Genomic DNA, 72,089 nt, shown 5'->3' with positions numbered 1-72,089 from the left:
TCGTTAGCTATGGCATGTAAAGTAGTTCGTTAGCATTGCAGGTTTTGGCACCCGCCTCTTGGGAATGTTGGAAATGTTGTGATTGGTTTAGAAAACTTTTTGAAATTACAGGTTTTTGGCTAGTTGAACCAATTACAAACATATCCTACCAATTTTTCTGTAGAATTACGTGTTTACTTTTCCGCAATATTTATTTAATTCTCTAATTGTTCTTTGAGTATAGACTTCTTTATCATGGTTTTGAGTTGCTAAACCTGAGATTTTTGTAAATTTTATCCAATTTCTATTAACCTTGATCTATTTATGACTTTTTTGTCAAAGTTTAATATTATATTTCCGGAATTTAACTCCCCTTTTAGTTTAAAGGTGAAACCTTTATTTCTACTTTGGCTTTTTGCAAAAGAAAATTTGAGTAGATTACCTTTCTCTTATTTTGATTTTAACGTTGATCGGATGTTAGAACTCGTTATTAGAAACGTTTAATAACTTGTTCTACTCTTGTCGACGAGTGATTTTCGGTTTTAAAATTTGTCTCTGACTTGGAAAGTTAGGGAAGGTGACCTTCCCACATCGGTAGAAGAGGGGAACGAAGCATGGTTTATAATCATGTGGCTACCTCTTCCTAGTGTGACGCGTTTTAAAGCCGTGAGGGGGTTGTGTCTCCCAGAGCGGACAATATCACGCTAGCAGTTACCTTGGGCTGTTACAAATGGTATCAGAGCCGGGGCCTGTGCCGGTGGGCAGCGAGGACGCTGCCTTCTCCTCTGGGGAGGAGGGAAGGTGACCTTCCCACATCGGTAGAAGAGGGGAACGAAGCATGGTTTATAATCATGTGGCTACCTCTTCCTAGTGTGACGCGTTTTAAAGCCGTGAGGGGGTTGTGTCTCCCAGAGCGGACAATATCACGCTAGCAGGTTACCTTGGGCTGTTACATCAACAACCACAGCAGCAATGACATCATCAGTCACAGCATTGGCTTCAGCTTCAGCAGTCTTCTTATCAGTGCACTGGTAGGCTTTGTGACCCGGTTTCCCACAAACATAGCAAACCAAAGGACCCTTAGGCTTCTGAATCTTTGCAACCGGCTTGGTGTACTTCCCTGGATCAGTCTTCTTTCCTTTACCCTTACCCTGACCAACCTTGGCCTTACCCTTACCCTTGAACTTTTCAGCAGCATTTGATGGACCACCAGACTCAACCAAATTAGCTTTGACAAAGAAAGAACAGATGCATTCACGGTGACCGGTAAACAAAGCGGGGTTGTCTTTGAGGCGATTTGCCTCTTCGGTCCTCATATGACTGATAAGTTCCATAAGGGACATGTCTTTCTTTTTGTGTTTTAGCCGATTTCTATACTCGGACCGGGAGGGAGGGAATTTTTCCAACAACACATTAGCAACAAAAAGGTCGTCTAATTTCATGCCCTCACTAACAATATCAAGACACAAGTTTTCGTAGACATGAACCTGTTCCATAATAGATTTCCCATCCACCAACTTAAATTGCAGCCACTTACCCACAACATATTTCTTTTTCCCAGACAGTCATCATCCCCCATATTTTTTTTCAAGAGGACTCCCAAATGACTTTAGCCGATTTATTATCAGCAAATAAATCGAACAATGGGTTAACCATGTTATTAAGTATGTGACACCTAGCGCTTTTGTTGTCCTTAACAAATTTAGCAATATCCTCTTCATTGGACTTAACATCTTTAGAGGGAGGAGGGGTAGTCTCAGATCCAGACGGAACAATAGGTTTTGGCGGGTCTTTAAACAAAACATAATCAATTTCCAACTGCTCAAAAACATCAACGGTTTAGGACCAACGTTTATAATTCGACCATCTAATTGCTCAATTTTCGAAATGTCAGGTACAATTTTCGAAATCACAGACATGGCTACTGCACTTAATTCAATAGTTTTTTAAATTGTTGGAACTAATTACTGAAATCCGAAGCAGTAATTAATAAATGCGGAAAAACAGTAGCAAAAAAGCAAGATCAGAATTAGAGATACCAAACGAGGAAAGGTAGTGACGCGGTGCGGAACCGCTGCCTTAAAAAACTATTTCTCCGGTGCGACCGTGGTGGCGATCAGCGACGACCGGTAGTCCCCAAGGATTACACTACTGCTGCCTCACAAACTCGCCCACTCGAGTTTGCAAGACCTGGAACGATTTTACTTAACCCAGAAATGTTTTGAGAGACAGACGATAGAGAAGGAAGAGAGTATTGATTTTGTTGATGATTATTGTGGCAGTGAGAGCTGCTATTTATAATCGCAGAAGGGCCAGAAACCGACTCCAGCAAAACAGGAGTCAAGGCTGGTAGTGGGGAGAAATAATCTCACCCACTAACAGTCATTGACTGACTGATTCAACAGATGAATCTGGACAGAAACTGCACACAACCAAAAACAAACTCGGGTCCAAAAAGATAGGCCAAGCCCGCCGCAGGCGATTCCCAAATCCCGAATCACGAATCCGGATCCGGGCCGGGCTCGGGCACGCGCGCGCGCGCGTGTGCGAGCTGAATTAAGCACCTCGCAAAGTCTCTACAAAAGACTCCCCATGACCACTAGTGATAAGGTAAGGGAAGGGGTGTTATATAAACCCATAAAACACCCACTTCCTCACCAATGTGGGACAAATGGAAACTAAGAGAAAAAGCTCTCAAAGCCTCTATTTCCAACATACCTGACTCGTTAATTTACGAAACGCTACCTGCTCCGTCATCAGGTCAAAGATAAGTTTGTTTTTTATGACCAGTGTTTGATTGCGACGGTCTTTGTTGAGGTTGTTGGAGGCTCAAACGATAACGAAAATTCGAGTTCTTGGATGTTTCGGAATCGTGGAACTGCAAATATTATTAATATGGTAATTTTTGGGGTCGAAGTTGATCCTAAGTGGTGCTAAAAGGGTCGATAACAGGCCTGGTCAGAAACTCTGCTTTTGACAAAACACAGGGGTAGTTTCTGTTCGTTTTGGCGAGGGTTTTGGGTACGATTTTTGATCGGGATTGCAGTGGAGATGCGAAGTATGGTGTGTGTCGATTTTGTTGGTCACGGTGGTGAATTGTTGTGATGGCCTAGAAGGTAATGGCTGACCACTGCACCTTCAGTGTTTCTGAACCTCTTGTTGGATTCTTTGGATTATTTAAGTTATCCCGAGTTCGGAAATCGGGGTTGCCATTTCGCGTTGGGCTTTGGTTTGGACGGATTTGGAGGGTAATAATCTCATTGTTTGTTTATTAAGCTGAATTGGAGGGATTTTTATCCTCTCTACAGTCTATAAACCAGATTAAAATCCTTTCAACATATGAAAGATTTGGAACGAAAGTCACCGCTTGCCGTCCCTCTCCTCTTTCCCCTTCCTTCCCAAATTTGTATCTAAACCAAGTGTTAAGCTTATAGATGCCCATTCATTTTCACACAAAGTAGGATAGGGAGGTTTCAAATTGTTTGGTCTTGCAAACTTTAGTTTCTTTTTAAATTTCTTACACGTCATTTTCATAAAATCCATCGTCAATTTCTCTCGTTGTATTTACCTTTCCATTGCTTGGATGTAGGGGTTATTTTTGCAAGGCTGTGTTTATTTTTTAGGAACCCCATTTTCAATGTTTATATGAGTTCTACTCTCTATCCTTGGTCACGAACCAACATCTCTGAAAATTGAAGCACTCAAAGTCGGTGTATGTCCTTGATCTTGTTGCATACTCTTACTCCCTTATCGAGCTTATGCTTTGAATTATCTCTTTTTCTCTCAGGTCATAGAACTGATAATTAGCACGAACACATGTATGATAGTTGTGCGACATAGCATATAATATCTTGTTAAAATCTGAAACAAAGGATGAACACAAGACCAAACACCTCTAAAACAATTCTGCTAAATAAATCTGCTAGTCAAACCCGCTAAATCATTACGCTAGTCAAATCTTCTTTCTAAATCTGCTTCTGCTAATATTAATCTGTTGTTTACCAAACAGGACCTTAATCGTGTTTGGAATCCAAGTTATCCGACATTATATGAAATTGTGCATTTCTTTTTTGTCAGCTCAACAAACTCTTCATACAATATCCTACACAATAACTAAATGGGTTTGGTGTGGTGGTCGTTGCCCACCTCATCCCTTAACCATGAGATTAGGAGTTCGATCACTGTCCATGGGAATAACGCAGACTCTTTGACCAGCCGTTTACCATGAACACCCCGATTTACACCAAAAAAAAAATCCTACACAATTTATCCATTATTGGTATTAATCTTTTGAGTTTAGAAAAAAGCGGGAAGCTAAGAAGTTGTAGCATATTAAATAATGTGTATTATTGACTGAACATAGATGGGGTGCTTTCCCGTTTAATTTATACTAGTATTGGTGCCCGGCTTCGTCCGGGCTACCTCTACTTACCATTAAATTTTTTTTTTCATTAAATAAAATTACTTAAAGTTGCATAACCCATAAATTTATCATTAATATATTTTTTTATGACATATCCTAAAATTACGGTGAAATAAATTTTGAGACAAATTCACTACTCCCGCTATTAATATTTTACTCTTATTAATGAAACAATAGTAATAACATTTCACTACTCGCTCGTAATCATTGTTACTTTCACTACTTCCGCCGCAATTATTGTTACTGTCACTACTGCCGCATTAATATTGATAATTTCACTACTCCCGCCGTAATTATTGTTACTTTCACTATTGCCGCATTAATATTGATTATTTCACTACTCCCGCTGTTGTTTCTACCACTTTCACTAATCTCGATGATAATATTGTTACTTTTACTATTCAAATGAGTGATTTTTATCATATAACTATATCCAATGTTACTACAATTCTTTTATTTAATGACGAAATTACTTTTACTACTTAGGCATGCAATTTTAAGAGGATTATATATTTATATAAATATAAATATATTACATATATGCATTAAATCAAATCGAAAGAATTATGCAATATTATATATTATGGAATCTAACTTAAATATTTATAACCTACTTATATTATATTTTTGTATGTTAAATAATTAACATCTCTATACATTTAATAAACTATAAAATTTAATAAAATTGCATAGATTTTAAATTTAATATATAATTTTATGATGAAAATAATTAATACCATAAGTGTGCATGTTTATACCAATTAATTATTTTATTTTAAGGAAATTGACCATCTTCTAGTCTTTTATAAATATTTAGGAAAATTATCACATCTGCTTTCTTTTAGTCTCCTTGAAATTGACTATAGTATTGATTATTTTATTTTATTAAGGAAATTGACCATGTTTTAGTGTCTTACAAATGTTTAGGAAAATTACCAAGCTTCTATATAATTTAATTTTAACCCAAATTATATAATATTTGCATTGAGATCCCTTAATCGGGTCCATCACACGGTGCTAGTGATTTAAAACTATATAGTATAATTAATTTTTATAACTTTCTTTAATTACATTGAAGTCCCTTGGTTTCTGGAATTAATATATAGTATTGATTGATTGTTAGCTAATATCATACCCTCGAAACTACTTGATTGCTAGCATCAACATCATTAACCAAATTGTCAAAATTTTGCATTCCGTCCAGTAATCATAAACTAATTTACTACTCAGCCATTCAAGTCTTGGTATTATATAAACTTTGCTCAGTGGTTAAGAAAATAAGCTAACATCCCTTAGCTTGCATGCCATAACGACCTCTTTACCAATAGGAAAATGAAAGGGCGTCACCCTCTCACATGGGAAAAGTGAGAACCCTTTCAATTAAGAATGCATATAAGATGGTGAAACCTGATTAGGGCGCCACTGGTGTCCCAAATATACTTATACTCCGTATCTATAGCAAAATATTTACGCAAGGCTAAGGAGTTGAAATCCGACCTTATATATACATTCGATTGATGATGGAGTTGCAATTGTTTAGTCTCTATAATATTACAAACAGAGACGGTTCCTTAATAATATTTATATACCTCTCATATAATAGGGGTAGCAATTTATTTATTTTTTCGTTTCTCGTTACTTTTGAGAGTAATTTTGCTATTTCTCGCACTAAATTAAATGTAAGACAGTCTTTACCTACGGAGACTTGCTTGTGTAATAGTAATAGAAATTTATCTATAATTAGAAATTTGATCTCCTCGCTAACATCCAATGGATTTTTTTTTCAAATTCTTAGTACAAACAACAGTACTGTAAACGTACCCGTTCTCTTTTACTCACTGCAAGTACTCCCAAGTGTTCTTAGAAATTTTTACTCACTAATATAAACTAATAGGAGTACAAACTAATATTCCTAACTAATTCTACCTTTATATTCCGTACAAAAAAAAATTTGGAGAGCGGTTAACCCTACCATAGCTTCACTTTAAAAGAAGTTGGAGTAATCGAGCGAACTCAACGAAATCTGACCCGTGTGCTTCTACACATTAGCATGAAGTAACTCCATCGAAATTACTCGTATACTCCATATATAACATGCATGATATAGTTATTAGGTGTGAGGATTTACCATGGATTCGAACTTTAATTTGTGCAAACATCCTCAATACGATCTCCTGTCAACATAACAAAAAACTATCATTAGTAAAAAAAATCATGGCAAACATCTTGTACGTAGTATATAATATAAGACGTAACAGTGATCAATATATAAAGAAGACAAACATGTTATTTATGGGAAGGCAAATTTAAGGGGTAGTATTTATACGGAGCTTTTATATATACAATACAAATAAGATATTGTGTCTTACACAAATTCGGAGTAATCTTTATGTAATTGTCATAAATAATTTAGTTATTTATTTAAATATTACGTAGAACTAATTTTAGTATCAACCAAACTCTTCAGTCGTAGCACGTCTTCACTTGTAGCACACTACTCGTATTTGTTTGTGTGAACTTATATGGCAGGTAAAGATTATTAATTACTCCCTCTATTTTTTTATATATGACTTTCTCACATTTCGAGACACTTCCTTCTCTCTTCAATATCTCTTAAAATATAAGACTAAATATTATGATATGTATATTCATATGAAAGAGTTTTTCGTAAGGAATTTAATGGTACCATTTTTATATTTTTTGAACAAATATATTTTTGTAAATATTAAAGTCAAAGGCTTACCTCGTAAATGTAAAACGTCATATATAAAAAAGTGGAGGGAGTATAGTTTTAAGTAAAATTTATGTATTATATTCTCAAATAACAGAATTTTATTAGCTTTACAATTTCAATAGAGTTGTTTATGATCATGATGTGATAAAATTTGTTTTTCTCTAATATATAATTAATTTACATCTTGAATATTATCTCTTAATTAATTTACATCTTGAATATTATCTCTAAATTAAAAAAATATTTCATATGGATTATAATTCGTTCAGTAGTAGTCGGGCTACGTATGGTTTTAGTTGACCACGTTTTTTAACATTATAAATTAATTTTTGATGAATTAGCTCCATGTATCATGCTTGTCTTTAATTGGGCTTGAGTCTTGGCCAACTTACAGAAACTAAGAGAAAATTTCAAGTTCGGTTTATATGATTTGAAGACTTTTAAACTTATTAGCATGCATGGATCTAAATCATACTTACCCCTCGTTCAAAATCAAATATTGAGTTAAATCATAGTACCATGTAAAATTCTTGTTTGGCCGAACTTCCATATAATACTACCTTCTCATTTTCCTAACAATAACCTCGCAAGTCCTTACGGGAGTCACACGATTAAATGTGACTCCAACTAATCATCACCATTTAACTTGGCAAAATAAACGAGAGAAACTGAGATTTAGTGGTTATGCCCTTAATTATCTCTAACCCCATCCTTTGTGATTAAAATATAACTAAACTAATTGAATTACGTATTAATTTAACCTCTTCAATTCTCAAAAGCTCAATAATCAACCTAGCTAGGCTCATAGACTTACATTAACATATCATACATTCATGTAATGATGATTTCTTGTGGAATATTACCTTCTTTTGGTAATGAATTTGTAGGAATATATCCTATGAGATAACGGTAGGAATTGTTTACAAATAATGGCAATTTGAAAATGAGGATGAGAAGACTCGAACAAACGTTTCATAAATATATTGTCCAAGTGCCTATAAATAAAGGAAAATGAAAGGGCGCCATGGGTAACACTCAATTTAGACGCCACTCTCTCACATGGGGTGAGTGGGGACACCTTCAGTTAAGAATGATTGTGAGAGGGTGACACCAATTTGGGCGTCACCCGGTGAGAAACTATCACTATCCGTAAGTAAATACGTATAACTATTTACTCCATATTAAAAATATAGAATAAGTAGTTTATAAATTTGGGCGACTCTAATGTACACTTTGATTTAACACGAAAATAGTAAGATTTTCCAAGATTACAATTTATGTAAATAACAAATATTCGACAATATGCGTTCTAGCTTTGACGCATGTCTTAATAACCGACATGCTTTGTATAAATATTTGTAATGACAATTCTTATATGGCTGCTCTGCACTCTATTTTTTCCTTTGTGTTTTCTAATCACATACTGTATTAATCTTTAAATACAAAAAGAACTCATTCCATCACATATCTATAAAATCTTATTAAAAACCTACCTAAAATGACTCATTAATGCCACGTAGACAATGCCAATTAAGATCAAGAAAAGCCACGTCACAATTGAAGAAAATGTTAGCAGCGTCATTATACTAGCCTTCTCCTCTTTTTAGGCTTCTAACTTTTATGGTCCAATAAAGTAAAAATTAAATGGCACATCAAAAAAAAAAAAATAATAATAACAAGCGTTTCAATAAGCTCTTCAGTGCCACCGCTACTCTACCTCTCCATCTCCTCATCTTAATTACCATTAAAACAAAGCATTACCATAAAAACAAAGCATTAACAACTCATGAATTTCATTGAATTGCATTTGTAAGTTTTGAGCCTCTTCCCCCTATCGATTGAATTTTCCCTCCCCATATATATATGTACCCTCCATTTTCTTCCAAAAACTCATTTTTATTATCGATCATTTTTAATTTGTTTCCTGTAACCACTCTACTTTTGTTACGAATGTATAATCTAATAAATTTGCTCTTTGTTTGCTATCTAGGAAAAAGATTCGTTTTCCCGGATTGTAAAAGCGATGGTGATTTTGTGATTTTGGCAGCACAAGTCGAAAGGCGAGGGGGACAAAGCTGATGTGATTTCTGCTCGAGCATGACAGGCGAATTGATGTGGAAAGTAATGATAGTCGAACGATTCCGGTGTGGAGTTGAGCAAATGAAGGCAGCGATGGTCAGCTTGAGTTGAAATTTGGGCTCGACGTCGGCCATGTTGGCTGTATGAGATTATGAAAAAGAATATGACCTATGAAGTATTATTATTGAGATGATCAATTGCATACAAAGTGTAAATATTTATAAATTATACTGTTAACAAAATATACGTTGTTTAAAGTATTATATTGTATTTACACATAATTATTGACTAATTTGTACAATTAAGGAAAATAAATCAATCATTCTGATGATTGGCAATTAGAATATTTTGTTGCTTTATTTGATCCTTTGTCATGCGTATGATTAGGAGTGACATTAGGAATGGTTTGACTATTATTTTTAATTTCTTATTAGGTCAATCGTGGTGCTTGAATTGGGTTCGAGTTTTAACCGGTCTTTTCTGGGCTTCTGAGTTCGAGTCATGGTGGTTTAAGTTGAGGAGGTGTATGGTGCTTTGGGAGTTGGGACGATACTCAGGTTTGATTCCGACTTTGTGTGTGGTGACTGTTTCATGGAAGAGAAGGTTTTTGCAGCAAGGCGGAGACAAGTGAGGCTTCATTGGTCGGCCCATGTGGAACTAGGTGCGATGGTGGGTCGATTAAGTGCAGCATAGGTCGGTTTCGACTTCGAAATAAGGTGCTTGGTGGTCGTCGATTGGGATGCACGGAATGGCTGCTGATGTAGGTGATTCGAGAAGGTGGTGGTCGAATTTGGGTGATAAATTAGTGTTGGAGGCGGCTGGACATGCATGGATGTGAATGGTGTTAGAGGTGACAGGTTGCAGCCATGGTTCAGAGTTGGAGTGAAAATAGTGGAAGGAGATGGGACATTGCAAATTATCTCTAAATTAGTGTAGTACTTCCGTCCGAGATAGAAAGATCATTACTCCCTCTATCGCTGTCATTTGTTGTCTTTTTCATATTAGGGTGTCTCAATAAATTGTTATCCTTTCTATTTTAAGAATGAACTTGATGACCAATTTGATCATTTACACTCAATTTGTTCTACTTGTCATTTAGTAATTGATCACTTCCTCTTTCCTTGGTATTTGTGCCAAAATGAAATGACAACAATTGATTGACCGGAGGGAGGGAGTATTTGTTTCCATCCCTTGTACGGAATAATTAAAAAAGACTCCTTAAAAATCCATAAAAACTCACAACTCACCATATATATATATATATATATATATATATATATATATATATATATATATATATATATATATATATATATATTGGGATCCTGTGAGAATCACCAATATAATGAGAAACATGAGAACTCCGCTTTATGGATTTTTTTACTAAAAAATAACGACATATTTGGATTCGGCATATAATTTTATGGCTAGATAACATATTTTTAGGCCCAAAAAGTATAAATTATTGAAGGAAATCGAGATGAGAAATATTTTATTAATTTTCATGTATTTATCTAACAATTTTCTTGCACCTAGAACTCATTTTCATGCACCTAGAGCCTGATATTTTCATGCACCTAGTAATCATTTTCATGCACGTAACAATTTTCATGCACTTAATATTCGTTTTCGTGCATCTATAGCCATTTTAGTATACCGAATTGTATTTTTCTACATTAAGTTTATATTTTGTTAATAAAATTAATAAATTTTGTTTAACTATACTAAAATTGTGTTTGAATAAACTAAACAAAGGTTAAATGATCCATCAAAACTTTCGGAACAAGATTCGATGATGATTTAGTAAGGGTTCTCACGGTTCTCATTATGTTAGTGGTTCTCACCGGATCCTAACTCTCTCTCTCTCTCTCTCTCTCTCTCTCTCTCTCTCTCTCTCTCTCTCTCTCTCTCTCTCTCTATATATATATATATATATATATATATATATATATATATATATATATATATATATATATATATATATATATATCAAATGAGTTGGAAACAGTAATCTTTGCTATTGATTCTTATCTCTTTATCCGCCGTTGTTTATAAATCAATTATTGATTTCTATGTGTTTCTCAAATTTGTTATTCGATATTATTGTATTTCCGGCTTGTATTAGAGTAGAAAAAGAGAATGTTATTCGATATTAATGTACTATTATTGTAACGGATGCAGTAACATGATTATATTATTCGATTTATTATTGTGATATTATTGTAATATTATTGTGCTATTATTGTGCAATAGCATGAAAATATATGCCTTGCAAAAGAGTAACATAATAAATACGAAAGATTATCTCGTATGTAATAAAGTAGAATCGAGTACTTTTATTCGATATTCTTGTACTATTATTGTAAAAGTAGAGAAACATGTTCATATTATTGTCTTGTTATTCGATATTATGCTACTATTGTTGTGATATTATTGTCTTTGTAGCGTGAAAATATACGGGTGATAAGAGAGTAGCATAAGATAAACACATTTAGTGTTATTGTGATGTTATTGATTGTCGTCTGTTTCCCACCGTTTGTTATCATATCTGTTATTGTCACATTACGCAATTTTGATCTCTCCCCATGCTACTCTTTATTATTGTGATGTTATTGTGATTTTGTTGTCCACTGATTGTACTCATTATATTAATTTATCGTCATGAGATCTTTCTCTGTGTCTATTGTTGAAGACAATGCAGTCTTAACTATTGGGGATTCTTCTAATAACAATATATACACCACTCAACCTGTTCGAGATTTAAGAAAACGATGAGTTTGTTCCAACTCTTCATTACAGCAGAGACACCGGGACCGAGCGGGTAAGGACTGTTGAGAGTGATTTTACGCCTAAACGTGGCATGTTCTTTCTTACCTTGGACGATGCAAGACAGTTCTACTACAAAGATATATGCACGGCTTGCGGATTTGATGTGAGAAGGTACACAAATGCACAATATAAGGGGGCGTCGGCGTCAAATCACTGTCCAGTAACAGATAGGTATAGGGATATGAAAAGAAAATCGACTTGAAGCAACAAATCACGAAGTGGTAATTTGAGTACGATGAGAGAACAAAGAGCGATGAATTAGACAGCCAAAGAAGCATGCTCTGACAAGGTGTGGCTGCAAGGCGCACATGAGGTTGAGAACCCGTGAAAAAAGCAGGGCACGACGGACCGGTGGGTATATTGTGGATGTCTTTGTAGACGTTCACAATCACTCTCTTTACTCTGTCAAAAACAGGGAGTTCCAGAAGCTCTCAAGGGACGTCCATGACTACATTAAGAGGACCATTATTGATCATACTAAGCTCAACATAGGTCCAACATTGAGCTTCAAAATTCTCAAGGAATACTCAAATGGTTATCAGAATATCGGTGCCACTTTGCTAGACTTCAAAAACTTCAAACGAAATATCAAGTGTTACATTGGGGATAAGGATGCTAGTATGTTCATTGGGCATTTCAAAATGCTGGCTGAAACAAAGGGGTTCTATTTTGCTTATGATCAGGATGAGAACAAATGATTGACGAAGGTTATTTGGGCTGATAAGGAAGAGATAAACAACTACAAGTTATATGGAGACACGATCTCGTTTGACCCTACTTATGGGACAAACAAATATTTCATGATGTTTATTCCCTTCACCGGAGTAGACCACAACAAGAAGACGGTAACTTTTGCAGCTGGGTTACTTGACTTCGAGAGTCAGCATTCATTTGGGTGGATTTTTAAAAAAATCCTCGAAGCAATGGGGCAAAGAAAGAAACCTCAATGTGTAATTACGGACCAAAGTGCCCTGGAATTAAAAAGGCATGCCCAAATGTCTTCAACCATTCTCATGCACAAGTCTTGCGCATGTGGCATATCATGCGAAAAATGCCCGAGAAAGTGGGAAGGGCAATCTGCAATGATACGGAATTTATGACCGACATAAATGTCGTTGTTTGGGATGTCGACCTCGAGCGACAATTTGAAACAGAATCGGAAAATGTTATTAAAGCCCATGGTATGGAAAGCAACCGGTGGTTGAAGTATGTCTTTGCAATCAGACAAAAGTGGATACCGGCATACTTTCGGGATCTGCCTCTAGGTTGTTTGTTGCGAACAACCCAGAGATCCGAAAGTTCAAACAGCTATTTCAAGCGGTTTGAAAGCCACTTTGGAACCCTCATCGAGTTCTGGATGAGGTACAATTCCGCAATAGAGCAGCAAAGGCATACACAAAGGAGGATGGATAATGCCAATGAGCATAGTATGCTCAAGAAAGTAGGGCCGATGAAGGTAGAGATGCATGCCTCCCTTGTCTACACACATCCTATCTTTGGGGACTTTCAGAATGAAGTCAAACATGCCATATGCAGCATGGGGGTCGGGGGGTTGACAACAGTAGGGACAGTGGAGTACCATGATGTTCGTGATGGACTGAAGCACAGGAGCTTCCGAGTTGAATTTAACACCAAAACTAACGAGAGCAAATGTGCATGTAAGCTGTTTGAGAGGCATAGCATTGTCTGTCGCCATATACTGTGGGTGTGGAATGGTAGGCAGTTCCACAGGATACCTGACCCTTATGTCCTTGCTCGATGGACAAAGAAATCCTACAGGCCAATTGTCCGAGATGAAAATGGAAAGGTGATAGAAGACATTGATGAAACTGACATCAAGAAAGCTGAGATGTCAAAGGTTTGGTCTGAGATTTATGCAACTGTCGGGGTGATGGACAGTTATGCTACGGTTAAACGAAATGAAAGCAATCGGCGAAAAACCCGACACATCGGGAGAACATCACAGGACCAATTGAACCGAAAACTAAAAACCAGGAAATCGAGGCTCTTCTCGGCATCACAGCTTCAAATGATATTGACCTTCGACCGCCAAACAAAGCCAAGAATAAGGGCAGTGGTAAAAGATTAAGGTCGTCGAAAGAAAAGGCCAAGAGCAAGCCACAAAAGAGGAAGCGAAGATGCGGTAACTGCAAGAAGTGGGTGAACCACAACAGTAGAACTTGTAATCTTCCATTTGCTGAAAGTCCCCCTTCTGATGACGATGATGAAGAAGAATCAGAAACTGAAGAGGTATGAATCTGGACTAATACTCTCCTATTATTCTAATGTTATCCTCTTATTCTACTGTTATTCCCCTATTATTCCTGTGTTACTCTGCTATTCTGCTGCTGTTGTGTTATTCTACTGCTATTCTGCTATTAATGTGTTGTTATTTTTGAATAGAAAATGGATATTCTTTGTGGAAATGGATAGTGTCTGCAATAACAGCAGAGTAGCTGCTAAATTTAGTCTCTGCTATTCTGCTATTAATGTGTTGTTATTCTACTGCTATTAATGTTATTCTACTGCTATTCTGCTATTAATGTAGCTGCTAAATACTAAGCAAAAATTGCAGGAACATGAATCAGATGCATGAACTAACAAAGACAAAAGAGGCGCAAAAGACAGCGGCTACGATGAAGACCTCGCCTAAAAATGTCAAAGACTTTTACTATTTGTCATTGTTTGAATTACATTTTAACCTAAAATGTGTCTTCTAGATAATAAAGTGAGACCTACATTATATGAGAATTAATACTAGTTACTTTAATTTTTTTTGTTAATATTATCTGACTGTTTTTTCACAAACCACCCACAAAAATAAAACTGCAATTACACACTACAATAATAGTTGAATAATAACAGATTAGTCATATTTATAAAAAGCAGTTCCACTTTTCAGTTTTTATTAAAAACAGTTACCTAACTTAATCTAATATAATTAAAGGAAAACTGTTTGTATTCCCCAAGCCCCTATAAATACTGCTATTGCGTGGTTTTAAAAAAAAACACACACACACACACACACTGAATAAGTACAGAAAAACTTTTGTATTCCAGGAAAAATTCTGCATCTCCTCTGCAAAAGGTAATTTCTTATCTTTTTTTTTTTGTTGGTAAACAGGTAATTTCTTATCTTTCTATACTTTATTACAGAAAAACTGTTTCTATTCCCCAAGCTCCTATAAATACTGCTACTTCGAGTAAAAAAACAAACACACACACTGAAAAAGTCCATTCCAAAAAAAAACTTTATCTCCTCTGCAAAAAGGTAATTTTTTATCTTTCTATTCTTTATTTTTCTTTGATGTTTATTTTTCTTATCTGTCAACACTATACTCTATGCTGCAGAAAAGGTAATTCTCTTTCTTCTGCTTTAGTTTGCTTTTAATTTGGTTGAAATATTTTAAACATCTTTTTATAATGCAAAAAGTTTCATACTTCCAATGCTGCAGGATGCGTGACGTAACTGACGATAGCCGAAGGTCCCCGACAAGGGAGGAAATCAATGAAGCAAAACGGACGATAGAGACCCTCACGATAGAGTTGATCGACACAAGGACAAATTTAGAGGCAGCAGAAAACCGTGAAGAGGCCTTAATAAGAGAGGTCGACAGTGTTAAGGCAAAGTTGAAGGTTGCTGAACTTCAAAATAAACGTATGCGTAGACAGTTGAAGGAAAAGAAAAATAGGAACTACACGGAAGCCGACATGGACAATCAATTCATTGTTGGTGTGAATGCTCTGAGGAAGTATTACACTGAAGTCGATATTTCGATCTCTGCGATTGGACACCGATTCGAAAGCCATGGAACTTATGAAAGCATACAAAAACCCTTTTGAGGATGAGTCGGTGGAAGTTGAGAACACTTTGTCCAAGGACCGGCGCGCAGAGCGTCGAGAGAATAGAATAAAGATATAAAAATCTAACGATGATGGGCCAGGGCTTTTTTTAAATATGTTTAAAATATTTATTGCTTTTAAAAAAATGGCTTTAATATTTTAGATCGTTAATGTTTATTATGTAATTACTATCTTTAACTACTATTTACTACTATGTTTAAGTAATGTTGGAATAACAGAAGTCTTTGCCGAATAATAGTGCAATATAACATAATAATCGCTAAATTATGCGGAATAAATACTTTAATAACAATGAGAAATAATGGTAGAATAACGATGGAATAAAAAGCGTCTAAACCACTTTGCTTTTACACTTGACTAAATTTACACTTGGATAAAAATGAATAGTTTTAACAAAATAATGTTGGACTAACAGTGAAATAACAGCAGAATAAACTAGTCCTTTTGTGGAATAATACTGCAATAATAGCTGAATAAACTACTTGTTATGCGGAATAATAGTGCAATAACAGCAGAATAACGGTGCAATAAGAATAGAATCACAGTTGAGAAAAAACAGCCATTGCCAATTGAATAGAAAATGCATATTCTTCGTAGAAATTGGATAGTGTTTGTAAACCTTAATTAAACTAGTGGAATAACAGCACAATAAGTGTAGACTAATAGTACAATAACAGCAGAGTAGTTGCTTATTATGCGGAGTAATACTTTATAATGCAGAGAATAATGGTAGAATAACACTGGAAAAAACGCAGTCTAAACCACTGCTTTTACACTTGACTAAATTTACACTTGAATAGAAATGGATAGTGTTTGTAGAAAACAAAGGTAATAAGAAAGCTTAATTAGACTAAAATAATCAGACTAATTGTGCAATAACAAAGACAACAAACAAACTGCTCATTATACTGAATAATACTGCAATAACAGCAAAATAACTGTGGGATTAGAGTAAAAATGGATGGTGTTTGAAAAAAGTACAAGTAATATGAAAACCCAATTAAATTAGAGTACACACTGGAATAACACTAGAATAATACGGGAATAACAGCACAATAAACTAGTAATTATACAGAATAACAGTGCATCAATAGCACACTAACTGTTTAACAACACAGTTTACACTAACTTAGTCTGACTTCCCTGGATACACAACAGTCAAAGGTACTGCATTCATGACGATGCCTGACTCTTCACTACCAACAGATGATTGGGGTTGCACTTCGGGTTGCACTTCTGGCAACTTGTTCCTTGCTGCCGCCAAACCCAACGTCTTCGGCCTTTCAGTCTCACAAGCCATCACTTTGTCAAGAACTACTTGCCTATAAAGATTAATATCCGCCAAGATCAGGGAAGCCGACATTTCAACACAGAAGCTTGACGAGCAATCTTCTTTGTGAAGATTGCACTCAAACACGCTTCCACCATATTCCGCCATCGTGTACAGCAAGAAACACCCCGACTCGGAATTCAGCAGTTCCTTCTTTTTCCATTTAAAAGGAGCATCAACGATTTCGAAATTGCGGCAATCTTCAGACTTCGGAACATTATGACTCTCCATAAAAACATACATATAGTTTGCCACAATCTCGGCCAATCTTCTGTAATCGGCTCTTTGCTTGGAATCGTGAGTCATGTTGTCCAAAATATCCAATCGATTCATTCATAAAGTTGATGCAGAAACAAGAGTAGTGATCATTGTACAAAATCGGCACAAACACAAGGTCGGAGTTCAGACGACATCTCCCATTGCAGGAATCGAAAAACACATTCCAGAATGCCAACAGCTTCTTACCCGGACCGTCAAGAGGACTTGAGGAATCAAAGTTCTCTAAGAGTGAATAAAGAGGATCCTTCAAAACAGAAAGCATAAACAACCAAAAATAGTGCACAAGTTTAACTTTATATCAATACTTGTGAGTCAATCTGTAGCTAATAACGCAAAATAGCAAAAGAAAAAACAAAATACCATATGACGAACTCCGAAAAACATTGAGCTTGGTTCTGAACGTTCCTCAAACTCCAACGAATTCAAAAGAATTGACCAAACATCCACTACTCTTGTTGTCATCATAGCAGCTGCATCTACAATGGAAACAATATCCCCCCTATCCAAAAACACGCCGACGTCGTCGTTGTACAACACTAACATCTCACTGCATTCACAAAAAATAACATATGATGAGAACAGTGGGATTACAGTGGTATAACAGCAGAGTAACTGTTTAATAACAGAACAATAACAGCGGAATAATAGTGGTATAACAGCAGAATAACAAAAGGGAATTAACAGTGGGATTACAGTGGACTAACAGCGGAATAATAGTGGTATAACAAAGAGAATAACGATTCAATAACAATGAGAGAATAACAAAAGGACCTAACAGTGGAATTAGATGACTGACTAGGTTGACAAAATAACAACATAATAACAACAGATTAACAGCAGACTAACAGTGGGAAACAGAAAGACTAACTGAACAGCAACACCACAATCAAAGAAATCAAAATTGACACATACTCTTCTTTCAACTGAGCGTCTTCAAGAAGAACAAAGTCCATCACTTGCTTCCGCACCTTCCGCATCTTAGAGAACTGTTTTTTGTTCTTCCGAAACAAATCCGACACCGCAACAAACCTACTGTCCTCTGGCCCGCAATCCATAGAGCAACCCAGCCCTTCGTCTGCCTTACCCCTTTTACGACTACCCAAAGCCGACTTTGGACTCACGGTGCTATCCACACTCCTGCTTCCCACTTGACGGCTGGCAGTAAGGGTGTTTCTAGAGAATTTAGTGCTGTCAATGACAGTAGGAGAAGCGACGGGCTCGACAACAGGCTGCATCGTCTTAACCTTCTTACCAACAGTTTTCACCCTGCCAGAACCACGCCGTTTATGACCGCTTTGAGAAGCCCTCTTTTCCGCATCCTCAATACGCCGTTTCTCTTCAAGCACACGCAGGGTTTCCTTTCTCGTCTTGTTCAACTCCTCCAAAATTTTCAACACATCTTCCCTGGACTCGTTCATATCAGACAGCACCAACAAGGCAACGATCTCAGCACGGTAAAGGGCTCTTGAATCATAATTACCCAAGTCACAATCAAAAACAGTTCCACGGTAAAAGAGCATGTGCAACATCGTATATACACCGCAGTCAAATTTTCAATCGCAGTTTTGCCGGGTAAAAGGGACGTTGACAATTTTATAATCTTTAACCTCCCCACCTCGGGCAACTCCTTTGTGGACCAGGAAATCAGACATCAAGTTCACCTTTAAAAAAAAAGGAAAAAGAAAACATAATTACTAACAATACTTAAACAAACTAGGCTAAACACCAAGAGAAAATTAAACACAATAAATGACTTACGAAATAGTTTGACAATACACCAAACGTACACACGCGCTGTTGATCATCAAAGAAACATCGCCTCTTGAAATACATTATCAAGATATTCAACCCTCTTCGAAATGAAATTGATGCACAAACAACTAAAGTGCTCATGCAAAAGAATTGGGATGAAAATGCGGAAAATATTTGGCCAAAACAATTGTTACTAATTATGTGGTTCTTTTAAAAAGCGAAAAACAATGAATAATAACAAGAGTAATAGTAGACTAACAGTAGAATAGTAGTAGAAAACACACAAAGTAAAGAAAACATACCATATCAGAAGTAAGATCACACTCTCTCTTGTTGTTATTGACAAAGACAGTAAATGACAATATGACTTCCGCACATAAATCACTCCTGGAAGCCTTATCATCTTTCGACGGCATACAAAGTCGCCGCAATGGATACTAAATAAAAAGTGGAGAAAAGAGTTGAAACGTGATGCAAACATGAAAAATAAAGTAAAAGATAAGATAAGATAGAATAACTAACCGTTGCACCCATCCCAAAGAAAAGTCGACTTGGACTTCCTCTTATACAAGTATCATTAAGAAAGAGGGACCACCAGTCCACAACACCAAGCATTATCATTGTATCTGGAACCATCGATTCCATATCCTCTCGATTCAGAATGCTGTTCACACCCCAAGTGACAAGATTCTCCCTTCAAAACCGAATAAACAGGCAAAATAAGAGTCACATGAATATATTTTTGAAGAACAAAAAGCAGTATAATATAATAAACAGAAAGCCGAAAATTTTTACAATAAAAACAAGCTCTTACCCTTGCGAAATGTTATGATCATTCAAGAACCAGTAGTCTGCAACCTCTTTCCGCTTCAATAGCATTGGGTTGAAAACATGACCCATCGTTATCATTGATTTTGACAGGACAACTAGCTGAGGATCCACAGGACCACAATCATAGGTGCATCCGAAATTCTGAGGCACAACAGGACAACGAGTAGCTCCTCATGTGCAGGCGAGTGCGGCAAATAACTTGTACGAGATAGTAGGAGCATTCAACCCAAAGAACGCCATTGTCCTCTCGGACAGCCTCACCAATAACAGTACCGGCCTCCAACACAACCTCGAAATCTCGTTTATCGATTTATCTATCTCGAACACGACCCCAAGCAACAAGTCTGCATGACAAGATATCACCACATCCGCTACCTCCTCTTCTGCAGTCACGAATGCTTCACTGCCAATTTGAGTGGAATGCTGAGTGTCATTACGCAATGGAATATCAGCACCGGTATCCGTCACCTCCGTCTCAGGCAAACAAGCATCAGTCTTTGGAATTTGAGTTGCTTGAACCTCTACCGGTGTACACTCAACAGTATTAGGCACGTCCTCTGGCGGATTATCAACAAGATAGTCTTCAACTTGAATGTTAACGTCCTCCACATCATTGTTAACATCCTCCACGTCAATGGTAATATCCCCAACATCAACTACTTTCTCACCGACATCAGCTGGCTCTCCATAACGAAACTGAATGTCAGCACAAATATCCGTCGTAATAGAATCTAAACCGAGTGGTGACAATTGTGGAGTCCCCACCTTTGCACTTTGTTGAATGACGGGACTATGTTCAACACCCTTCTTTTCAGCTACACCCTTCTTTTCAGCTATAGTCGGCTGCACATCCGACAGCCCGACACACTCCTCATAAAATTGAGAAAACAAGTTAAATGATGGGGGTTCAATGATGACATCTTCATGTCTAGCTTTTCTGGAAGCTGGTTCTTCAGGAACAGTTGATCGCGATTTATTTGCCGCTTGCATAGCCAATACATGCTTTACCCGTTCGTCCATCTCACGGATAACTTGATCCGTGAAGAAAGATCGGGTGGCAACCAAATTCTCTGACCCTTCACAACCAACTTTTTCTGATTGTTCAGTTGTGCTTTCTTTAGCAGCTCGTCGGGTTACTTGGTTGGGCAACTTAGCAGCAGGTGCTTGACGCATAGCCTGCTGGGTCTTCTTCATCATCTTCGACTTTATAAGTTCCGCCCGTTCCAAGTATCGGCGGCATAAAATCTGAGAATCCCTCTCATTAAGCAGTATAAGTTGATGAACATCCTGTAAAACATAAAATCCCAAAATTTTACTTAAAACAGTACAATAATAGTAGAATAACAGAGGAATAATAGTACACTAACAGCAAAATAGATAACAGTGGATTAATAGTAGAATGACAAAGGTCGGTAATAAAATAACAAAGGAATAACAGTACACTAAAAGCAGAATAAATAACAGTGAAGTAGTAGTAGAATAACAGTAGCATAACAGTGGAGTAATAGTTGGAAGGAAAAATTAGAGTAACATGGAATGACAAAGAGGAAAACTGAGGAATAACAGTGGAATAATCGTAAAATAATAGCAGTAGGACAACTAATGCTTAAAGACAATAACAGAATAACATTTTAGAATGATTTGTTTTAAAACAATCAAACAGATGCTTATGTCGACCGCTGCGGGCTGTACTTGCTCATCCGTAAGAATATCATCAGGTAGATCCAGCACAAGACATCGACGTTGAGTACGTTGACCAGAGCCAACGATGTTTGGACGAGACAATGGGAAAGCAACGTCTGAACGCTCCCCAGTGCCCAGAGCACCAGCAGCTGCCTCACTCTGCAACCTCTCATTGAAAGACTTAAAATCCCAATGTTTAATGAGCGGCAGCTCATTATTCACCTGATCACCGCTAAAGAAATAACGGTGAAAATAGGTGATAGCCAACAGCACTACACTACAACGAATATTTTTCCTCCCGATAAAGGCTTCACGCACAGAAGTCACCAAGTCTGAGAAGACAAACTGACACCAATTAACTTCCTTGATCCTAGAAACATCTTCCACAACGCTTAGAAGTCTAAGATCAAGCACATAACCCGACACATGAGCAAGGAAACACGACATGGCAAGCAGAACAAAAGTCTTCTTAAACTCAGCATCCGCAACCAAAGACTCTAACAGGGTCTCCTGAACTTTGTTAAGTGGTATCCCACTTTTGTTATTGGCGATACCATACTTCTCAAGCCAAGAACGCTTCAAAGCTTCTCCATCGCGTCTGAGAACCGGAAACCCGAGAATAACCAAATCCAATTTTGGACCAGAATTTGGTAAACCAAACACATCGTGCACATCATCTGCAGTCAACTCGAACTTCTCCGTTTCAGATATTTCAAAATACTTCCCACTCCTAAAAGCATATATAAACTCCCGGAACATGGTATGGGGGAGGGAAGAAAGCTTTAACTCAAGTAAACCCCCGAATCCCATTTCCCTAACAGCCTCCTTCAGTTCCTCTGTGAGGGCTTCAATAACTTTAAAAAGAAAAGCAGGCCGACAGCAGCTAACAAATGGATCGGCACTGTGCACACAAAGGGGAAAAAATATACAATGCATTAAAACATTTAAGATAACATAAGCAAAAGCAGCAGAATAATAGCAAAATAACAGGAGAGCATCAAAAAATAACACGAAAAGTAACATATTAATAGCAAAATAACAGCAAAATAAAAGTAGAATAACAATAGTACATACACTGGGTTATTTCCTGCAGCAACTCCAGCCTGACGTTGGTTGCTACTTACCACAATTCCCTTCTCATGCTTAACTTTGCCAGCCAACTTACTACTAGTCTTTGGTGGACTAGACGACAACTTCGCAAGTTGGGTCTCGGCCTTTCGTTTGGTTTTTTTAGTGGGTGGTTCGGTTGTACATATTTCTTGACTACGAGTACTCCTTCTCTGAGAAGCAGTGCTCTTTGATGGAGATGTGACACGGGATTTGGATGGAGACGGACCCGGAGAATTTGATGATGACGGTTGAGTAGACTTTGATGAAGCGGTGGATTTGATTCTTAACTTCATTTTCTGCTGTACTATCCAGAAAATAAAGATAAGGATCACTTTCAATGATAAATAGGTATTCAGCTAGACTTTTTTAATAATGACGCCAGAATGAGAGTACCGTAACAGCAGAATATTTGAACACTAACAATTAGTAAAACTAATAACAGCAGTGAAAACACAAAAAGAACATGATGGAAGTGTAAACAAAAACACGAAAGAGAATCAAAAGAAAGCCTCTTTGAATAAAGAGTAAAAGACAGTTTCAAAATTACATACGGCCTACATAAGCCTTCATAAAAACAAAATAACGTATTAAATTACAGCCAGAGACGGTTTCGAATTACATAAAACCCAAAATACATTCTATCCGAGGAAGAACCAAAATGTACTTCCAATAATACAGGACATAACGTAAAAAGTCAGTCAACAACATCGACTGACTTGTAATACAATTCGTGAGCAAGATCATAAGTAGCAGGATAATCCCTGAGTGAGTCAAAGTACTCGTGAATTAGCCTCGATCCGTTCGAATCTGGTCCATTAAGGATCTTGTCATAATCGTATATATACTGGCAAGCATGCAACACCGCCTTTGCTGGCTCACTTGCAAGCATATAGCACTTGCATCGTTTGGAAACTACTTTCGAGCCCCTTGACAAAATCTTAAAACCTTGACTGTGACTTGTTGTTAGAACTTTCATATATTCGGCGTGAACACCGGGCGCACTTTTATGAAATAGGAACATTTGCGACCATTTCTTACAAACAAGAGACATATTGCTCTTGTCCAAAGTAGTCTCTACATAATCGAAAACTCTTTCCATTAGGTCCTGGCTATTTAAAACTGCCGACATTGATTGATTACGACGACGAACTCGTACATTAACTTCAAAGCACTTCTCACTCTCATCTTCCAATAACCATCCCAATTTTTTTCTTTTCGATGAGCGAACTCTCTAGCAAATAACAATTTATCTTCATTCACTATATTTATTGCCCATCCCTCACAAACTAAGTCCATTAGTGATCTTTGAAACCTACAAACAAACAAAGCCAAACAAACAAAACCACTAGAATAACAAAGAGAATAACAGGAAAGGAATAACAGGAAATTAAACACAGGAAAAACACTACAATGACAGCAAGAGTAGCGCTGCAATGACACCATAGGACCAGAATAACAGCGGAATAACAGAAGTACTAAAAAGTAAAGACAACACGAACAAACACAAAAACCCTAGAAAAACACATTAAACAATTAAAAAATGACAAATAACTTGACAACAAACTAAGCGATAGAATAACAGCGGAATAACACAAAAACTAAAGTCTGTAGAGAACAATAGTAAAGTTCTCAACACAACGCGTCAGCTAGAACATGCAAATCACTTCAAAACTATAGAAAACTGCAGAAACGACTAAGAACATGCAAATCAGTTCAGGAAATATCAAAAACTCAAAAATGCAGCATAATATTACAATGAAAAAACTGCATAAACGCAATAACGACATTAAAGTACTCGATTAAGTAAACCTAGCGATAATTAAACTGAAAAACAAATAAAAAAGTATACAAAAGCATGAAATAAAACAAAATAACAAAATAAAAGAGGAAAATGACATGAAATTACCTTCAATAAGAAGGAAGATGATGAACGGCGAAGAGAAAATGGGAGAAAAAGTGAAGGAGATGAACAGTTGAAGAAGAATAACACAATAATAATAGCAAAGAGAGGAACGCTTGCAGTTGTGATGATTATATAAACGGTTTTGCAGTAATGTGGAATATTAATTAGGGAGAGAAACAGTTAGAGAGTAAATGAGGGAAAGAAGAGAGAGAGAGAAAAAAAGAAAAAAAAACTAAATAACAATGCTTTTATATGACAACTAAGATTAATCTTGGCCACTCATCTCTAATTTAAACTAATGGCTGAGATTCACCCAACTCACAACTCACCATAAGAACCAAAAACACCAAATCCAATCTCTCTTTCTCTCTTTCTCTCTCTCTCTCTCTCTCTCTCTCTCTCTCTCTCTATATATATATATATATATATATATATATATATATATATATATATATATATATATATATATATATTCGTCGTAAAGTCTTTGATTTTGGTTGAGTCTCTAAGTCCTATTCTCAGCCACACATTTTTGGAGTGTAACTCTACTGCATTATGAGTGTAACTTTATTCATTTAATGACTTTTGAGTGTAACTTTAACTTTTAGAGTGTAACTTCAACCTTTTCAAACCATTTTATTCACAAAAAATATAATTTATGTTATAAAAATATAATTTTAAATAAATAAATTTGAATTTATGTAATTTTAGGAGTGTAACTTTACTGCCCTGCAAGTGTAACTTTAGTCGTTTTAGGTGTAACTTTAGTCGTATGATGGTTTATATGTATAAATTTTAATTTATATATTTTTACGAGTGTAACTTTACCCTTTATTAGTGTAACTTTAGTCGTTGGACTCGTAACTTTAGTTGTATAGTGGTTTGTATGTAAAAATTTAAATTAATATACTTTAATATTGTAACTTTAGTCCTTTTAAGTGTAACTTTTGTCCTACAAGAGTGTAACTTTAGTCTGGAGGTGGTAACTTTAGTAAATAGAAATGTAATTTTATTGTATTACGAGTGTAATTTTAGTGGTTGAATATGTAACTTTAATAATCGGAAGTGTAACTTTAAACTAACAACTCTTCTTTCATCAACCGCCACCACCATCCTACCACCTCCTACCCCAATCACCACAGCACCACCACCCCAGTCCCACCACCAAACCAACACCACCACCAACCAATTTAATCTCAGATCTAAAAAAAAAAAAAAAAAAGAGCAAGAGAGGGTGGTGGAAGAACACCACCACGCACCACAAACACCATCCCCATCCCCATTCCTCACCGCGACACCACCCTAAAAAAATCAAAAACAAAAAAAAAAAAAAAAAAAAAAAAAAAAAAGAGCAAGAGCAAGAGAGGGTGGCGGAAGAACATCACCACGCACCACAAACACCATCCCCATCCCCATCCCCATCCCTCACCGCGACACCACCCTAAAAAAATCAAAAACAGAAAAAAAAAAAAATTACCAATGACAGATCTGAAATTTTCGAAAAAGGACTCAACCAAAATGTCACACATCTGAATTTTTCGAAAAATATCATATTTTTAATGTTAGATCTGAAATTTTCGAAAAAAAAAAACAAAGGGAGATAGAAAGAGGCGGCGGTGGGGTGATGCCGAGGGAGGAGGGCGGCGGCGTTAGAGAGAGAGGAGGAAGTGAGACGGTATGGTGGTGGCAGGCAGCAGGCCGGAGAAGGAGGTGGTGGTAGTTGTTGGGAGAGGAGAGATTTAGGGTTGGTAGAGAGGTGAGGGTTTAGAGAGAGAGGATGAGTGAGAAAGAGGGAGGCAGAAAATGAGTAAAAAAGTTAGGGTTTTTTCTTTTTATAGGTTTAATCTAGTCCACATATTTTGTTATAATCTGAGCCATTCATTCACTTTCTTAGATCTAATCTCAGCCATTCATCTTTCTCATCCAAAGGCTTAGATGAGGATTTATGGACTCAACCAAAATAGGTGGACTTACATGATCCTTTCTCTAAATATATATATATATATATATATAGAGAGAGAGAGAGAGAGAGAGAGAGAGAGAGAGAGAGAAAGAGAGAGTGAAGGGTTCTTATAAGGCTTTTATAGCATATAAGGCCATAAGTCCTTATAAGAACCCTTGGATGAAGGGATTGAATGGATGAGATAAGGAGAGATGAGGCCTTTTTTAGAGCAAAAAAAAAAGGAAATGCTTGTTGTATGAGAGAGGGTCCACTGTCACTGTTTTGTGTACTTCCTCCAGTACAAATCCCACGGACAAAAGGATTAAACAAACACAAATATATCATTTTGCATGCTTTCCCTCTTCATTCACCATTCAAAACCTCTCAACAAGCAAAACCCATAAAAATCATCATACAAAGGATCCTAAATCCTGTAAAATCCAATATAAATCATCAAAAAAATAAGAGAAAATTCATCCCAACTGTAAAACTACTTCATTGATCATCAGATAAATAAATTGTTATCAGATAAACTACTTCATTGTTCATCCGTTAAAATTCATTAGCTTTGTTGAAGATAAATAAATTGTCATTGTTCATCAGAGAAAGAAGCGGAAAATGACAGTCAGTGTTTGTGAAATGGATCATATGCAGATTGAAGTTGCCGTCGATGGTGAGTTATTTGCTTTCTTATTTGTGTCTAGGTTATTATTGTAGCTTGATGTTCAAGAATAAAGTGCTATATGTAATTTTGGATTGATGTTCATTATTGTAGCTTGTAGTTATTTCATTTGTGTTCGTTATTCTTAATGGTGTTGTACTTTCATGGTGTTCATCAGATTTGTTCTTTCATTTTGGTAGCTTGTTCATGGCAAAAAAATGATGGAAATTTAAAAGCTTGATAAAGAACGAGTTATAACTTCAGTGGGTTTAAGTAAAACTCTGACCCGTATATGTATAACTTCAATAATACAGTGTACTCATGCAGTTCTTATATTCATCGTGTTATAACTCCACTGGTTTTTGTAAAACTCTTTGACAATTTCCTGCAGCTTCAGGTAACAGAGTAATTCTAACCCTAAATTTTGCATAAAAACTCTTACTAAACAACCAATTTTGATATAGTTATTCATGTTATAGCTTAAGTTATACATTCATTAAGTGAAGTTATAGGATGTAGAGGGTTGTACATTATATGCCTAGAGTTATACAGTCTGTGCCTAGAGTTATACATTGTATGACTAGAGTTATACAGAGTGTGTCTAGAGTTATACATTATATGCCTAGAGTTATACATTGTATGACTAGAGTTATACAAATTTTGTACAGGAGTTATACAACACATGACTGCAATTATGAAAAAAGGCAAAATTTATTAGACAGCTATGAGTTATACAAAAAATATCAAGAGTTATACAAATTGTGTACAAGAGTTATACACTCTGTGAAGTACAGTTATTTATATATGGGTAAGAGTTATACATTGTATGACTAGAGTTATACATTAAAACTAAACTAAAATACGTCTATCTCAATGTATAACTCTAGTCATATAATGTATAACTCTTAGCATATACAGACTATGTCTAGAGTTATACATTATATGCTAAGAGTTATACATTATATGCCTAGAGTTATAAATTTTATGACTAGAGTTATACAGTCTGTGCCTAGAGTTATACATTGTATGACTAGAGTTATACAGACTGTGACTAGAGTTATACATTGTATGACTAGAGTTATACAGTATCTGCCTAGAGTTATACATTGTAGTACTAGAGTTATACAGACTGTGAGTATAGTTATACATTATATAGTAAGAGTTATACATTATATGCCTACAGATATACAGTATGTGCCCAGAGTTATACAGTCTGTGCCCAGAGTTATACAGTCTGTGCCCAGAGTTATACAGTCTGTGCCCAGAGTTATACAGTCTGTGCCTAGAGTTATACAGTATATGCCTAGAGTTATACATTTTATGCTTGGAGTTACAGAGTAAATGCTAAGTAGCTTGGAGTTATGTATTTCTTAATCATTTCATGGATGTTTGATTCTGCTCAGATGGTCGTAAGGAAGCGGAAACTGAGTATTGTAAGCATTTGGCAGCGGAGTTTACACCTTGTGTAGGGCAACAATTTTTTGAAATCGACGAGGCAGTGACATTCTATAAAATTTATGCATTGGCGTCCGGGTTTGATGTTCGGAAGTACTCGACGAAAAAATGGTGCGACGGTGAAGTCAAGTCAAAGTTGCTGGTTTGCAACAGAGAGGGATTCACATATGTCCCAAAAGGAGAGGCAGTAATTAAAAAAAATGAGACCGGGATTAGGGAAGAAGAAATGCAATGGGGAATAAGAACTGTGAAACAGAGGAAATATACAGTCAAGAGGGTAGGGTGTAAAGCACATGTCAGGCTATTTATGAAGAATGGAGTATTAGTAATTGACCGATTTCACATGGGGCATAATCACGAGCTTGTATCCAGTGAGGATCGTCAGTTTCAAAAGATGTCGCGGAACATAGAAGATTTTCACAAGTACTTAATAATGTACAACTCAAGGGTTAGTTTACTATTAATCAAACCTCCACTAATTGAATGACAAACTTCTAAAGTTATACACCGAGATGATAGAGTTATGTAAATCTCGAGTAATTGATTGTGAAACTTCTAAATATTTTTTAAAATTCTAGAATAATTTTTAACAGCCTTAGAGTTATATAGAAAGTTGTTAGAGTTATACATATTCGCATATGTAAGAGTTATAAATAATAAGAAGTTGCACAATCAATCAATGGAGTTATGCATATGTTTCATGAAGTTATATGAAAAGGTGAAAGAGTTATAGTTGAGGAATCCTTGATTATTAATCAGCACTGATCAGGATTTGTTGTCCACTGCAGTTGAGGATAGGAGCAACTAGGACGTACAACATGTGTAAGGAACTCGTAAACGGGTTCGAGAACATTGGTGCATCCTTAACTGATTTTAAGAACTTCCACCGAGATGTGAAGTGCTTCATCCATAAACGGGACGGTCAATTGTTCATAGACCGGTTCAAGAATATGGCACAAAATAGGCAGGGGTTTTATTTTGATTATGAAGTTGACAAGGATAACAGCCTTCGAAGGGCAATATGGGCTGACAGAACCGCTAGAAGGACTACTCCGTTTTTGGAGATGCAGTGTCGTACGACCCAACATACTCAACAAACAAGTACGATATGATTTTTACGCCATTCACTGGCATAGATCACCATAAGCGATCAGTGACATTCTGTGGGGTATTGATTGCCCATGAAGACCATGAATCCTTCTAGTGGGTTTTCAACAGGTTTTTGAATGCTATGGGTGGAAAGGAACCCAAGTACATTATCACAGATCAGGATGCGGGCATTATTAAGGCCGTACCCCTTGCCTTCAAGACTGCACGCCACCGATTTTGCATGTGGCATATAATGAACAAGGTGCCATCGAAGTTCGGGGTGACAAGGGAGGATTATAAGGAGTTCCTTGAGAAATTGAACAACATTATATGGGACGACAACCTAGAAGCAGACGACTTTGACTGTAGGTGGGCAGAAATAATGGAAGCGCATGGTCTTGTGAACAAAGAGTGGTTTACAGAAGCGTACGATAAAAGGAGCCAATGGGTGATGGCGCATTGCAGGGACTTGAACATGGGTGGTGTAATGAGGACAACCCAGAGATCAGAGAGCATTAATAGTTTTTTTAAGAAGTTCGAGCAGAAGTCAGGTACGTTAGTGGAGTTTTGGATGTGTTTTGAAACCGCTATAGACCATCAATGGCATACGCAGAAGAGACTTGACCATGAAAACCGACACTCAACACCAGCAAGGGGGGCGCATTTACCCATAGAGGAATATGCGTCAAATGTTTATACTCGTGAGGTTTTCAAGGAATTCCAACTAGAGATCATTTGCTCAATCGATACATGTAAGACCGGGGGCTATGCTGAAGTCGATGGAGTTGAAGTGACTGTCGTTAAGGATTCAATCAGAGATAAAAGTTTCAACGTAGAGTACAACCTAGGTAACAACATTTTGGCATAATCTTTATGTGGTAGTTGACTGAAGTTGCTAGATATAGTGCCAAAGTTACATTGTCTGAACATAGAAGTTATACAATTGTTCACTGAACTGCAGTTATCTGCTGTATAAATCTGACAACATTTTGAATAACTTAAGTTTTCTGAATGTATAACTCTTCTTATTATATGTATAACTCTACTTGCAGAATGTATAACTCTTGTTGCCATATGTATAATTCTACTTTCAGAATAACATTAGAAGTTATTCAATTTTTCACTGAACTGCAGTTATTTGTAGTATAACTCTGATTACATTTTGAATAACTTTAGCTTTCAGAATGTATAACTCTTGTTGCCATATGTATAACTCTACTTTCAGAATAACATTAGAAGTTATTCAATTTTTCACTGAACTGCAGTTATTTGTAGTATAACTCTGATTACATTTTGAATAACTTTAGCTTTCAGAATGTATAACTCTTGTTGTCATATGTATAACTCTACCTTGATAATGTTTAAATCTTATTATTATATGTATAAGACTACTAACGGCATAATTTAATTTGATTACAGGGACACTGGCTACACGGCGGTGTATGATGTTTGAAAGGATGGGATTTACGTGCCGACATATAGTGTGGATTTTGTCGGCTAACAGGAAGAAGACAATTCCAGATGATTACGTTTCTACAAGATGGAGAAAAGATGCATTGCAATTCAGATTATCAGAATGTGATGGTGAACAAACGGATTCAAATAGTAGCGCTGATGGAAAAGAAGTTGTGATGGTGAAGTTGTGGTCAGAATTTCATGCAACCATTGGTTTACTTCGTGGCACGAGTGTGACTGAAGTTGTGAACTTAAGCTCCTTAATTAGAGAGTTCAAGGAGAAACTTTTACCATACAAAAAAGATTTAACTAAGCAGCAGGAATTCGAGCAAATCCTTGGTTGCCCCGCCAGTGACGAGGTAACAATACTTCCACCAAAACAATCCAAAAACAAAGGCAGCGGTAAAAGAATGGTGTCAGCTAAGGCTAAAGCCATTGCCTTGGCTTGTAAGCCAAAGCGCATGTGTAATAACTGTAAACAAATGGCACACCACGATAAACGGAACTCCCCTAACCCATTCTTCTCGAGCATCCACCGTCTTCACCAAAGATCATCGAAGGAGAAGAAGAAGAAGAAGAAGAAGAAGAAGAAGAAGAAGAAGAAGAAGAAGAAGAAGAAGAAGAAGAAGAAGAAGAAGAAGAAGAAGAAGAAGAAGAGGAAGAAGAAGAAGAAAGAAACTTAACATGCTGTAGTAGTAGGCAGTAGAAAAATACCTCCGTCTCAACAAATTATTTACAATCTTTTTTCTTTAAAAGGTAAAAAATCTGGTGAGACGGAAGGAGTATTCAGTAGCTAGCTTTTGTCTATTTTGAATGGGGATTGCACCTTCCAGATTGTATAACCTCAGTAATATGAGTGTGAAATTTCAAGCTAATGTTGTATAACTCTTTACACAATTTTGATGACTTCTGTTCATGGCAAAAAATCGAATATTTAAAAGTTTGATAAAGAACGAATTATAACTTCAGTGGGTTTAAGTAAAACTCTTACCCATATATGGATAACTGTACTTCACAGAGTGTATAATTCTTGTACACAATTTGTATAACTCATGTTATTTTTTGTAAAACTCATAACTGTCTAATAAATTTTGCCTTTTTTCATAACTGCAGTCATGTGTTGTATAACTCTTGTACACAATTTGTATAACTCTTGATATTTTTTGTATAACTCATAGCTGTCTAATAAATTTTGCCTTTTTTTCATAACTGCAGTCATGTGTTGTATAACTCCTGTACATAATTTGTATAACTTTACTTCACATAGTGTATAACTCTAATTCTTATCTGTAAAACTTGGATTTTAATTATGATTGACCAAGATGATATAATAACAATCTATTCCAAAAAGTTGTCTAAGTTGTTAAGGAGTTTCTTGACAACATACTAGAGTTGCAAAAACAGAGAATACAAAATCAAAGGAAATACATTCTATTTTTTTCCCAGGTTTTTTATCTGCTCTCCGCGCTGCTTTTCGTCTGGCTTCTACTTGCTTCAGGATCTGGTCTTTCTCACCAATGAAACCGTTGACCTTGGTCAGAACTCCTTGCCCGATGATGTTCATGTCAGCTAGGACAAGCGTCGCTGCCAGCTGGATTACCAAATATCGACGGTTCACCTTCCTCTCAAGATCAACGTGACCAAAACTATCACCCTCGTACATTAACATGTGCATCATGGTGAACAAGCCAGGCTCGGTGTCGTTAATCGTTTGCTTATGCCAAGCAAACTACATCTGATGAAACTGGAACTCCGGTAGGTATTTCCCTCTATCCTTGTCCTCGTCCCTAGACTCCAGATAGTCACTCATGAGGCTCGCTTGGCACAAAGTCAGAAACGTCATAAAGTGAAATTATAAAGCGGTCACTACACTTTTGAGTTGAACCTAATTACAATTTAATTCCACTTACAATTACGTGACATGCTTTGCATATCTCCGACTGGCCCGGACTTGAGTAGTACTTATTGTCAAGAAGATCAATCGTCCTAGAATTAAAGTTGATACACGCACATGCATAATGGGCTTCAATCTTAATGGGTACGAAGATTAAATCAGCCTTCAAGCTGAAATCTTTGCCACTGTCGATTCTGAAGACGTCCCACATATTGTACAACCTTTCGGTGTCCGGTGTTTGTTGAACAGGGTTTCGTACAAGGCTCAAGATTATTTCCTGTTCAAGTAGAAGTATATGTGTGAGGATACCAGAGGAGTTATAGGGCTTGTGCATTGGAGTTGCACAGTAACTCTTATAGCATATTGAAGTATGCCTAAGTTCATACTGGCTGTTAATAACTTCTCAAAACAAAATGTGTAACTCCATAGAAGGTATGTATAACTTTAGTCTTATTTTCCACTGTGAAAGTTTTAAATATCATACCCTCAAAGTATAACTCTAAAGAGGGTATGTGAAACTCTTATAGCATATTAAAGGATTGATTACGACCATACCATATGACGGATACCGAAGAAAGACGAACGAAAAATCGCGCACTCCTCTGCCTCCAAACGATTAAGCAACAAGGACCAACACTCAATCACTGAATCATCCATTAGCGTCTCAGGGAGCATGGACAACATTTGCAACCTATTAATTGTTGCGTGCCGGGAATAGTTCACAAGTAGTTCACCGTGGTTCGGGCACAGTGTTAGTCAGGCTATAACGTCTACTAAATGGGAAGATAACTGCTATTAATATGACTGCATAACTTCAGTGATGAAACATATAACTGCAGATTAGGAATGTGTAACTCCATTAACGATATGTATAACTTCAGTGATGAAACATATAACTCCAGGTATTACTCTAGGTATAACTCCAGGCCTCTAATGTATAACTCCAAAGTATATATTGTACAACTCTAAGCATATACTGTAAAACTCTAGGCAAATAATGTAGAATTTCAGTATGGAAATGTCTCTATATTGATAAAACTTAATATGATAAAACATTAGGATTTTAGACAGCTTACCCATTTGGAAATTTGTAGTCATCAAGGAAAACGTAATCAGCCACTTGTTTGCGATACACCGGGATATCCCTAATTAATGCCTTGTTCAACTTCAAAGATCTTAGCGACCACCGTAAGGTCGGCGTCCTGTTCCGGCAATATGTGGTGCAACCAAGGCGATCGCCCTTACCCCGGGAGCGGCTATTAACAGCTGAGAGGGCCCGACTAGACGGCGTCCGGCCCAGGGCTACTTTGGAAGGTGGAGTCTGATAGGTTGAACTGACTTTAGAGCAAGGGCGTTTAGTAGAACTGTTCTCTCCGGCGATTCCAACACCTCTCTTCCTTCCACTTGTGTTGCCGGCTAACCTCTGTGCCTCACGCAGCTCCTCCATTTCACGGTCTTTAAGCTCCTTAAAAGCTGTTACTCTAGATAACACAACTTCCCTATCCACGTTAATGTCACTGAGGACAAGGGTGGCAGCAATTTCCGCTCGCATGAGGTCATTGTTGTACTTTGTCCCTATGGTACACTCGAATAACTCTCCACAGTACAGCAACATATGAACCATGACGTAAAGACCACAGTCATTGGCAGTATACCCTGATCCCTGCCAGTTGAATTTAATGTTGACAAAAGAAAACCCTTCAACTTTCTTCCCTTTGTCGAGCCCTTTGTAGGCCATATACTTTCTCATTGCATCAGCCTGGCAGAAGTCAGGCAAGGCATTTAAAAGGAGAAGACCAATTAACAAAACAATGGAGGTGATAACTAATCTAGTCACCAGTTTTATAAGACTTACAGTAATACGCGCAATCCCTCTGTATGGTAATTTCAGAAGATCGTCCTCGTAAGAACGATTATCAAGGTACTCGATCTGCTCAGAGAGGAAATTTATGCAAATGCAAGAGTAATGATCTTGATCGCCAGTGCTTACCGAGACGAAAACCTACAATCATGCACCAAAAGTCTAAGAGTTATAAAACATAATTAGCAGATTAGAGGCATACATATTGTGCATAATTGGAATTATACATTCTATGGTTAGAGTTATACATTATATGTCTAGAGTTGTACATTCAATTTCTAGAGTTATACAGTAAATTCTTGCAGTTGTACATTATGTGCAGTGAGTTATACATTCTATGGTTAAAGTTATACATTCTATGCCTAGAGTTATGGAGTGAAGTTAGCCACTCATCAAAACTCTAAGCATATACTTTATAACTCTAGGCAAATAATGTATAACTTCATCCCTAGAATGTATAACTCTAGTCATTCTGAAAGCTAAAGTTATATAATGTATAACTCTAGCCATAGAATGTATAACTCTAGCCATAGAATGTATAACTATAAGCATATACAGTATAGTGTATAACTCCAGGTATTACTCTAGGTATAACTCCATGCCTCTAATGTATAACTCCAAAGCATATATTGTACAACTCTAAGCATATACTGTAAAACTCTAGGCAAATAATGTATAATTCCAGTATGGAAATGTCTCTATATTGATATCTGAGCTCACCAAATCAGAGTCCAGTTGGAATGGACTAGAACACGACTCTTGCCACATGTCCCACGAGGCACAAAAGCCTTCAGAATGATCAACAACCGAGTTTTTTTCCTGCCTTGCCAAATTGTAATTGCTAGGTCCTATAAAAATGATAGACGGGGGTTGGCAGCTTATATCACAAGTTACGTACATTTTGTCACAAAATAACTTGCGGAGTTCGAGCACACTTACAAAGACCTAGGCCAAAGAAACAATAAACTTGCAACACCGTGGTGTTCGCGTCGTAAGCGATTGAGTAGTACAGACCAATGATCGATGACATTGGCCATAATCCGAGACCCGGGCATCAACGTCCTCGAAGATCAATACGCGTTATGCGGTTTGGACAGCATATGTGACCAATTGTTCCCTACAAAGGATTAGCAAAATGAGACACGCAAAGAAGGGAAAAGATTCATGGCCTTTTCACCGTCGTATTGAAATATAGGTAAAACTTATCTTTTACTTACTCTTTATTATGGACGTGGAATTGATCAAAGACATAATCCATTACATCCTTCCTCACCCCGAACACGTCCCAAACGTTCCTTGTTAAATCGCAAAAATCGTGAGCATACGTCTTTGGTCAGGTTCGGGTGCCCCGCAATCCTGAGAACAACCTAGGTTCTCAGGTACAATGTCCATACACGGAACAGGGGCAGTTGAATGCAGTAAAAAAGGATGGTGGATCATGTCACATCGCGGCACATAAATAGGGGGTGGGGGTGGTGCAACCGGCTCAACCCTAGCACCAGCGATTTCAACTACCACACCTTCTTTGGCTGCACTAATCGTTCGCTCATCAACCCCGGCAAATGCCTCATTCACATCTGTCGTGCTCATGAATGTCAGAGGGATTTGATTTCCACTCCATTTCGTTGAAGGATCCCCCGGGATGACCTCTGCACCCTCAACAACAACTACGTTTTCACCCCCGTTGTTAGAATGTTGTTCAACATTCTTATTTACATCCTTTTGAACAGTGGCCTGAATGAAAAATAATAAAATTAAACACCATGCTTTTGTATCAAAAAAGTTACAGGTATAACTCTAAAAGTGATACAAAGAGGTCACAGAGTTACAGACCCAATGAATTACAGTTATACATAGAAGGGCAAGAGTTATACACATGTGTGAAGTATTAAAAATATGCTATAATAGTTATACATATTTGAGTTAGATTTATACACATATGGTTAAGAGTTGTACCAAACGGCCGTTCTAGTTGCACAGATTGAAAGATAAAGTTATACAAATAGGCACTATAGTTACAAGGCCTCATCATAAGTTTCAACAAAGTTATACTTTATCAACTTAGAGTTATACACGACCAATTAAAAAAAACGAATGTATAACAAGTATTTAGCGCAAATTAACAAACTTACCTCGCCACCAGGACCACTCCCGTACGCTGGAAGTCCACATAAAGCTTCCTTGATTTCAGCAGTAGAAAACATACACTCCATCAATTCTTGTGTATCCATTGGCAATGATGGGACCGTAGATTTTTCCATCTCCTTATCTGACGGTTGATTGTCTGACAATCTTTCAACATTTTCTTTCAATCCCTCCCCATGAACTTGCTCATGCACCTCATCACCTACCCCGGGCCGAGTTTCAGCATCCTCTGACCGTCCGTAAGCTTGGTCAATTTCCTCCTCGGTGTACTTCGCCTCCAACAACAGCTCTCTGACAGTTTGGACGGGGGTGCACACAACTTGATCCTCTAACCCTGGGCTAGCATCTGACAACGGATTAGAAACTACTGTATCACCTCCCACTTCCTCCATAATCTTTGACCATGAAACTGCAACTGATTTCGTTGGCGCGTCGGCTTTGTCCGACTCTCCACGCGGCTCAACACGAGGGTTACCACCCCTGCCACCCCCATCATTGGCGAGACTAGACAGAATTTTACTTATTTGACGCGTAGATGCATCGATTCCGTCATATTTTTTGTGGGACTCACTAACTACCTCTCCAAATGCAGGAGCGTTACCAACAGAAACCTTCAGCCTTTCTGCAATCTGTTCTGCTTCAGCGACGTACTTTTGAATCTTTTCACCCTCAAAGAATTCTTGAGAGGCCTGACTAGAATTTAGGCCCGTCGGATCACTAGTTACAGCTTTGATCCTTGCGGTTGCATCTGCGTACCATGAATAGAACACAATAGCGTTCCTTTGCATCTGTAGATAAAGCTCGTGAGTACGCTGCATTGAAGAAGTACAGTAAGTTAGTTATAATATAATAGATGGGTAAGTTCAGCTGAAACAGAATCAATCTGCAAAAATATATAATAGTTTGAACTTTCATCGACCGCCCTAGCTTTCAATTCCTGGTCAGCCTCGACACCTGCTGGTAGTTCGATCTGAATGAACTTCTTCTCAGAAGTTGAGCATGAGAGAGGGGGTGGGGGCCTGATAGCAACAGTAGTTTGGGTTCACGCGGGTCGCTGAGGCTGATACTGTCCAAACTCCTTCTATAAGAGGGATCTTGAAGGCACCTCGGATACCTGGTCTTAGACAAAGTTAAAGTACCCAATCTCCCTTGAGCCACCTCAAATTTTACCCTATCTACAAGCGAAGTTTCATCCCAATTCTTAATCAAAGGTAGATCGTGGGGACACGGCATGCCCTTGTAATCATATCGCTGAAAGTAGCTTATCATGAGGAAGGGTATACAGCCACCCAACATCGTTACCCCCTTTTTACAGTTTGTCCCCGCTTTCACCATCATTTCCAAAATATAAGAGCACCAGTCAAAATGTGGAATGGCTTTAAGATTTTCTACAGCCCTTAACAGCTTCAAATCTATCCCGTTGTTTGGGGTGGGTGCGAGGAATAAAGACATGGAGAACAAAACAAATAGCCGGCAAAAATGATCGTCCGCCTCCTCGTACTCCATAAGTTGCTTGTGAACTTTCCCTAAACTTATTGAATTATTTGCTTTGCCCACCCCGTAAGCTTGCCGCCATTTGTCCTTCAACTCCTTATTTTCGGGATCGTTGGACCCCTTCTGCGAACCAGTAGGTACCAACGGGAGACGGTTGGGTCCAAAAGGTTTCAAGAAACAGTCATGCACGTCATGCTTACTGATCATAAACTCCTTCTTCCGAGAAGCCCTGAACACATATGACCCATCAGAGAAGGACTCCAAGAATAGACGAACGTGTGCAAGTGGGAAGCTGCTAATCTTAAGCTCCAAAAGGCCACCAAACCCAATTTTCTTAACAAATGGACACCGATCCTCATTAAGCTTTTCAATGAGAGAGACAAGCCTTTGAGGTCGACACGAAACCGTGATTTCATGCACCCTCTTTACCCTTGGCTTGGCCTCAACCATCTGAGGAAAAACAAGGACAACACACAAAATTAGACATACTGTAGTTGCAATTAGAGATATTTGTAACAAAGAAATAGACATACTGTGAATTAAAGTTATACAATAGATAGTCAGAGTTATACAAAATATAAGTAAAGTTATACATTCTGATAATAGAGTTAATCGAGAAAATATCAAGAGTTATACATTCGACAAACAGGTTATTCAAAATGTAATCAGAGTTATAAAACAAATGACAACAGTTATAAAAAAGTCAAACTTTGAACCTGGGAATCAGGTCCCTTCTCAGTACTTGGTACATCATCCATCTGTAGCTGACAAACAAATAGGGATTCAGATTATGTATAACCAAAATTCTGTTAAATCAAATTTCTATAAAATCCAAAATTCTTTTCACCATTCAAAAGAAGAGATAATCAGGAGAGTTATACAGAATAACAGTAGAGTTATACATATAATAACAAAAGTTAGACAATCTGAAACTAAAGTTATATAATGTGTAACTCTAGCCATGAATGTATAACTCTATTATTAAAATGTATAACTTCAAGTATATACTGTATAACTCTAGGCATATACTGTATAACTCTAGGCACATATTGTATAACTCCAGGAATAAAATGTACAACTCTAGGCATATATTGTATAACTCCAGTTATACATTATGACAACAGAAGTTATTCAACATGTAATCAGAGTTATATAACAAATGACTGCAGTTATAACAAAAGTCAAACTTTTAACCTTGGAATCAGCTCCCTTGTCAGTACTTGGTACTTTTAACCATTCAAAAGAAGAGATAATCAGGAAAGTTAGCTATACAGAATAACAGTACAATTATACATATAATAACAAAAGTTAGACATTCTGAAAACTAAAGTCATATAATGTACAACTCTAGCCATAGAATGTATAACTGTAAGCATATACAGTATAATATATAACTCCAGGAATAACTCCAGGTATAACTCTAGGTATAACTCCAGGCATCTAATGTATAACTCCAAAGTATATATTGTATAACTCTAGTCATATACTGTATAACTCTAGCTATATATTGTATAAATCCAGGTATAAAATGTATAACTCTAGGCATATATTGTATAACTCTAGGCATAGAAACTAATTAGAAGTAGAGTTATACATATAACAATTAGAGTTTGACATTATGAAAGAAGAGTTGGTCACAGAATCAGAAGAGCTATACATCTAGTAACCAGAGTTATACATATTGAGTACTAAAGTTATACATCTAGTAACCAGAGTTATACATTTAGTAACGTATAAATAAAAATCAAAACTTTTAACCTGGATATCAAGTCCCTTGTCAATACTTTCTACAACATCCATCTGTAGATGACAAACAATTGGGATTAGAATTATGCATATATTTAATTGAAGTTATACATCATTCTATAAGAGTTATACCAACAAGACGAGATTTTTTACCTTTGATTCAGATTTGTTGGAAGTTTTCTTGGCATTTTTCTTGGCAAAAACCATTATTAATTATCAAATGAACTCGTATTTGATTTGCACAACCATAATTAACAATTGAACAAATCAACATCAGCAAACCCATAATTGAAAATTGAAAAATCAAATGAACTTTTTTTTATGATAGTTTAACAAAGGCAATAATAACAAAAAACAAAGTACAAATCACTAAATAAGGAATGGAAAAAATACCTTATAAAAAAATGGAGACAGACGAGTTTGCAGGCGAGTTGGAATTAATTGGTAGTGATGAAAATTGCGTCTGTTGAGTTGGAATTAATTGGTAGTGATGAAAATGGGGTCTGTTGAGCTGAGATTAATTGATAGTGATGAAAATGAAGTTATCAGCAATGTGAAGAAAGAAAAGGAAGACGAAATGACAGGAAATAGAGGGAAAAAAACCGCAAGTTGTTTTGAATAATGTGGAAATTGAGGAGGGAAATGATGACAGACTGATGGACATAACACTATAGCATACATGGGTTAGTGGTAAGAAGAGAGAGGTAAATCTAAAGTATTAGTTGAGTGGGGTTTTACTGCGCAATCTTGGCCATTGGTTTGCTTGATCCAACAGCCCACATTAGGACTTATGGACTTAATATGATATAATGGCCTTAGTTGATCTCCCTCTCTCTCTCTCTCTCTCTCTCTCTCTCTCTCTCTCTCTCTCTCTCTCTCTCTCTCTCTCTCTCTCTCTCTCTCTCTCTCTCTCTCTCTCTCTCTCTCTCTCTCTATATATATATATATATATATATATATATATATATATATATATATATATATATAAAAGAGGCTTTTTTCAGGCAATTCTAGAGTCTCCAATTTTTGTAAAACACCTAAGTAAATTTTAATTATTTTTTCAATTCAAATCATTTTTTCAATTAAATTAAATCTACATTTTATTCTTTTTAAATAGTACGTAACAAAGTTTTTAAAAGGAAGAGATCATAATTTTAGTAGGATTTTATTATTATAGTTCAGATAAAATTTTGAAGGGTGTGATATTTTATTCTCGAATAGGACTCCTTACAACAATCAACTACATTATTTTGATGATGAGCATAGACTATATAAAGCAAAATATGTCAAAGCTCAGCTCGACAACCATTGGATATATAGTATAGTATATTGCTTGTGCTTATTATTATGCATGCATTAGACATATTTGTTAATATTATTTGTTATTGTTTATTTACGTAAAATTTTATATTATGTTATTTTGAATATGATTATAATTTTCTTTTCTCTTTTGATGATCATGTGGCTATTCTAAGAACTATTAGTTCAGGAAGTCGTGTAACAGTTTCGGCTAATGTGAGTGATTATATCGAGCATGAAATACTTAAACTTTTTAGTCCACTTTCATATGAGATCAATTTTAGATGTTTTTTTTAGCATACTCATACTTTGAGATTGATTCAGGTTACAATCGTGTCAATATTAAATTAATTAGTTCATATTTGTATCTTCCCCTTCGTGTAAATGAAAATTGTATGAGGTCATGGCTCAATTTGTATTTTTCGCTTTCTTTGCCTTTACCGAGTAATATTTTATGAACTTATAGTAGTTTGTCAACTCTTTTTCATTTTTTGCAGTTTCAAATCTTTTGAGGTACATAAATTGACATCTCACAGGTAACAGCAAAACTAAATGGAGACGGAACGATTACATTTATACGATAAAAGAAGCATTTCTTGAGCAATGACAGAGAGTTCAAGTTTTTTCATATTATAGACGTTTGAGACTTCTTTTTAAGATGGAGTTTTGCTAATATTATTGGTTAATAAGACCCCTTAAATTTATTTATGTCCTACTTTCACATTAAGTCCATCAATATATATAGCCATATACAAATTCTCATTTTAGACGGACACTATCCGTTTAAAACTATAGACGGATAGTGTCCCTCTCACAAAATGAAAGTGTATAGTGCAAGTGGATGGGAAATGGATACCCCATTTGCCTTCTCAATTGCATTTTGCGAGAGGGCCACTATCCGTCTACGCTTTTAAACGAATAATGTCCGTCTATAATGAGACGGATTGATAGCCATATAAGCCAACAAACACGCAACTCATTGTGAATTAGTGGTTTTATTTGTGGTTTATTATTAATTTCATTAGTTTGTACATGAAGAGGTTGTTAATCGACTATTTTATTTTGACATTGATGTTGGTATTTGATGATTTTTATCATCGTAAAAACAAGTAATTTATTTATAATTTTTTATAAAATGAAAATAATAGATAAACAATTATACTCCTACTATTCTTAAAATTGCTACCACGTACCAATATCTACCGGAATTTAAGATGTGCATGAGAAATAAGATAAGTAAACTGGAATCCAAGACGTTAGGATTAGCAAATTTCAATGTGAGGCAACTTCTAAATGCAGTGAACCATATAGTTTCAATTTCAATAGGAGTCTACTTAAATAATTTATAAAGCTATATAAATAATAAGCACAGAATGATTTAAACCATCTCATTTTGCATCACTTTATATAGCCCAATTTTGATCACTACAAGAATAATAGCATCCGTTAATTAACGAACGACAACAAATTGATCGAATAAGAATAAAAATGAAAAATAAGGAATAAAATAGTAATTATCCATCATATATTCATATAAAAGGTCTCGCATTAGCATTACATCTCACATTATCATTACTCTCAGTCTCTCATATGAAAATTAGGGTAATATCAAAACACATGTCTTTTTTTAGTAGTAAATTAAGTAAAGATCAATTTCAGCAAAACATACGGAGTATGCTTTCTTTAAACGCCACTTATATTCAAAGAGGTACTCCGTCCGTTCCGTGACAAAGTGTTTTCTTCATTAAAATTTAATAAGATTTTTCCCAGTTATCGGCCTTCTTTTGTTGGATTATTGAATTGTATACGAGTATGCTTTTGTGATTAGAGAAACGACAGACATTAAATTATAGGGGCTTATGTTTCTTATTGTGATGTACGGAGTAAAATATTACAGGTGTATGTATGCATTACTTTTTGTCACGTCAATGTTACTCCTGTAAGTTTGTGAGTTTGATTAACATATAATGGAGTAAGAACTTTACAATTATCAAAAGCTATTAACAAGAATTTGACTATAGCAAATATGTATTTACCCTATTTTTGTAGTACAGAGTACTCACTCCGTCTCATTTATTTATTTACCTTTTTTATTCTTTGTGAGGGGTATTTTAATTAAAGGTATACAAACGATTGAGATGGAGGAAGTATATATTATCAATATCTTTTAGCCATATTTTTTAGAAGACAAAACCTAATTTATATGTGGTATGACTAACTGATTTTATTAAATTAAATTTCTCACAAAAACAATTACATTTATTTTTAAAGCCAATATAAACTTTTATAATACCCATTTCACCTGATCAACTAAAAGTAGAAAACAATTTAGTAACCGTGCAACGCACGGGCATGAAATCTAGTAATTTAGTAATAGATAGTAGATAATTTCTGTTTAAAATTGGATTTAAATTAGAAACTGATCTTATTAACGTTGATTGTATAGCATGACACAATTTTGAATGATGTATTTAATATGTTTGTTTGCATGAATTTATGTCATAGATTATATTACAAAACTAAAAATCATCGTGGAATTAGTAGACGAGTTGAATGTACCCATCAACGAGCAGTATCGTAACCAATATCGTAATAAGAGATTTGTTATTCCAATATTTGCATTCTATTTTTGTCTTATTCATATTTTTTGACCCGTCTTAAACTTAAGACATATACCTCTGCTTTAAACAAGAATTTGTCTTTTCTTCGGAATTTTTCGCGTTGCCATGTCTTTTCTCCGTAACACTTTATTACGACAGATTTATCTGTTATATATCCGTCTTAAATGAAAATTTGTGTAAACTTAATTTGGAGTGTACTATTCTGTTTGTTGCCTAATATTCATATTATTGTTGTCGTGTACAATTCTAGCAGTAGAATTAGGAGTACTTGCTATTGCCATACTACTTCATAAAGAGGACATGATTATATGTTAACTTAGTTTGAATAAGAGTATCATTTATTTGATGTATGACCTTAGTTTAGTACAACGGAAAAAACAGGACCTTAGTGTTATAAAGCATGTTTTGTTGGACTTAAATTCAATTTACTCAAGTGTTAAATTTCATTGGTACTATTAAAATCAATTTAGGTAAGTTAAAATTAGATCACCAGTACTAAACAAGGCTTTTTACCATTCAAGTGTGTATCGTATGACCTATTGCAAGCCATGACTAGGAGAATTATATGAAACAACATTATTCTAGGCTTGTGCGTCGCACGGGGATTAAATCTAGTACGAAGTATATATATATCTATCTATATTAATAAAGGAAGCTTTTTCCGAGTGATTACAGAGTCTCCAGCTTTTTTGAACTTCTAAAATTTAAAATAAATATAAAATTTAACAAAAGATATAGATTCAAATAGTTTTATTAGTATGTTAGACGTACAATTGAACAAAAACTCCAACTTCTATTCCACTGCTATTATAATCCTCTCATTATATATACCTTACATTATGGCATATTGTTATTTGTTACTCCGTCATATCGTTATTTGTTATTCCGTATTTAGTTAGGCAATATTATATGTTCATTATAGTTTTATTCATAGCTATTGTATTAATGTACACTGCATGTTATATTATACTTTACGTAATGAGTATTCTCATAATTTGTTGTTTGATTACAGGTTCTTATGATGATGCTAAAAGAAAGTTACGTCGTCATTAAGGTTGGATTTTCTATTATTATCTCAGATTTTGATTTGGTTTGTATTTGTTAGATTTTGATTTGGTTAGTTTTGATTCTTAGTCATGTTGTATAACTCTTATATTAATGAATATATTTTACTTTTGAAAAAAAATAAATAGTGTTTTGTCGTATATCGATTTTTGATGCAATTATTTCTGATTTTTAGAGCATGAAGAGGTGGAGAAAGAAGCGTTAACAAGGGCACTTGCTCCCATTAGAGTGAGAAAAATTCGAGATTTTAAGTTGAAATTTTGAACCTTTTTCTCGATTTACCTTATTCCGTTAATTGTAAGCATAAATTTTAACTCCGCTACTAAGCTCATCTAATTCTTATAAACGAAACTATTTCTGTACTTTTGCTTAACTTTGATTAAAATACTCTTCATAACTATGAAAAACAAATAAAGTTTGGATTTTATATTGGAGTGTATTGTTTTTTTTTTAAAGAAATAAAGATAAATTTTATTGTTGACAGAATTCAAGACATTCAAATCAACAAAAATTATATACTTTGTTCTTATCTAAAAATAGATTATACTCTTACTAATATTAATGAGAGACCGTCTCTTAAAAATTTGTGTTATACTATGGTTGCATATATTTTGACTATGAATCCGTAACAATATTTGGTACATACACAAGAAAATAACCGGAAGAAGTAAACAAATACAAGAATATTGTATTGATATTAGAGTTTGACTAGGATGAAACCGCGACAATGTCAACGCAGGATCGCAAGTCACAAGCATATAAGAGGTCTATCACCTCTTCTTTTTTTACAGATTATATTATCATATACTTGCATGTTTTATTTTGCCAATATCTATTTGTTCGATTGATTTGTCACCTACTAGCATTATTTCTTTGAACTAATATTAATCTTCGACGAAGTGCGTTAACGTTACTTTCTCGTGTGTTTAGATTGATTTATCGCGTACATTGCATGATGGTAGAGTCAACTTATTGACTTTTAGTTTTTGTGGGGTGATTTATTCAAGATCAGATTCTATACTCATATATAAAGATTAACATACTACTTCTTACCTCAAAAAAATTAGTTTCACGTTTATTGATTTTATTTTGTTTATTAGATAGATGTATGTTCACCACTAAATTATCTCCATCGTTATTCCACGAATATATAGAGCTTAGCTTCGAATGCCTGCCAATTCAAGATGATCAAAATCGGGTTCTTTAAGTTTCAAAATATCATTTCGCTTTCGTTGTCGAATTTGTCGGTTTGCTGTGTAGACACCAAAAAGTATAAGTCTTTAAATATACTCCGATAAAATATATCAAAACTATGATATATAGGTTGTTCAATTTTGTTGTAATATTGGTGTTAATTACTAATGGAAGGAATTCATGGTTATGGTGGTGCTAATGACTAATGACTATCAAAACAAATATTTTTACGTCAATGGTAGAGAATATTCATGGTTGGAGATATGGTGGTGTTGAATAGAAATGTATGCGATTTATAAACTAAACAATATTTATAAGTTGGGTTACCACATCTACTTCATGCCTACCACCTCTAGAAATTTATTTACAATGGAATTCTATTGAACATACTACTCATTCATGTTAGGTCCACCGAGTAGGTCTCCTGAAAGACGCTTCTTTCATAAGTTTCTTGAGAGAGACTATTTTAAAATTTTAAGAAAAAGTGGTACTAAATGTAATTAAATAGGTACAAATCCGGTAATTAAATAGGTACAAGTCCTGATTAAAGATAAAATGGATACATTTATTATGTAAATAGGTACGAAATTACTATGTCACGATCAACAACAAAAGGGTCACGAAATACAAATAAAAGAGTACAAAAACTGGTCTCTCAATAACTTATTAAAAGACCGTCTCTCCAAAGTTTTAATGGGTCCAATAAAGGAAGGATGAATTGGGTATGGCCTATGATTGAATGAAAAATTATGTGTACTATTACCTCATATTAACTACGTATTAATTTCGTTGGCGAATTAGAAATGTACGAGTAGTAGGGTGAGTATTTAGTTAATTTGGTGATGGAGTTCGAGCCTCTTTATTGGCATGACTTGAAATTTGTAATAGTTATTGGTGATTTATAAGACAGAATATTACACGTGGCCCGTGCATCGCACGGGCATTAAATCTAGTCTAGTATATATATAAAAGAGGCTTTTTTCAGGCAATTATAGAGACTCCAACTATTTTAAAACACGATTTTTATTTTTAATAATGAAATCAGCTTCGATATATATATTTATCTATCTATCTATCTATATTAATAAAGGAAGCTTTTTTCGAGCGATATTAAAGTCTCTAATATTTGTAAAACACTTCAATAAAATAAAAAATGCTAAATAACTAAAACAATCAAATAATAAAAAAAATCCGTGTATCACAATAGAGTTCCCACAGGCCTAAACTACTAAATCGTAATCGTATATGAAATCTGAAGTCCTAATCATATGCATATACACGTATAATATATCAATTGTGAAGTGTTACACTCCAACACTCCTTCCCCTCCTTTATCCAAGGCAATAGAATCTTCCAGATGTTGTAGTCTTCTCTAGAAATACATCTTCTGCAATCACCTTAGAATAATAAATAATATGAGTCAACTTCGGTTAGGATTACATAGACTATAAATACAGGTCTTTGTACCTTGGTTTCCCCCACACCATTCTACTCCATATTTCATACGAATCTTCCTCAAAATTAATTGCAACAATGGCACACCTTGCTACTGGCAGGAGAAAGGACAAGCCACGGCACCAATGGACCACATATTTGCTATAGAAACACTCGATCGTACAATGCGAGACATAATTGCATTTAAAGACCCACTAGCAAAATCTATGTTCTTTGGGGGGGAAACAATTTTACTAATTGGCGGACATCTGACAAGCATCTAAGTAGATCATACATATAGACCGAATGCACGGTATACACGCTTCAGAGAAGCACGAGAATTTCAGATCGTGACAATGACCCAGATAAGCGAGAAAGAAGCCGAGCATTCAATGATTGGTTCTCTATGGGAGATGGAGCACCTGAAGCCAAGGCAAGATCAGAACGATGAGAATGACACTGAAAAAACATAGATTGAGATACCAGAATAATACATTGGTAAAATATGCCCAGAATTTGAAAACAGCCATAAAGATGTGGATTATTTAAAAGAAAGAGCAATACTTAAACCTTTAAATAACACCGATGACTTGATAAACAATCATATGGCCAACTATACAGAAGTTGGGACGAGGCCTGCACCGCCTCGACTAAGTCTGCGGACCAGTTTACAATTATCCAAGGATAGTGATGACTAAAGTTTTACATCGACGATTCCGTCCAGGAGTACGAGAGTCATACGAGGAACATTAAAAGTTTTTTCAAATCTGCATTCTATCTCCTGGATGATGAAAGAGTACATGATTCACAAGAGGAAGATAGTCCGTAAAGAAGTTTTTTCAAATATAAATTATATCTCATGGATAAAACAAGCTATAACAGTTGCTTTTTGAGACGATTGTGTACCTGACTAAACAACGGAGTATGAATTAAAGTTTCAAGTTTACGAAAACTAAATAGCAGCGTCATTCGTTTTAAAGACAACACTTTTTCGGTTAAGTCATTTGTTTACCTTTTATATTTATTCAAATTATAATTAACTTTAATTCGAGAGTTCAACATAATATATTTAATTAGGTATATATCTAGATGTGTAACTATCGTAATGAAATTAAGTTGGCAATTGATTTACCTCAGCCCAGAGCTCTGCGACCAAAGCAAAAGTTTACTCGATGTTACATGATATACGGCGGAGCATCCCTGATACGAATTTTACTCGAGAGGATAAAACTCGTATGAGTGCAGCGGAAACAAAGAAAGAACAAACAAGATCCGAACGTACTAGGTACGACCCGATCTGATTTGTAAGGATATTTGTTTCGATTTATGTAAATAAATCGAACCAATGGGATATTTGCTATTGTTAGACCTATAACAATAACAATGGGGATAGACAATGTTAAACTACACCGATAGTCTAACAAAGAGATTAACGCTCTACACCGATAGAGTTAATCGGGTTTTTCACAAGACGACGCTTGAGATCAACCTTTCGAAATTGTAGACACAACTTCTATGTTTTACTTGAAAATACTCAAATAAAAACAATGGTTTTGTTTGAAATTCTTAACTTGATTGATAAAACTTCTGAATGAATAAAATTGCCAACAACAAAGACTATAAATAGCCTCTAAAGACCAACGTCTTTGGACCACTCCAAAAGACAACTAATGATAGACTTAATAGCTAATTAAGACCATTAATCTTGGACAAATTAAGGCCTCTAAATGCAGAATTAAAACTACAAATGAATGGTAATAAACACCCAACTAAATGAGGCATTAATACCCTTTTATTGACTCAAAAGAAATTTGTATCTTGAAGGCCTTGGAATAACTACTCCTTTAGACGGATCCAATGCATGACAATAAGCAAACGAAACGAGCCTTCGACTTTAATCGCATCAATCCCGATGTTAGAACCCGGTTGGGCGGCTGAGATTGAAGGAAAGTGTAGAAGTATGATCGGTAATTAACGATGCTAATCATGAAGTCATAAACCAATAAGCTATGGGGAATTAATTTTGGATTCATTTGTTGGGTAGATCAGGTTTTGATGAAATGAAGATTCATTTATGCGTTTTGATGTGGGAGGAATAGAGGAGTTAGATGAATAATTTAGACTTTAGAGTAGGTTGGAATAAAAATGATTATGGACACATTTGTTTATAAAATTCCTTTAAAATTTTAGTTGAGTTTTTTAACGTGTGCTCCTAGGAATATGCCTATATAGTAAAATTAACAACATATTCTCATTAAAAATGGTAAAAATCAATTTTAATCTAATTAAAAATATCCCAAAAGATTCAACAAGTAGCACGTCACAAGAATAATCAATCTCAGAGTTCCAGATAATCGATAACGTTTTAAATTTAATAATCATTCTAAACGCTAAAACAATCGAATTATTTTAATCGCTCGAAATCTATTCATTATCTGAAACTCTGAGAATTCTTAAAGTTATTGATTATCTCAAACTCCGAGAATGTATTATTTTAATGTAATGAAAGTTTCAATTACGAAAGAGTCATATCTTAATAACTTATAAGAAACCGTCTCTCCTAATTTAGGGATGTATAATTAGTAAGAGTGTAACATGCAATAAACTTTGGGTAGAGATGATGACTTGCAAATAAGGAACGTTACTTCATTATTTTTAACAGAAATTCTTATTTTAGATGGGTATATCTTCGTCTTAAGCTTAGGATGGAACAAGTAGAAAAGATAGATGAGACAAAAGTAAATTCTCGTGTTTATAATAAACAGTTACACTATACATTTATACATATACGTATATCAATACAAGCAAAGTAGTATATAGTTGCGACCATGAAAACACTTAACAGAGCAATTACAAATAGGCCCGTGCATTAAATCTAAAGGAAGCTTTTTTCGAGCAACGAGAAAGTCTCCAAACTTTGTGAAATTCTAACAGCCAATCGAAAAAGTTGATAATTTAAAAATATAGTTTTAACGTAAATTTATAAGAATATAATAGTAAAATAATCAGTGTTTGTTCCGTATTAGAATTAAAATGGAAAAAAAATCATTCATTAACAGTATCATTGTATTATTATATTATTTTTTTTTTGAGGGAAATTGTATTATTATATTATTAATTATGTATGTAAGCGTAATTGGTTGGAATTAGGATATAATTGTGTATATAAACTCATGCCATGAATTCTTCTGAACCATTAAATGTTCCCCCTCCCCAAAAATTGAGCACGGCTCTCTAATTTTGCTTGCTATGTATTATGTTAATATTTGTCGCACCGAATATATTTTTCAGGAAACAACGAAGGATAGTAATTTGAACAACGGTATTGAATCAATGCAACATCAACAATAAGATTAGTAGTTTGTACTCTGTGTTATTACCCTATTAGTGTAGGTAAGTCGGTAATTATATCCACTTTTTAAGAAAATCTTTATTTATGATTTACTTTCATAAGTGTTATCATGTTTATGAAGAAGAGTAGTAATGGATGACAAAATTGTATTATGCTATGTCAATCAAGTTTGCTGATGATGATAATGTAAATGACAATTTCTTTGATTTTTCATTATACAGGTTGTCTCCCTTAACAATGATTATCGATTTTAAGCATAATATGGATTAAATATTATGGAGTAGTATATTATCCCATATATTTGGTCGGGACAAGAGTTTATCATTCATTGGGCGTTTTGCTTTTCGTCCCGTTCATCTATTTGACCAGTTTAATTGTTTAAGACAGAGATATGTATTATTTATAAAGTCCTTAATTATTTACGGTTTTTCTATCCCACAAGATAATTTGGATAAATAATCCTTTTTTGGTTACAAAATAAAAGATGAGCTGTAAAATAATTGTAAAAAACCTTAGTGCGTGCCCTTTACTGTAATTGTGCTCGTAAGCTTGATATAATATTTCATGGAATTATTAGAATTTGACCACTCCTCAAATAACAATCACTGCTACAGATACAGGCTATAACAACGGTTAAAAACCGTTGTTATATAAAAAAGCGGACGTTGTTAAAGCGTCCGTTGTTAAAGGTTTTAATAACGATTGATTTTTCTAAGAAACCCGTTGTGAAAACTATTAACAACGGTTTAAAGTAGAAAAAATCGTTGTGGAAAGTGTGACTAAATTTTGTTGGGAAAGTTATAACAACGGTTACAGTAGAAAAAACCGTTGTTATAACTAAAGACAACGGGTTTTTTTAAATAACCGTTGTTGTTTATTTTAAAAAAAAAAATATTACTAGATGCATGCATAATTACGGCCCGTTATAATTCCGATGCACATGCATTATTACTGCCAATTCCTGCATATGAATGGACAATATATGGAATGAGAAGGGTTATAAGATTTGAAGCAGATATGATGGCACAACTTCCTAAACATATATTAATTAAAAAACAACCCAAACGACACATTACTTAATATAAATACATGCATTATCTCAACAACCATTCCATTATCTCACTATCTCCAAACCCTTACTGCTAAAACAAACTCCAAACCCTAAATCTTTCAAACAAACTCCAAACTTCATCAACAATGAATGATACCATTCGTAAGACTGTTACTATGACCGAGCACAACAAGAGTTTCATCCGCCGGTTGCTCGACATCGAGGACAGGTTCAGGAGCTACCTTGTGGAAGCTCGATCCGCACTCAAGGACGCCAAAAAAAATGGCTTGACAGAGCAGCAGTTGTTGCAGCTATATGACGATATAGCAACTGCTGAACGAAACCTCCAAATAGCTAAGGAGGAGAGGATAGATATCATAGAAGAGAATAAGACTCTCTATGCATATCTAAGAATTGCATTTTTATCAATGTAATTCGTTTTTTAATTTATGTATTTATATATATATATATATACATATATATATATAAATACATTGTATTTATATATATATATGTATATATATATATATATATATATATATATATATATATATATATATATATATATATATTAATTAAGTTTATCATGCATTCCTCTCTATCATCTTGCTTCTTCCTTGTTTTATTTTATTTAATTTGTTTTACAAGCTAATAAACGCAAAAAAACAACAGTGACAAAACTAATTAAGCGAATAATACTTAGAGAAAGAACATAATGATCGATAAAAACACATGCAAATGAAATAATTAGAGAAAGAAAATAATGACTGATATGACAAAACCAAAATTAAACCATGCATATTTACCTGATAATTAGAGAAAGTAAGAGACGATGAAACCAATAGTGACGGCGAGATGATAAAGCGACGATGAGAAAGAGAGAAAGAGACGATGAGAAAGTGTGTGTTTGTGTGTGTGTTTGTGTTTGTGTTTGTGTTAGGTTTGTGTTTGTGTTAGGTTTGTGTTTTGTGACTGTAGCTGATCTGTGTTTGTGTGGTTTATAGTATGGAAAGTATTAACAACGGTTGTTAAACAAAAACCCGTTGTCATTACAGAATATATATATTAACAACGGGTCCATAGTAAATCGTTGTTAAAAGGTATTAACAACGGGTTTATAAATAACCGTTGTAATTACTTTTCACTAACTTTTCGCCAATTTTGCGCCAAATTATTAACAACGGTTGTGCATGTTTGACCTGTTGTTAAAACCTATAACAACGGTTATCGAACCATAACCGTTGTAATTAATTTTAGTAAAATTCTCGTCATCCGTTCTATAATGTCTTATGGTGATTTTCATGAATAAGCGTTGTTAAAGGGGCGTTGTAGTTGTCTGGATTTGTAGTAGTGAATGTAATGGACATGAAATATATACGTCTAGCTGTGGTGTAAATCGTGTAATCTATGTCAATTGCTCATGCACTCAAATTCTTTCTCCAACTCTAGGTAGGTTTTAATTTCATAGTAGAAATAATAATACGAAGAAATATTTTAACGGGAAACAAAATCCAAACGCCAAGGTGCTCGCTCATCCATGCAATATCACAACTTGATTTATCTTTGATCTTTCTATTTCTTTAGCATTTAGCCTCTATATGAGAGATTTGCTCATTACAGATAAGCAAGATACTCTCTTTTATTCATCATAATGTTCTCTTTTTTTCGAAAAGGATTATTCAAATAATGTTTTCCTTTTCTTTTCGGGGAGGTCAAAGTTTTCGAACTTTGATCGTAAATAAGTTGGTGAATAAAAATTAGAAAAATTCTTGGGTACACCCGGTGTACAAGATTATCGTACACCCTAGCCAATGATCTTATCTTTATTAATTCAGAAGACAATACTTAATCCAGGGCGTGCCACGTCATTAATTCAGCCTTTTTTTTGGAAATACATGTTATGGTGGGACCCGTTAGTATGCAATGTATTTATTTTATCAGAATTCCGGTTATACAAACATGCGACAAATTCCGTCTTAGAACAAATACTATGAAATAATTCTATGAAATAATTTTATACATTTCGAATAAATGAAATTAATGGCATATAAGCGGAATGAATTACAAATCGGAATAAATGAAACTAATTACAAATAAATGAATTACATAATTTAAAAAAAAAAAAATAATGATAAAATTACATAATTACGAGAAGGAATTACATTTAATTACGGAATTGAATTACATATAATGCGAATAAACTACATGCATAATTTTTAAAAACTAGATAGTACGATATATTTTTAAAAAAAATATCATTTGTTATTTCCTATTAAATCATTTCATTTGAACAAGTATTTTTAACAAGTTTTAACATTAATTATGTAGATCACTGATTTAGACCAACTAGATAAGTACAATAGAAATGCAAAAAAAAAAAAAAATGCATCCAAAAACATTAATACCGGCCCAAATACATACCCGTGCAATTTTGCACGGGTTTAAAACTAGTAAACCTTTAATTATATTTCACTAAGATTTTGCTTTATTATTTATGGACAGTGTGGGTAATTCTAATATTTTTATTGACTAGGGTGTACGGTCACGTGGTGCACCGGGTGTACGTAAGAATTTATTAAAGAATAAACTTCTTACCTTCTTATTCATATTAAGGAATAATCCCTAATGTTAATTAAGCTGCTTATCAAACCCTTTTATAAAAATAAGGTATCTAAAATTTCGATCAAATAAGCTATTTTGACCAAATCAGATACCTGAAATGTCTTACCAAACAGAGCCTTAATAGCTTACCGGTCAACTACTTCATGTTACTCATAGACTATTAGCTTACCAACTGCTTCATCTGTGAAATAAAAAAGACTATGATATTTGCTCAGTACCTATACTACTATAATTTACCTATAGACTATATTAATCATATATTACAAGCAAATGAGAGTAGAGACTCTATCCCATTTTGTGTCTCATTTCGTATCCCACTATACTCTTTTTGTGACACATCATTAACTTAAAGACAAATTGCTATTAATTTTATTATATGAATGATGATGTCACAAGATAAAAGCAATAAGACAGAAGATGGGATATAAAAGCGGAACATATAATCTCAACTCCAAGCAAATAGTTACTTCAAAACATAGAGTACATACCATATACTAAGGATTGGAATGTCTTTGTGTATGTATCAAGTTATTATTCAACTACTATTTATAAAACACAATTGTACAAGTGGCCCGTGCATCGCACGGGCATTAAATCTAGTATATATAATATATAAAAGAGGCTTTTTTTAGACAATTCTAGAGACTCCAACTATTTTAAAACAAGATTTTTATTTTTAATAATAAAATCAGCTGAAGATAATTATTTTTGAGCTAATAAAATAAGAGATATAATAAATTACAAAAAAGATTGAGTTTTATTTTTGAATCCTACCTAAGCTAAATCTCCAAAGAATTATATATATATATATATATATATATATATATATATATATATATATATATATATATATATATATATATATATATATACACCATCACCATCGTTCATCAACACCACTACCCGACCACAACAACCACCCAATTCAATTCTCCATCTTAATTCCGAACTCGAATTAAAACCCGGTTCACTTCACCAACATCGGATAAAAACGGGTCCACATCAACTCGATTCGCCGCTGCTCCTTCAATTGAAGACCTCCGTTTAATTCGACAACCACCACCAGCAGCTCCTCCACCGATTCGCCCTCTTCTCGCCACCGCAACAACAATCGCAGCGACCGCCACCGTACGACCGCCATAAATTTGAACCATTGTCGCCTGACCTCCATTTCTCCCGTGCTCCGTTCTACAACCACCATGTCTCGATTCATCTCCATCAAACCGCCAGATTCGACCGCCAAAGACCACCACTCCATCATTCATCATCGATTCCGAGCGATTGAACCGGGACCTGCAACCAATCTGACCACCAAGGTCGACAAATTCAACCGAAGTGGCAGCAAAACCCAAGTCCACCACTTCGACAGCCACCAGAGCACCGAGCTTCTTCTGCCACCCATTGATTTGTCTCAGTGATATTCATAATCCACGGTGTTTTCTGTGTGAATCGAGTTTTGGATTTACACATTCACTTGGCTGAGTTTTGAGAGGGATGAGAAGGAAGACAGAAAAGACTATTGAGCCCCTGACAATTCATTTCTTTCATCGAGTTTAAGTGAGGGTAGTTTTGTAATTTGATGTTTTGTATTGAGGGGATATCAAAGGCAGTGTACACAACAATACAACAGGGTAGACAATAGTTTTAGGCGCAGCTTCATTTGAGTAATAGAAAACAGTAGAGTAGTATAATTTAGAGGATATAAAACCCATCTTATTTTTCCTCTCAATTTCTCATTAATTAAATTTGTAATCTTTCTTTGTTCTTAATTTAATTCTTCTCTAATTTATTCGAATTTCTCTCCTCTTATTAGTTTACAATTAGTTTTGGGCTGTACTTTTAGAAGACAAAAAGACACTCATCCTCCATTTTTGAATCCAAGTTTGTTCCTTTAATTTAAGTTGGTATATTTCTTATCTTAATTTCACTCTATTTCAATTGTTTACATATTTTTCATTTCATCTTATATTGTTTGTTTAATCTTGTTGCTAACCATGTTTGGCATGGTTAGTAATACAACGTATATAGAGTACTGGCTTTTTTTTTTCACAAAACGAAAATTTCAATCATATTTTTTTCCTTATGACCATTTTACCCCTGTTTAACTATTTAACATCTCTAAACTAAATTGGTAAGTATAACAAGATCACTGGTCATCTTTTTATATGTAAAAATAATACTATTAGTTGCTTTACAATTCCTTATGTCATCCCATTATTTCTCTCGGTAAAAATTGCTTTGTGTATTAGTACCTAATACCACAGGAATTTGATATTGGCATAAATTAATACTTTGTAAATTGTCTTACTTTACTTTTTTAACTACCTAATAAAATTTTAAATTATAAATTAAAGTTATGCAAATTCTATCCGATGAAGATGATAAAGTTATTTGTAGAACTATCACCAAACTTATGAAAATTTTATCCAATCAAGATGAAGAGTTATATTAGTGTATATATATATATATATATATATATATAGAGAGAGAGAGAGAGAGAGAGAGAGAGAGAGAGAGAGAGAGAGAGAGAGTAAAGTTCTTATAAGTCCCTCATGTGTTTTGAGTCCCTAAGTCTTCACTATAGTTCTTGGATCATCCAATATAGATGGTGGAGATTGAAACCAAAAAACACCATTAACACTAATTTTTCACTCTCTCTCCTACACATTTTAATTAATCACTAACAGCATAATTAAACACTAATTCACTATATATATTTTCCACTCACTCACTTCTCTCTCATCTCACACATTTCACTACTCTTCTCTCTCAAAACCCCAAAAAGTAAAAAACCCAAGAAAAAAAAAACCCAAAAACCAAACAAATAAAAAACCCAAAAAATCCAAATAAATCATTTACTCATCTATTTCTCATTCACCACCCACCTACGACCACCCACCTGACACCACCACCGTCGCCATCCCCACCACCACCGCCGACGACTTTTTTTTTAAAAAAAAAAAAAAATTAATGTTTAGATGTTTTTATTTTTTTTTGTTTTTTTTTTCGCAAATATCGTTTTGCTATACAATCTTGTTTCAAATTTGTGAGTTTCTTTTATTTTGATCTTAGATCTACTAAAATAGATCAAGTATTATTTTCATTGACCCGTTTTTTTTTCATTTGCGTTTTTTTTTTTTTCAATTTTGATGTTTTGGTCTTTTTTTTATATTTGTTTGATTTTAGTACTAAATCTATTAATTATGAAATCTCATTGTTTACTTTTTTTTTCACTAGATCTTTGATTTGTTTTACCATTTTTCAGATTTGATTTTTTAAATCTCATTTTTTACTTTTTTCTTGTTGATATCACTTTTTACCGTTAAAATTACACTTTTTTCGGTTAAAATCACAGTTTTTTTCCTGTTAAAATTACACTTTTTTCCTGTTAAAATTACACTTTTTTCCGTTAAAATTACACTTTTTTCTGTTAAAATTACACTTTTTTTAACGTTAAAATTACACTTTTTAACGTTAAAATTACACTTTTTTCCGTTAAAATTACACTTTTTTCCGGTTAAAATTACACTTTTTTTAGACTAAATTTACACTTCCGTGGACTAAAATTACACTTTTGTGGACTTTTGTGGACTAAAATTATACTTTTATGGACTAAGATTACACTTTTATTGTCTAAAATTAAACTTTTGTGGACAAAAATCACTTTTATGGACTAAAATAACACTTCCGTGGACAAAAATTACACTTGTATGGACAAAAATTACACATTTGTGGACTAAAATTACAGTTCCTTGGACTAAAATTACACTTTTGTGTACTAAAATTACTCTTTTGTGGACTAAAATTACACTCATAAAATGATAAAAGATACACATTATTAATTTACTAAAGTTACACTTTAGTGAACAATGATTGAAATTGCACAATCCCAATGACTCAAAATAAATGAATTGTGTAACTTTAGTACAAACTGTGTATTTTTACTCCGAATTTAGTCGTAAATAGTGTATTTTTAGTCCATATATAGTCGTAAATAGTGTATTTTTATTCCAAATTTTGTATTTTTTAGTCCAAATTTAGTTGTAAATAGTGTATTTTTAGTCCAAATTTAGTCGTAAATAGTGTATTTTTAGTCCAAATATAGTCCAAGTTTTGTATTTTCAGTCCAAAATTGTGTAATTTTAGTCCAAATTGTGTAATTTTAGTCCAAATTTGTGTAACTTTAGTCTTGTGTAAATTACTAATAACTCCATTAGTTAGTCAAAATTGTCCAAATTGTGCAACTTTAGTCCATTGAAAATGTAACTTTAGTCCATTGAGAGTGAAACTTTAGTAATTGAGAGGGTAACCTTAGTAGAGATAAGTGTAATTTTAGCTAACAAAGTGTAATTTTAACAGAAAAAAGTGTAATTTTAGCTAACAAAAGTGTAATTTTAACAGACAAAAGTGTAAGTTTAACAGAAAAAAGTGTAATTTTAAGCAACAAAAGTGTAATTTTAACAGAAAAAAGTGTAACTTTAATAGGAAATAATGTAACTTTAAAAGAAAAAAGTGTAACTTTAATAAAGCAAAGTGTCATTTTAATGGAGGAAAGTGTAACTTTAATAATAGAGATAAATGTAACTTTAACAGAAAAAATATAATTTTAATAGAAAAAAAGTGTAATTTTAATGGATAAAAGTGTAATTTTAATGGAAAAAAGTGTAACTTTAATAAGTGTAATTTTAATAGAGAAAAATGTAATTTTAATAGAGAAAAATATAATTTTAATAAAAAGATCTCACAAAATTAAACAAGATCTAAAATTTAACCACTTATTGAGATCTTTTTTTTAGATCTAAAATTAAACAAATTATAATTTTTTTCAAAAACTAAATCTAAAACAAAAATCACAATTTCTTTTAAAAAAAAATAGATCTAAAATATGTTAATGTAAATAATATACTTGTTTTAAAAAAAAAACCACATTTAGTATTTGTTTTTTGAAAAGACTCACATCTCCACCATCACAATAACACCATACACAACTTTACTCGAAAAACAAAAAAAAAAACAAAAAAAAAAAACAGAAATTTCAGATCTGACCGGAAAGAAAGAAAGAAAAAAAACCGAAAAGGAAGGTGACGGCGTGGTTGGTGACGGTTGTTAGAAAAGACTCACATCTCCACCATCACAACAACACCACACACAACTTTACTCGGAAAAAAAAATAATAAAAAAATAATAAAACAAAATCAGAAACTTCAGATCTGACCGAAAAAAAAAAAGGAAGAAATGAGGAAGGTGGTGGCGGGATGGTTGGTGACGATTGTGGTGGGTGGTGGATAGTGTGGTGGGTGTGCGGGTGGGGTGTTGGGTGGGGTGGTGTGTGATGGGTTGGGGTGGTGGTTAGTGGGAGAGAGGGTGAATTATTTGGGGTGATTTTATTGGGTTTTTTTTGGGTGATTTTTGGAGGTTTTTGATTTATTTAGATTTTAGAGAGATGAGAGGAATGAAATTGTGTGAGATGTGAGAGAAATGGGTGAGTGAAAAGGTGTATATATTTAATTAGTGGTTAATTGAGATGAGTTAATGATTAATTAAAAAGAGTAGAGAGAGAGAGAGAGTTAGATTAGCTAATTAATCTTCATTTAGGAGGTTTGATCTAAGTCACCCATCTTCCTCATCCAAGGGCTTGGATGAGGACTTATGGACTCAAGGTTTGTGGGTGGACTTAGATGAACCCAATACTATATAGTATTAGGTTCAAGAAAGTCCATGTCTTACATGTGAGTCCATAAGTTCCCTTTAGAGCCATTGGATGAGGAAGATGGAGGGTTGAGATTGAAAGCAAAAAGGAGGGGATTAAAGCTCATTAAACCCACTCTCTCACTACCTATACTAATTAATCACTAACTCTTCCTAATTAACTACTAATTTAATATACTCCCTCCTATTCTCAATAAATGTCCCATTTGGAGGAGGGCACAAATATTAAGGAATAATGATAAAGAATGAAATGTTAAAGGTAGGGGTAAGATTATAGGAGAGAGGGTGTTATAATTAAGAGGGGTAATTTGATAATGAAATGCTAATGATTCCCTCCTTTTTTACACACCAACTGATTTCCCACCAAAACTAACCAAACTTTGCTGAAATTTTGTTTTTTCATTACACGGTTGCGATATACAGACAGTTTCGCTTACAAATAAAATGACATTATAATTATTACACATTCTATTTTCTAATTAAATTACATAATAAAATTACATTACCTTGAAATAAAATTACAGCACACTTAAAATAAAATTACATTAACTCGGGAAAAAATTACAGCACAGTTAAAATAAAATTACATTAACTCGGGAAAAAATTACAGATCCAACTTGAAAGATCGAAAGAGAAAATTGGACTTCAGATTAACTTCATCTTGATTGGCGTGTCTTAGTTGTTCCATAAGCCAAGTAAACTCAAATTGTCAGTCCAAATGTAAATATCCAACTCACCAACATTGAAATTTGGCACCAAAATTGAAATATGGAGCCAAAATACAAAGAGTGAAATATTTGCGCCAAAACCGAAAATTCAAAAGAGTGCAAAGTTCTTTTGTCTATAAATAGCAGGTGTGAAACAAAAAATTCATTTACTAACTTCAGTCCAAAAAACATCTTTAAAAGATAGAGCTATAAAACAAAAAATTCAGCAACATTCAATGAAGAATCTGACCAACTTAGAAAGATCAAAAATAAATGAAACACTATTGAATAACAGCATAAATGGAAAACCAAGACATGGTATTATCAATGAAGTGGCAGCAAGGTTTTCAGTCGACAGGAAAACAATAACAAGGTTATGGATGGCGGCACAAAAACAGAGAGCATCATCCATACCAGTGAATGTGAGCAGCAAAAAGAAAGGCAGCAAAAAGGAGGGAAGAGCAATTTTAGATGAGGAGAAGCTCAAATCAATTGATCTACTGGATAGGTCAACACAACACTCATTGGCCACGCACTTAGGTGTAAGCCAATCAACCGTTTCAAGATGGGTGATGTCAAAACAAATCAGGTCACACACAAATGCACTCAAACCAGGTTTGACTGATAAAAACAAACTTGCTAGATTAATTTTCAGTCTACAACATTTAGTATATCATGAACACACTAAAAGAATTGTTTTCAAAGATCAAAGCAACATTATTCACATGGATGAGAAATGGTTTTCTAAAACTAAACCTACTACAAGGTTTTATTTGGCTAAAGGTGAAACTGACCCACATAGATGTGTACAATCAAAGAGTTTCATAGAAAAGGTGATGTTTATGTGTGCAGTAGGTAGACCATTATATGGGTCAAATGGTGAATTAATTTTTGGTGGCAAAATAGGAATATGGCCATTTGTTGTTGAAATACCAGCACAACGAAACTCAAAAAATAGAGTAGCAGGAACAATGGAAACCAAGTGTATTGAGTCTATAAACAAGCAAGTAACAAAAGACATGATAATAAATCGTGTGTTGCCAGCTATAAAGGCTAAATGGCCTTCTAATGTTAGTAAACGCATAATCATTCAACAAGATAATGCCCGTCCCCATTTTAGCAATGATGATGTTGATTTTAAAAGGGCAAAGAACATCGATGGATGGATGGCTGATTGAATTGGCCTATCAAACACCCAATTCACCAGATTTGAATGTCTTGGATTTGGGGTTTTTAGGTCAATACAATCTCTCCAACAAAAAAAAAAAAAAAAAGCAATCAAATTGGATGAGTTAATCAAAGAACACAATCAAGGCATATGAAGAACAAGATGCACTAAAGCTGAAGTATGTATGGATAACATTGCAAGCATGTATGGTAGAAGTAATGAAAAAAAAAGGTGGCATAGACTACCCAATTCCACATATGCATAAGACAAAACTAGCAGCAGAAGGTTTATTGCCTGAATATCTTGATGCTAACATTGATTTAGTGAAAGAATGCATACAATATGTACAGAATGTTGGTGATCCAAGCACAATAAGTGAATTAGTTCATTCACTAAGCAGTTTGACAGAGAATGCAGAAAATCAAGCAAGTACCAGTGGCACCAGTAATGAACCAACAGGGGACTATGAACCTGTTGGCACCATTACTGAAGCAGGTGAAAGTAGTAATGACCCAACGTTGGAAAATCCCCCCGTTGGTAGCATTGGTAGTTGGTTCGAAAATTTATGTGCAGGGGAATGAACAAGCAGAATTTAACATCAACAATAAGCATCATTTTGGACTGTTAGAAGTTATCAAAGACTAGATATGTTATCAAAGTCAATTTTTTGCGCAGATCAAGCAAGCAACAAGCAAATCAAACAATCAAGAAGGTCACACTGAAGAACATGTTTTGACTGTATTCAGTTTTAATGTAGAACTTTGCAACTCTTTTGTAATATTCAGTCAGTGACACTAATATGGATATGAACTTCAGAAATGATCAAATGAGTACAATAAGCTTTTGTAAACAAAACTCTTCAATTTTGATGTACATACACAGCCTCATCACTACAAAAGGTGGTGGCATTGTATACGAACATCAAAATTGATAACCAACCAACTACCCTCAACATTAGATCACTGGGTAGATAAAATAAGATGAAACAGAGTATATACGGCCGAAAAAGTTATCATCACAAGTCCATTAAAAAAAAAACAGATCAGGGTAAAAGAAATCAACCTCAAAACGGTTCGTCTTCCTCTGTAGGATCAAAACCAGGCCAATACTTAGAAAGCTCCTTTATAAACCAACTAGTAAGAACTGCATTTTTTCGTACTACCTCCGGATCTAATACCAGATCTGAATTAGAAAGATCGTCATTTTTACATGCAACATCAATTGATTGTTCCTTCGCCTTCTCCTCATACTCATATTCCAATAAAACCCCAAACTGAGGCCAGATTCTACAAAACTCTTCCATAAACCGCATTCTTTGCTTTAGATATCCATGCTTTTCCAACCACTGCTCAATCCCTTCATCAACGATTGTTTCAGGCACGATTGAGGGACATGCAGCAACATCAGACGATCTTTCATCAACTTCTTCATCTTCCATTCCCATCTCACCCTCATTTAGATAGAAATCTTCATAGATCTTCTCCATTTTACGAAGATCAATATAACCAGAAAAAGGTTTAGATTTTTCCATTTTTTTTGAAATTAATCAAAGGCGAAGAAATAAATTTGTGAATCACATCCGTTTTTTTGATGAAGATTAAAAGAGGACATGCAAATTTGATGAAGAAATTAAAACATTTCGCGGATTTGATGAAGAATCAGATCATTTTGATGAAGAAATTAAAGCCGTTCACATATTTGATGAAGAATCAGGTCGTTTTTTTGATCAAGATCAAAAAGGAGATGCAAATTAGATGAAGAATCAGATCAGTGAGCATTTTTGATGAAGAATATGAGAGGATTTGAGAGACGGATGAGAGATAAGGAGGGGATTTGTGAGGCGGATGAGAGAGAGACGGATGAGAGGATTAGGGTTTGGGTTAGTATATATGGCGGGAGCTATTAGGGATTGGGCTGGGTTAATTAGGGGAAGGGGTGATTAATGGGCTTGGGTTAGTATATTAATAGGTTGGGTTAGGGATGGTATGGGTTGTAAATAAATAAAAAAGCAAAGGGTAGAAACGTCATTATTCATGTCCAAAAAAGGCAAATGGGACAGTTATGTGAATAGACGGAAATGGCAAATGGGACATTTATTGAGAATAGGAGGGAGTATATACTTTTCCAAACACCACTTCTCTCTCATATCTCATAATTTCACTCATTTTTTATCTCTCAAAAACCTCTCCTCTCTAAAAAATCAAACAAATTCAAAGACAAAAAAATCAAAAAATTCCCCCCCCCCCCCCCTTTTCTCTCCAACCCAACCCACCGGTACCACCACATCCCCACCCCGCTGCCGCTGTTACCCTTTCCACCGCCAATAACCCACCACCACCACCGCATACCCACACCCACCACCACCACCGAAACTACTCCACACCTACTCCACTCCCGTCGCAAAAACCGCCACACACCACCACAACACCTCACGACATCAACAACAACACCTTACGACATCAACAACAACACCACCACCGCCTCACGTCACCCCTACACTTACCGACCATCACGACAACCCAACAACCATCATCGTCAATCTCACTCCCGCGCCCTCAACCACCCTCCTTTTTCTCGGCCACCAACCCAGAACCGCACCTCCCGCCAACAGCCTCCTCCACCTCCCGCCAACAGCTTCCCCCAATACCGCAACCACCACCAAGAACGAGCATTAAACACCAACCACTTACGACCCACACCCTCACCCCTCACCGAAACAACCACACACCCACCCACCCCAACCTCCTCACGACCTCTCCCCCACCCCCACCCCAGATCCGCCACCTCCCCAACATCACCACTCCCTCACCCTAACGCACACCACAACAATCATTCACCTTCCTTCGTCGTCGTCCTCTGCTTGTATCGTTTGTTTTGGGTGGTTATAGGGTCAGATGGCGGTGGTTGTTGGCGTTTAAGATAGTTTTTTTTTTTTTTTTTTTTAGAGTTTTGATGGTGTCGATGGTTTTAGTTTTGTACTTTTGTTGTGTCTTGTTTTTCTTTTCTTGTTTTGTGTTTTCCTTTTTAAGTTTTCCTGTTTTTTTTTTTTTTTTTTTTTTTAAAAGCTTTAGTTTTGATTGTTGGTTTCTCATTATTTTTAAAAATTTAGAGTTTAGATTTTCTTTACAAATTTCGTTTTTTTAAAAGGTACTTTTATTTTAATGTTAGATCTATAAATATTGGTGGTGACCGGGTGTTGTGTTTTTTTTTCCATTATTTTTTAAATTTTAGATTTAAGTTAAACCTAGTGATCTAAAGTTACACTTTTTGTTGTTAGAATTACACTTTTTGTTGTTAGAATTACACTTTTTTCTGTTAGAATTACACTTTTTTTCTATTAAAATTACACTTTTCTCCATTAAAATTACACTTTTTTTTGGTAGAATAACACTTTTTTCGGCTAAAATTACACTTTTTGTTGTTAGAATTACACTTTTTTCTGTTAGAATTACACTTTTTTCTGTTAAAATTACACTTTTCTTCATTAAAATTACACTTTTTTCTTTTAAAATTATACTTTTTTTTTGCTAATAACACTTGTTTCGGCTAAAATTATACTTTTTGTTGTTAGAATTACACTTTTTTCTGTTAGAATTACACTTTTTTCTGTTAAAATTACACTTTTCTTCATTAAAATTACACTTTTTTCTGTTAAAATTATACTTTTTTCTGATAGAATAACACTTTTTCTGCTAAAATTACTCTTTTTGTTGTTGTTAGAATTACACTTTTTTCTGTTAAAATTACACTTTTCTCCGCTAAAATTACACTTTTTTCTGTTAAAATTATACTTTTTTCTGCTAGAATAACACTTTTTTGGGCTAAAATTACACTTTTTCTGCTAGAATTACACTTACTACTATTGGACTAATGTTACACTCTTCATGGACTTGGTCATATTCTCATATTCTCATTAGACTAATGTTACATTCTCAATGGACTAAAATTACATTCTCAGTGGACTGAAATTATACTTTTCTGGACTAAAATTACACTTTTCTGGACTAAAATTACATTCTCTTTGACTAAAAATAACAATCTCATTGGACTGAAATTACACTTACCTGGACTAATTTAACACTTTTTGTCATTAAAATAACACTCGTAAAATGCTAAATTACAATAACTTGTGATAAAATTACAAAAATTCAAAATATTATTCGTTAAAATCACTCGGAAAAGATTGAAGTTAAACTTGTAAAACGCTAAATTCTCGAAAATATTCACTAAAATAACACTTTTTGTCATTAAAATAACACTCGTAAAATGCTAAATTACAATAACTTGTGATAAAATTACAAAAATTCAAAATATTATTCGTTAAAATCACTCGGAAAAGATTGAAGTAAAACTTGTAAAACGCTAAATTCTCGAAAATATTCCTTAAAATTACACTTTTTGCTGTTAGAATTACACTCGTAAAATCCTAAAATGTCGAAAACTTGTCTCGAAAAAAAAAACGAAAAAAACCGAAACAGGAAAAATGTTAACAAAATTTTCATAAACTTTGAAGTATAAGACAAAATATGGTGTTAATTGTGTATGATAATGAATTAGTGAATGTATTATTAAAACTAGAGAGAGAAGTGAATTAATTAGTGTTAAGTGTGTTTTTTGCTTTCAATCTCAACCTTCCACCATGCATGATCCAAGGGTTGTGGGAGGGACTTATGGACTCAAAAGATATAAGGGACTTATTTGAACTTGACACTATATATATATTGCAGCAGGAGCTGATAACCAGGCCAACACCCTTTTTATGACAGGCACAATTCAAGCCAGTGACACCACTCAGGCAACCTCAACTACCAGTCCAACTTCACCAGGCCACAAGAGCAGCAGCCAGGCTAGCCACCAGCAGCCACCTTGGCCAGCTGAATCCTTGTTCAACTAGTCACAAATTAATCCTAAGGAGCCAGGCCAAATTCCTAAAGCATTACACCAAAAATCAGACTGAAAAGATAAGTTGCAGGGGGGTAAATCAGATAAAGTAAAGTTGCCATTTTTGGCCAAACAAGGGAAAACTCTCAACAAAGAAGAACTTGGCCTATTCAGCACTCATTTTATAGAGCCTTGAGCCATATAAGATGCCTGCACTAAAGCCATTTGACCCACAACAACCAAATACAAAGATTTCAAAACTGACAACATGTCACTATCAACCTGCAGCTCTTTTGTTCTTGTTCAGTTTGCCTTAATTTCCTTTGTATCCGTTGTAAAATAAGTCCACTACTCTTGTTTGCTTCCTAAGTTTAATCCTGGCCCTTAGATGGAGTTGTCTAGGGTTTATCATGTACTGAACATTGCACAGAAAGGCCTATATAAGGACCCTTTCTCAGTCTGTTGTACTCAGACTTTGATTAATGAAAAACCTTGAGATTTCTCTCAAAATATTGCAAAATCTTTTAACTTTGCTGAGTCTTAGTTATAAGTCAGACTTAATATCTTCTTGTGCTTGCTTAGAAGGTGATTAAGGATCTGTGGTGCTACTTAGAATAGGTCTGTGCTTGCTTGAGCTATTTTAAGTGCATTGTCTGGTTAAGTTTGGATTGATTCTGTGCTTGCTTGAACAATTCATTCTTAATCCTCCTAAATTATTAAGTTTAATCTCTGTGCTTGCTTGAGAGTAAATTTGATAATTATATCCTCCTTTGTGTCCAGAAAACATCACAAAACAGTCACAAGAGTCTTCTAAGGAAACTGTCTGAGAATTCTGTTGTTTCAGTCTGGTTTTCTATTTATTAAAATTACTTGGAGTGTGTGTAAAATCCTGAGAATTGGCACAGTTTTAGTTTACCCTCTTAACTAAATTACCACCAAGTTTCATGAATTTTCAAGGTCATTTACTATTTTTATAAAAAATCCCCAAGTTTATTGCATTCCCTGAAAATTGCTCTTTTGCCTGTTTCAGGATTTGTCCCATTTGTGCTTATCCCCATAGTTTACACTGCAAATTCTGGTTATCAGAGCTTAGGTCCATAACACAATCCTATCTTGTGTTAGTCCTGAGTGAGAGAGAGGTCAGTTCATTTTCCCAGCTACATCAAAACTACAAAATAACCCAATGAGTGAGGAGAGGTTAGCAGGAATGGAAGCAAAGATGGATCAGTTAACCAACCTGGTTAATGTGACCCTGGAAGCTGTGAACACTGTGATGGCAAACATTCCCACTCCAGAGAGAGGAAGACCACCACCCTACAGAGGAAGGGGCAGGGGTAGAGGTATTCTTGGAGCAGGAAGAGGCCAACCACACCATCAGAATGAAGAGGAACTCAACTCAGATTCAGAAGAATCCATGATGGAAGAAGGTAACTACTTGGCTAGAGATAAGGATGTTAAGGTAGAAATCCCTGATTTCCATGGTAGTTTAAATCCTGAGGACTTGTTAGACTGGCTTAGATCTATTGAGAGAGTCTTTGAGTTTAAAAATTATGATGACAGAAAAGCTTTTAAGGTTGCTATTTTAAAACTCAAGGGCTATGCATCTCTTTGGTATGAGAATATGAAACACCAAAGGATTAGAGATGGTAAGGAACCAGTTAGGTCTTGGCTTAAGTTAAAAAAGAAGTTAAAGGAGAAATTCATAGCTAAAGACTATACTCGGGATATTTTTATTAAGTCGACTCAGTTGAGACAAGAGCGATTAATCGTTGAGGCCTACCTTAGGAGCTTTGAACAACTAACCCTACAATGTGAGGTCACTGAAAAACCTGAGCAAAAGATTGCTAGGTTCATTGAGGGTTTGGACCCTAAGATAGCTGGCAAAGTAAGAATGCAACAAGTCTGGTCATTTGATGAGGCAGTTAACCTAGCCTTAAGAATTGAGAAGCTAGGGAAGGTGAAGCTGAACACCCAAATTTCCCACCAGAACAACTTTCAAACCCTATACTGGTGTCAAAATGACTGAGGTACCTAAACCAGCTACCCAACCAACAGTAGACAAAGGGAAGGCACCCATGTACCCCAGAACCAACCCACCTTTATCCAGGGATAAGATCAAATGCTTCCAATGCCAGGGCTTTGGCCATTTTAAGAAGGACTGTCCTTCTAACAGAGCTCTCACAGCTATGGAGATTGAGGAATGGGAAAGGGAAGGTCTAGTTGAGTATGAGGAAGAAGAGACACTGGTTCCAACAGGGATGGAAACTGAGAGGGAAACTGATCAAGGACAAGTTGTGGCTCACCCTGACACAGGGCACAATTTGGTCCTATGGAGGGTTATGCACTCTCAACCAGCTCCCCTAGAAGCTGATCAGAGATCCATGATATTCAGGAGTAGGTGCACTGTCCAAGGGAGAGTGTGTAATTTGATCATTGATGGGGGTAGCTGTACCAATGTAGCTTCCACCATCATGGTTAGCAAACTGAGCTTGCCTACTCAGGAGCACCCCAACCCATACAAACTGAGATGGTTAAGCAAAGGATCTGAAGTGAGAGTTGACAAGCAGTGCATTGTTCCTTTTTCAATTGGGAAGGTATACAAGGATGAAGTGCTGTGTGATGTGGTTCCTATGGATGCCTGCCATCTACTGCTAGGGAGACCATGGGAGTTTGACAGGAATACCACTCACCAGGGAAAGGAAAATGTCTATGTTTTCAAGCATAATGGAAAGAGAGTCACTCTGACTCCCTTACCACCAAACCAGAGGGGTTATGGAAGTCCTAACATGCCTGAGGAGGTTAATGGAGTACTATTTCTATCTGAGGCAGCTATGATCAAGGAGCTGAGGCAAGAGCAACCTGTGTTGTTTCTCCTATCAAGGGAGACCAACACTGAATGGAACAAAGATGTACCTGCAGAGGTTCAACCCCTAATTAAGAAGTATAAGGAGGTTTTTCCAGCTGAGTTGCCTAGTGGATTGCCACCCCTGAGAGGCATTGAGCATCACATAGACCTTGTACCTGGTTCTGTGCTTCCCAATAGACCAGCTTACAGGTGTGATCCCACAACAACTAAGGAGCTACAACATCAGATTGAAGAATTAATGACAAAGGGATTTGTAAGGGAATCATTGAGCCCCTGTGCAGTACCTGCCTTACTAGTGCCCAAGAAAGATGGAAGTTGGAGAATGTGTACTGATAGCAGAGCTATAAACAACATCACGAGTCAAGTCTGATTCCCTATTCCAAGGCTAGATGACATGTTGGATGAGCTCGGTGGGGCTCGGTCTTTTCAAAAATAGATCTCGAGGCAAGGGTATCATCGGTGAGAATAAGAGAAGGTGATGAATGGAAGACACTTTCAAAACCAAACATGGCCTGTATGAGTGGCTTGTCATGCCATTTGGCTTGTCTAATGCTCCAAGCACCTTCATGAGGCTCATGATCAAGTCTTGAGGCCCTGCCTTGAAAAAGTTTGCTTTAGTATACTTTGATGACATACTCATTTACGCAGAGTCAATCTGAACATGTGTTACATTTGGAAGTGATTTTTAAAATACTCAGGGAACAGAAGTTGTATGGGAAGCTTGAGAAATGTACCTTCATGGTCAATGAGGTAGCATTTCTGGGATATATTATATCAGGAAGAGGGATTTCCGTTGATCAGGAGAAGATTCAGGCTATGCAAACTTGGCCAGTCCCACAAACAATCACAGAAGTAAGGGGATTTCATGGCCTGGCATCTTTCTACAGAAGGTTCATTAAGAATTTCAGCTCAATTGTTGCACCAATTACTGAGTGTATGAGAAAGGGGACTTCCAATGGACTGAAACTGCTCAGCAGTCCTTTGAGAAGATCAAAAAGTTAATGTGTGAGACTCCCATTCTCAAGCTGCCTGACTTTGAGCAACTATTTGAGGTGGAGTGTGATGCCAGTGGGGTTGGAATAGGAGCTGTCCTAATCCAAGGCCAGAGACCAGTGGCCTATTTCAGTGAGAGGTTGAATGGAGCCAAGCTGAAATATTCAACTTATGACAAAGAGTTCTATGCAATCATAAGGGCTCTTACACATTGGAGTCACTACTTGAAACCTAAGCCATTTGTGTTGCATTCTGATCATGAGGCCCTGAAATACATCAATGGCCAACACAAGCTGAGCCATAGGCATGCTAAGTGGGTAGAATTCCTGCAAGCCTTTAACTTTTCAAGCAAATATAAAGAGGGGAAGCAGAATGTGGTAGCTGATGCCCTATCTAGGAGGCATTCTTTGTTGACTGTCATTAGTAATAAGGTCCTTGGGTTTGAATTCATGAAGGAGATGTATAAGGAGGACCCTGACTTCTCTGAGGAGTGGATTGTTCTCACAGAAGGAGGCTCAACTCAGAGTAAGAAATATATGCTACAAGAAGGGTTTTTGTTTCATGGTAATAGGTTGTGTGTGCCAAGGGG

The 72,089-nt window shown here is 35.3% G+C and overlaps 3 protein-coding genes and 1 long non-coding RNA gene across 5 annotated transcripts; 3 read left to right on the top strand and 1 right to left on the bottom strand.

Annotated features, from left to right (window-relative positions):
• Positions 1-13,095: 13,095 nt before the first annotated feature.
• On the top strand, positions 13,096-15,887 carry LOC141648718 (protein FAR1-RELATED SEQUENCE 5-like). Its single transcript, XM_074457438.1, has 4 exons — positions 13,096-13,745; positions 15,105-15,132; positions 15,396-15,400; positions 15,713-15,887. The coding sequence occupies exons 1-4, from the start codon at positions 13,096-13,098 to the stop codon at positions 15,885-15,887; spliced, it is 858 nt and encodes a 285-aa protein (XP_074313539.1).
• A 31,837-nt stretch (positions 15,888-47,724) lies between these two features.
• On the bottom strand, positions 47,725-49,744 carry LOC141645944 (uncharacterized). Of its 2 annotated transcripts, XR_012545237.1 has the most exons (3): positions 49,284-49,744; positions 48,722-48,932; positions 47,861-48,573 (listed from the first exon to the last, which is right to left on the bottom strand). It is a non-coding gene; the product is annotated as an uncharacterized LOC141645944 (long non-coding RNA). The 2 variants fall into 2 exon arrangements; XR_012545238.1 differs by lacking the exon at positions 48,722-48,932 and having other exon boundaries at positions 47,725-48,573; positions 49,284-49,739.
• A 12,084-nt stretch (positions 49,745-61,828) lies between these two features.
• LOC141648717 (uncharacterized) lies at positions 61,829-62,770 on the top strand. The gene has a single exon (XM_074457437.1). It carries the CDS (start codon positions 61,829-61,831, stop codon positions 62,768-62,770), a length of 942 nt encoding a protein of 313 aa, XP_074313538.1.
• A 6,054-nt stretch (positions 62,771-68,824) lies between these two features.
• LOC141648716 (uncharacterized) lies at positions 68,825-71,509 on the top strand. Its single transcript, XM_074457436.1, has 3 exons — positions 68,825-69,598; positions 69,777-70,871; positions 71,156-71,509. Exons 1-3 carry the CDS (start codon positions 68,825-68,827, stop codon positions 71,507-71,509), a joined length of 2,223 nt encoding a protein of 740 aa, XP_074313537.1.
• The last annotated feature ends 580 nt before the right edge of the window (positions 71,510-72,089 follow it).

The sequence above is a fragment of the Silene latifolia genome, chromosome 3, assembly GCF_048544455.1.
Source record: "Silene latifolia isolate original U9 population chromosome 3, ASM4854445v1, whole genome shotgun sequence".
NCBI lineage: Eukaryota > Viridiplantae > Streptophyta > Magnoliopsida > Caryophyllales > Caryophyllaceae > Silene > Silene latifolia.
This window is presented reverse-complemented; position numbering and strand designations above follow the sequence as displayed.

What these genes read in the sequence shown, in the direction of transcription:
- LOC141648718 (XM_074457438.1), top strand. Translation starts at nt 13,096, where the DNA reads ATGCCCGAGAAAGTGGGAAGGGCAATCTGCAATGATACGGAATTTATG. An exon ending in ATTGTCTGTCGCCATATACT is followed by an intron (nt 13,746 to 15,104) that starts GTGGGTGTGGAA and finishes TTTGTATTCCAG; the next exon opens with GAAAAATTCTGCATCTCCTC.
- LOC141648717 (XM_074457437.1), top strand. Translation starts at nt 61,829, where the DNA reads ATGAAGAATCTGACCAACTTAGAAAGATCAAAAATAAATGAAACACTA.
- LOC141648716 (XM_074457436.1), top strand. Translation starts at nt 68,825, where the DNA reads ATGAGTGAGGAGAGGTTAGCAGGAATGGAAGCAAAGATGGATCAGTTA. An exon ending in GAATTGAGAAGCTAGGGAAG is followed by an intron (nt 69,599 to 69,776) that starts GTGAAGCTGAAC and finishes TTCCAATGCCAG; the next exon opens with GGCTTTGGCCATTTTAAGAA. An exon ending in TAAACAACATCACGAGTCAA is followed by an intron (nt 70,872 to 71,155) that starts GTCTGATTCCCT and finishes TCATTTACGCAG; the next exon opens with AGTCAATCTGAACATGTGTT.